Source organism: Capra hircus, chromosome 9 (assembly GCF_001704415.2).
Source record: "Capra hircus breed San Clemente chromosome 9, ASM170441v1, whole genome shotgun sequence".
Taxonomy (NCBI): Eukaryota; Metazoa; Chordata; class Mammalia; order Artiodactyla; family Bovidae; genus Capra; species Capra hircus.
The window spans coordinates 6,015,000-6,087,088 of record NC_030816.1 but is presented as its reverse complement, the minus strand read 5'-3'; the positions used below and the strand labels follow the sequence as shown (position 1 = coordinate 6,087,088).

The 72,089-nt window shown below is 39.7% G+C and overlaps 1 long non-coding RNA gene and 1 other non-coding gene across 2 annotated transcripts; both read right to left on the bottom strand.

Moving 5' to 3' along the window:
* TRNAR-CCU lies at positions 49,154–49,226 on the bottom strand. Its single transcript has one exon. It is a non-coding gene; the product is annotated as a tRNA-Arg (tRNA).
* On the bottom strand, positions 68,574–71,822 carry LOC106502459. The gene is made up of 3 exons (XR_001296045.2): positions 71,686–71,822; positions 71,193–71,306; positions 68,574–68,609 (listed from the first exon to the last, which is right to left on the bottom strand). It is a non-coding gene; the product is annotated as an uncharacterized LOC106502459 (long non-coding RNA).

Genomic DNA, 72,089 nt, shown 5'->3' with positions numbered 1-72,089 from the left:
TAGAGCTAACATTCTTCATCCAGTGACCCTTCAAGTGTCTGAAGACACCTGTTACGTCCCCCTGGAAACACTTGGGTTTCTCAAACTCCTCTATAAAGATAGGAGGAAAGATCTCTTTTTAAGATATAATTGTACTTAAATTAGTCTCATAAATTCACGCTGATTGAGAAATGAGAGCAGAACATTTTTAAAACAATCACATTAGGCCTAACTGAATGAAATGCCTGTCCTATTTTCTCTTTGGACCTTCAGAAACAGGGATTTCACATGATTCAACTGATCCTTTTCCGCAGTCTTTCTCCTTTGTGGAAATTTGATTTAGTGTGTCTTCTGTGAATAAGTATGTTTTCAGGACAAAGGACATATCAGGGTTGCACCAAAGTCTGTCTTCCACATTCATCTATTCATCAAAAACATACTGAACATCTAAACGCTGGGCATTTTGCAAGGTATTAGGGATGCAGTATTGAGAAGGTCATTGTCCTGCTGTTACGGAGCTCAGAGTCTAGTGGGGAAGCTAGCATTATTAGTTTCTTAGTAACACGAATGTGTATTTATAAAAGCCATTACTGAATCCTAACCTTTTCCACCATAAAACGTTCATATAATTACTCTAATGGATTTCATTTTGAGAACAGATTTTAGTCACAAACAAACATACATAAAACTAAGTAAGTTAATTTACTGAATAGCACTTTAAAATATTATTTACCTGGTTGCTGTAGAGTGCCTGTGAAAAATGACTCCTTGGACTTGGAATAAATGTTTAGCTATATTTCCAGGAAACAATTGATCTTGAATAATACTTCTTGTGACTCTTGCACTGATGTCATTTTGGGCTGGCGACTCCAGCCCATTGCACCCAACAACCTGTGGAACTGGAGTGATTTGAAAGCAAAACGGAATTTGGGGAGAATAGAGGATGGGAGGAAGGAAACAGGTGGAACTGACCTGTATGGGTACCTTTATTTTTAGAGCCAAGTCTCCTTTGAATTCCAAAAGAATTGCTTTTTTACCTGTAAAATTTTTAAGGTCTTTTCATAGTAGCATCTAAATCAGGATAAGATAAATTTTTACAGTATTCATTCATTCTTTTTGGTTGAGTTCAGCTTGAATAACTGGTAATGAACAGTGCTCTTAAAAACTGGTTTACTTAACATATACAAAGCCCCCCAAGAACTACATGTAACCAGCAGTTGCTGAGCTGCTGCTGTGTTCTGAGCACTTTGCTAAAGAATTGATAACAACCCAGAAAGAGATGTAATTTGGGGCTTCATTCTTACGAGTCCAGACAGAGCTTTAGCCATATACACTTCTAGGTTTTTTGTTTTCTATCTTTTTTTTTTTACAATGAGTTGAATAATGGTTAATCAAATTGTGTAAAATCTTCAGTTGATCAGTAGCTGTTGAGTGGCTACAGTGTCCCTATGACAGAAAGAAAGAATTGGACACTTGACTGATCTTTTCAGTCATAATGCATTGCTTTGGCCTTTTGCATTCTTAGAGCACCTTCTTGACCTATATTTTATACTGATTCCATTCTGTCTGATACTATAATAGCATAAAAGACTCTAAGGTAAAAAATCAATCATTATATATGTGTGCAGTTCAGTCTAAAAAAGACTCTAGGAGACCAGAGCAGGGAACCATTTTGAGTAGCTGTGGAAGGATTATGGTGTATTATGCACATATGCTCCTGATGTTTGAAGGAGGTCTGAAGGAGTCTTGAGCGTAGCAGGAAAACTTGTCAGATGGGGAGCAACCTTTATAAGGCTGGAGGGAAGTACGTGGAGTCATGTCTGGATTAGGTTCATCTCTAAAACCATGTTTTGGGTACCTGAGGAAAATAGATTCACTGTTTCCTGCTTCTACTTTTTTCTGCAAAATGATAGGTTGGGTTTGATTAATGGCTTTTAAAACCATTTTTCAAAGTAGTGCATGCTAAGTCGCTTCAGTTGTGTCTGACTCTTTGCAACCACATGGACTGTAGCCTGCCAGGCTCCTTTGTTCATGGAATTCTGCAGGCAAGAATGCTGGAGTGGGTTGCCATGCCCTGAACTAGAGGATCTTCCCAACACAGGGGTCAAACCCACATCTCCGATGGATCCTGCATTGCAGGTGGATTCTTTACCACTGAGCCGCCAGGGAGCAAGCAGTAGGATACCGATAATTCTTTGGGGATGTTGGTGAGGGAGGTGGACCCAGCCCTGAGGCCATCACCTCACCTCTTTGGGCAGCTCCTAAGGCTCACTGGGTGAGCTCACGGGACACGATTTGAAGACTGATGAACCAGAGGAATCCTAAAGGCCTGAGTGACAGTTTGACTCCTCCCGGCTATCAGTGTGCACAGATCTGCAGGAAAATGGAAAAATGCCGTGACTGGAGGAGAGGGTTGCTGGTGGGAAACAGAAGTGGAGCTGGGCCTGGCACGCCGTGGGCACTAAGGGAATGACATGCCAGTGTCCGGGGGTACGCACTGTCGTAGGCTGGGAGTGTGCTGTCCACACGGTCAGAGGGGCCTTGAATTGTGGTCACCGGTAGCTTAGCTTTGAAACGTGGAGCCACCCTAGCTTCTTCCGTGGGGTGCTGACAAAATGAACATGGCATGCCGGGAAAAGGAGCCCGGTAATGACCTGGATTCCTCACTTAACTCCTATTTTCCTTTCATTGGAATGTAGTCTGGATATTGCGTACTAGGGAACTATAGTTCGTTTTCTAAGGTAAAATATGGTATTGTAGTTATTCTTAGGAAAGGTGTGGTGTGCTGCAGGTTTTTGTTTTTGTTTTTTAGCGATGAAAGCATGTGAGAGCTGCAACTTATTGTCAAACAATTCAGATACAGAAATACACCTATATCTACATCTGAATTGTTTGAAAATAAGTAGTGTATATAGTATATATATGGGGCTTCCCAGGTGGCACTAGCGGTAAAAAATCTGCCCGCCAATGCAGGAGACCTAAGAAACCATTTCAATCCCTGGGTCAGAAAGATCCCCTGGAGTGGAAAGTGGCAGAGGAGGAGGACAGAGGTGCCCGGAAGGCTGCAGTCCACGAGGCTGTGAAGAGTCAGGCACAACTGAGCACACAGTATACATATGATGTCTGTATTATACATATATTGTTTGTGTACATATAATAATATAATGTATATATAATATATAGGAATATATAATGCATGTATATACAATGTGTATTATATGTATTCACCCATTCCTACACATATATTTATCTACATGGATACTACAAATATGGCAAAATATTAATTGTTGGATCCAGTGGTGGGAATACAGGTGCTCCTTACACTGTAATATAATCATACCTATTAGGACAGTACTTGATCTGTGCCAGTGAAGAATCTGGCCTATGTCTCTAGCTTCTGAGGGATAACCTTTAAACCTTTGGAATTCTGCAGTTGATACTAGTGTCTTTGATATTCAGGGTGAGCCCCTGGGCCACGTGGTTTCAGTCCAATTTGGGGGTGGGGAGAATGGAAACCAAGTTCAACCACAAGGGCAATCAATCATCAAGCATCCCTCTATAATGAAACCCCAGTGAAACCTCTGCACATCAAAGCCCTGGTGAACACTCCAGGCCTGTAATCCTCCCTGTGAATTGTCAAGCAGCAGTAAACACTTCCTGAGGACAATGAAAGCTTTGCCTTTGGAACCGTCCTGGGCTCTTCCCTATGTGGCTCTTCCTTTAGCAGGTTCTAATGTGTATCCTCTATCATAAACCATAACCATGAGTGTAATTGCCTTCAGTGAGCTCTGTGAGTCCTCTCAGGTTTATCCCATTATCAAATCTGGGGGTGGCTTTGAGAACTCCCAAATCTGCAGTGTTCAGAGGTGAGGTTGGGGTCAGAAGTGAGGATTGTCTAGGGGACTGTGTCCTTAGACTTTGCAGTTTAGCTACCTAGGGCTCAGGCCTTCTATGTTATACTTATGTATAACTATTTAATACTCCTAACATGAACATTAATGAGTTGTGATGGGGCTTTCTATTTGCCTGTCTTACAGATTAGAAAAATTTAGAAACAGATAACTCCCTTGCCGAAGGTTATGCAGTGAGTAAATGGTGGAACTAGCATTTAACCCTTGCCAGGCTGCACCAGAGCTTGTACCTCTTGCTAATAAGGAAGCAAGCGCATCTCAGGGAAATAAGTGAATAGAATTCCAGAGTAGGTAGGTCCAGGTTAGATCCTGTCTCCTCCATTCTCTAACTACAGTTCTGTACAATAATAATGGATCTTTAGGATAAAGACCCTAAGGCATAATACAGCAAGCCCTGAAAGATTCAGTGATGTTTAGTACTACACACTTTGTTTGCTAAGGTCATTAAGTGGACTAATTAATTTTGTAAAGAAGTCCAAGAGTTCTAACAGAATGGGCTTTCTCATAAACTTCTCCCTTGTCCAAGTAACGAGACCTCCACATTCTCTAACCATCCCGGTTAACAGGAGGCTTGCTATAAAATGTCAGTGGCATGGAAAAAATGCTTTAAAGAGAGAGCAGTCCCACACCTCTCTCTACTAATTGATAGTTGACAATAATCCAAATCAGAATGGCATGTTCTTCAGAATTCAAAAATAAGGGTGGTAAAAATTTCTATACCCTAAAGAAAGTATATGAGGGAAGAAGATTTAACAAGTGAAGCTGTTCTTCTTTTGCAGGAAAGGTTTAATTATAACAGGCCACAAATGTCACAATTTTGCCAGCGCGTTGGGAATTTTGTAAACCCAACTAGCTGAATGTGCATTAAATTTTAATCAAATCGTCACAAAAGCTTCCAGATAGATGGTACTGTATAGATGCAAGCAAAAAATGTGAATGACCCTCTGCAGTAGTCATGAAGTTGGGCATTTGCTCTTTGAATATGTGCATTGATGCGTGAGCAGCGTCCTGACACAGGTTGCAAGGGTGCTGTTCTTCCCTGGCCACCCCCCAAAAAGCCTGGAGGTAAGCAATTCACTAGTGAGGGAAAAACTCAGCAATGCCAAGAGCGCACTAAAACAAGAGAAATCCAAGAGATTAAATCTCTGCTGCTGCTTTATTCTGCTAACGTGATCCTGATGGCCGAATGATTCTCTAAGAGGTTTTAGTTTGGGCTCTTCCGTGGAATTCCTAAAGTGGCTTATATTTCACCTAAGACAAAACGAAGCAAAAAAAACCCCTGCAACTTCAAACATTGTGGTTTGAGATAATGCTTTGCTCTGATCTCATTTTCCAGTTTCTTTCAATGATTAAAAAAAGTCATTTTCCAGTTTTCTCAATGACTAAAAACTTGGTTTCAAATTATCCATTTTCCAAATTGTAGTCATTTTCCAATTTTTTTCAATGATTAAAAAAAAAAATCGTTCCAAAGTATTACTAGGCACAGTCCTAAAACCTTATGTAGGGGAAAAAAAAAAAAGAAGCAAAAACAAAAAAAAAGAAAAGAAAGAGAGAAAGGAAACACCACCAAAGGAAATAGGAAATGGTATTTACGTTTTTCCTCATCTATTAAATAAGAATAAAAGTGCCGATCTCATAGGGCTGTTATGAGGATTAAATGAATTAATATTTTTAAAAGTGCTTAGAAAAAGTGCTGGTCATGTGGAAAACTATATAACTTCATTTAATAAAAATGTTTAAACACAAGTGAAAGAAGCTCTGCAGGCACCAGTGGACTGAAGTGACCGTCAGAGAAGCTGCCTTTGTTTTCCAGAGAAGTGATTAAGTACCACGAGGCAGAGAGAATTGAGGTGCAGCGGGAGAAATGTGTTTCCAGCAATTCTTAGCTACATGCGTTATTTCTGGGTTTATTTTCATAATATGAGTTTTTGATTCCTACATACTTTGAAGTTTGCCTCAAGGGAGAAAGTTGAATTGAGACTCTTTGTGACCAGAATCTTTTGGCCTGGCAGGTTGGCGCCTTCAACTGTTTCTCATGCCAAGCCTGAGAGATTCTGTTCCCATTCCAAAAGCTGACAGGAGCTTCCTTGCAAATTTTTCTGAAAGAAATGAATGAGACTAAACTCCAACAGATTTCTGCCTTTATGGACCCTTAACTAGCCTAATTAGCTTGGTGAATTAGCAGTGCGAAGGCCAGAATACACAGTGCAGTGGGCCCAGCCCTGGGAGTGGAGACTCAGGACGCTCCCAGATCACGAAGCAGGAACCTTCCCGCAGCTGGCCAGGGATGCTCACAAAAGGCTGCAGTGAAAAGACGGCAGAAAAGCTGCTGCCGTCTTTTGGCTGAGTCCACAGGAATGTGGGTTTTGAACTTTGAGCCACACAAAATTATATTTATACCCAGAAAAGACTTCGTAATGCCAAACCTGGTGAGCGTAAGATATTACATCATTTACACTTTGGGACATAAACAAAGAGAATTTTAAGGTCGTTTTCAGTAGCTATTTTCCATCTCCAAAGAGAAAGGGGGAAGACTGAAAATGGAAAATGGCATTAAACTGTGACAGGAGGCATACAAGTCTAATACAAAAAAGAACCTTCAGGCCTTCAGTTGAATAGTTTTGTTCAACTCTATCAGACCTACCCACTTTGTATAACAAATATTTGTTAACATTCCTTTTACTGTTCTGAGCTAAAATTCACAGACAATATACCATGCTACAGGCATTCAAAAGTTAGCATCATTGGTGGAATTGTAAATTGGTGCAGCCACTATGGAAATAGTAGGGAGGTTCCTCAAGAAATGAAAACTTGAACCACCATCAGTTCAGTTCAGTTCAGTCGCTCAGTCGTGCCCGACTCTGCAACCCCATGAATCGCAGCACGCCAGGCCTCCCTTTCTATCACCATCTCCTGGAGTTCACTCAGACTCGGGTCCATCGAGTTTGTGATGCCATCCAGCCATCTCATCCTCTGTCGTCCCCTTCTCCTCCTGCCCCCAATCCCTCCCAACATCAAAGTATTTTCCAATGAGTCAACTCTTTGCATGAGGTGGCCAAAGTACTGGAGTTTCAGCTTTAGCATCATTCCTTCCAAAGAAATCCCAGGGTTGATCTCCTTCAGAATGGACTGGTTGGATCTTCTTGCAGTCCAAAGGACTCTCAAGAGTCTTCTCCAACACCACAATTCAAAAGCATCCATTCTTCGGCGCTCAGCTTTCTTCACAGTCCAACTCTCATATCCATACATGACCACTGGAAAAACCATAGCCTTGACTAGATGGACCTTAGTCGGCAAAGTAATGTCTCTGCTTTTGAATATACTATCTAGGTTGGTCATAACTTTCCTTCCAAGGAGTAAGCGTCTTTTACTTTCATGGCTGCAGTCACCATCTGCAGTGATTTTGGAGCCCCCAAAAATAAAGTCTGACACTGTTTCCACTGTTTCGCCATCTATTTCCCATGAAGTGATGGGACCGGATGCCATGATCTTCATTTTCTGAATGTTGAGCTTTAAGCCAACTTTTTCACTCTCCTCTTTCACTTTCATTAAGAGGCTTTTTAGTTCCTCTTCACTTTCTGCCATAAGGGTGGTGTCATCTTCATATCTGAGGTGATTGATATTTCTCCCGGCAATCTTGATTCCAGCTTGTGTTTCTTCCAGTCGAGGGTTTCTCATGATGTACTCTGCATATAAGTTAAATAAGCAGGGTGACAATATACAGCCTTGACGCACTCCTTTTCCTGTTTGGAACCAGTCTGTTGTTCCATGTCCAGTTCTAACTGCTGCTTCCTGACCTGCATACAGGTTTCTCAAGAGGCAGGTCAGGTGGTCTGGTATGCCCATCTCTTTCAGAATTCTCCACAGTTTACTGTGATCCACACAGTCAAAGGCTTTGGCATAGTCAATACAGCAGAAATAGATGTTTCCCTGAAACTCTCTTGCTTTTTCCATGATCCAGCAGATGTTGGCAATTTGATCTCTGGTTCCTTTGCCTTTCCTAAAACCAGCTTGAACATTAGGAAGTTGATGGTTCACGTATTGTGGAAGCCTGGCTTAGAGAATTTTGAGCATTACTTTACTAGCATGTGAGATGAGTGCAATTGTGCGGTAGTTTGGGCATTCTTTGGCATTGCCTTTCTTTGGGATTGGAATGAAAACTGACCTTTTCCAGTCCTTTGGCCACTGCTGAGTTTTCCAAATTTGTTGGCATATTGAGTGCAGCACTTTCACAGCATCATCTTTCAGGATTTGAAACAGCTCAACTGGAATTCCATCACCTCCACTAGCTTTGTTTGTAGTAATGCTTTCTAAGGGCCACTTGACTTCACATTCCAGGATGTCTGGCTCTAGATTAGAGATCACACCATCATGATTATCCAGGTTGTGAAGATCTTTTTTATACAGTTCTTCTGTGTATCCTTGCCATCTCTTCTTAATATCTTCTGCTTCTGTTAGGTCCATACCATTACTGTCCTTTATTGAGCCCATCTTTGCATGAAATGTTCCCTTAGTATCTCTAATTTTCTTGAAGAGATCTCTAGTGTTTCCCATTCTGTTGTTTCCCTCTATTTCTTTGCATTGATTGCTGAAGAAGGCTTTCTTATCTCTCCTTGCTATTCTTTGGAACTCTGCATTCAGATGCTTGTATCTTTCCTTTTCTCCTTTCCTTTTCACTTCTCTTCTCTTCACAGCTATTTGTAAGGCCTCCCCGGACAGCCATTTTGCTTTTTTGCATTTCTTTTCCATGGGGATGGTCTTGATCCCTGTCTCCTGTACAGTGTCACGAACCTCATTCCATAGTTCATCAGGCACTCTATCTATCAGATCTAAGCCCTTAAATCTATTTCTCACTTCCACTGTATAATCATAAGGGATTTGATTTAGGTCATACCTGAATGGTCTAGCGGTTTTCCCTGCTTTCTTCAATGTAAGTCTGAATTTGGTAATAAGGAGTTCATGATCTGAGCCACAGGCAGCTCCCGGTCTTGTTTTTGTTGACTGTATAGAGCTTCTCCATCTTTGGCTGCAAAGAATATAATCAATCTGATTTTGGTGTTGACTATCTGGTGATGTCCATGTGTAGAGTCTTCTCTTGTGTTGTTGGAAGAGGGTATTTGCTATGAGCAGTACATTTTCTTGGCAAAACTCTATTAGTCTTTGCCCTGCTTCATTCTGCATTCCAAGGCCAAATTTGCTTGTTACTCCAGGTGTTTCTTGACATCCTACTTTTGCATTCCAGTCCCCTAGAATGAAAAGGACATCTTTTTTAGGTGTTAGTTCTGAAAGGTCTTGTAGGTCTTCATAGAACCGTTCAACTTCAGCTTCTTCAGCATTACTGGTTGGGGCATAGACTTGGATTACTGTGATATTGAATGGTTTGCCTTGGAAACGAACAGAGATCATTCTGTCATTTTTGAGATTGCATCCAAGTACTGCATTTCAGACTCTTTTGCTGACCATGATGGCTACTCCATTTCTTCTGAGGGATTCCTGCCCGCAGTAGTAGAAATAATGGTCATCTGAGTTAAATTCACCCATTCCAGTCCATTTTAGTTCGCTGATTCCTAGAATGTCAACATTCACTCTTGCCATCCCCTGTTTGACCACTTCCAATTTGCCTTGATTCATGGACCTGACATTCCAGGTTCCTATGCAATATTGCTCTTTACCGCATCGGACCTTGCTTCTATCACCAGTCACATCCACAACTGGGTATTGTTTTTGCCTTGGCTCCATCCCTTCATTCTTCCTGGAGTTATTTCTCCACTGACCTCCAGTAGCATATTGGGCACCTAATGACCTGGGGAGTTCCTCTTTCAGTATCCTACCATTTCGCCTTTTCATACTGTTCATGGGGTTCTTAAGGCAAGAATACTGACATGGTTTGCCATTCCCTTCTCCAATGGACCACATTCTGTCAGACCTCTTCACCATGACCCACCCGTCTTGGGTTGCCCCGCGGGCATTGCTTGGTTTCATTGAGTTAGACAAGGCTGTGGTCCTAGTGTGATTAGATTGACTAGTTTTCTGTGAGTATGGTTTCAGTGTGTCTGCCCTCTGATGCCCTCTTGCAACACCTACCATCTTACTTGGGTTTCTCTTACCTTGGGCATGGGGTATCTCTTCACGGCTGCTCCAGCAAAGCACAGCCTCTGCTCCTTACCTTGTGATCCTGCAATTCTACTCTTGAGTATTTATTTGAAGAAAATGAAAACAGTATCTTGAAAAGATATATGTTCATTGCAGCATCATTTACAATAGCTGAGATATGGAAACAACCACTGATGTATGAATGGATAAAGAAGATGAGGCATATTAAAATGGAATACTATTTAGCCATAAAAAAGAATGAAAGCTTGTCATTTGTGGCATGGATAGATTTGGAGGGCATTATGCTAAGTGAAATAAGTCAGACAGAGAAAGACAAATACCACATAATCTCACTTATATATGGAATCTAAAAAACAAGACAAGTAAAAACAAGAAAAACCAAGATCATAGATAGAACAGACTGGGGCTTCCAGGGTAAGGGTGATTTGGGAATAGGTCAAGGGGTCCAAAGGTGCAATCTACCAGCCAGCTATTAAAAGAAAGTAAGTCTTGGAAATATAGAGTACAGCATTTGTGTTGCATATTTGAAAGAGAGTAGATCATTAAAGTCCTCATTACCAGAAAAATGTCTGTGACATTATGGTGGAAGGACACTAACTAGACTTACTGTGGTCATCATATAACATTGGATACAAGCATAGAATCATTATGTTGTGCACCTGAAACTACTATTGTATGTCAATTAGACCTCAGTGTAAAAAAACAAAAAACTTGGTAGACTGCTCTAACTGTAAAATAAAGAAGGATGTAAATCAAAGTCATTTATGATGACCTATGTATTTCAATATGTAAATATTTGGGTGTGACTTCACAAGAAGATATAATAAACTATAGATAGATGCATTAAATAAGGTCATCTCTAAGAAAAGCAAGACATATTCAGTGAGTTATCAGCATATTTCCTTTACACTTGAGACTTTAAAATAGGAGATAAATGTGTTTATTTCTAAGCTTGGAATCACAGCAATGCAACAGCTGCATTGGCATCAGAGATTCAGACGCTACAAATGGCATTGCTCTTGGTGATGTGATTTCCTGAAATGGTGCACAATGCTTGTTAAAGTTTTCAAACTAAGCACAATGGTTGCTGCTGCTGCTGCTGCTGCTGCTGCTGCTGCTGCTGCTGCTAAGTCGCTTCAGTCGTGTCCGACTCTGTGCGACCCCATAGATGGCAGCCCACCAGGCTTCCCCGTCCCTGGGATTCTCCAGGCAAGAACACTGGAGTGGGTTGCCGTTTCCTTCTCCAATGCATGAAAGTAAAAAATGAAAGTGAAGTCGCTTAGTTGTGTCCGACTCTTAGCGACCCCACGGACTGCAGCCCACCAGGCTCCTCCATCCGTGGATTTTCCAGGCAAGAATACTGGAGTGGGGTGCCATTGCCTTCTGCGAGCACAACGGTTAAAACTGTGCAAAATGCAGTCAGAGTACTCAGTGTGTAGATGTCAAAACAGAGTTAGATTCTAGGCTCAGAAACTTATAAACAGGATTTTTTTTTAAATCCTGGACTTTCTATGTGAAAGCCCAGGTGGACACGTGAAATTCATGAGAGATGCAGAAACAATGTGACGTTGTGCAGGACTGTTCACACGTGGCAGAATGTCTGGCATCCCTGGATCCTGCCCAGGAAGTGCCAGTCCTCCTCTGGGGACCACCCTTACTCTCCTCCCCACTCTGGCCATTGTGACAACTAATGATGTCTCCCCACCTTCCGAAGCAGAGTACAGCCCATGGTAAGATGTGCTGCTCTGAAATCCCAGTCACCTCCCCTGTGAAGTCAGGGTGAGAGGTCAGGCCCCAAGGGGTGAGGTCTGTGCTCTTCCTTGGGAGTAGGATGGAATGAGAGGTTTGAGATCACAGGTAAACTTCCTTCTCTATGTTTTTCCCTTGTGACTTAAAAGTTTTAATTTATGGTAGGTCCCCTACGTATGAACGAGTTCCATTCTGAGAGTGCATTCATAAGTCCAATTTGTTTATAAGTCCAACAAAGACAGCCTAGATACCCAACTAACACAATTGGTTGCATAGTGCTGTGCTGTAGTAAGCTTATAATACTTCTCACACAAACAAGACATAAAAAACAAGCACACACAAAAAGAAAACATTTGTAATATTACAGGATAGTAGCACCTTGAACAGAGAAGGCAATGGCACCCCACTCCAGTAGTCTTGCCTGGAAAATCCCATGGACGGAGGAGCCTGGTAGGCTGCAGTCCATGGGGTCGCTGAGAGTTGGACACGACTCAGTGACTTCACTTTCACTTTTCACTTTCATGCATTGGAGAAGGAAATGGCAACCCACTCCAGTGTCCTTGCCTGGAGAATCCCAGGGACGGGGGAGCCTGGTGGGCTGCCGTCTATGGGGTCACACAGAGTTGGACACAACTGAAGCGACTTAGTAGTAGTAGTAGTAGTAGCACCTTGCAAAGTACAGTAGTACAGCACAGCAGCTGGTATCCGGGGCCTGGCATCGTGTGAGCAGGCAAGAAGAGTTATTGACTGGAGAAGAGGAGGCAGGAGATGGGAGAGCTGAAGGCTCAGCATGGGCAAGCTACAGTCTCACTCACACCTGACATTGATAGCACAGGTTCTGGCTCCTTGCTGGATTCAGTTCTATCTACCCTCTTAAAAAAAAAAAAAAAAAAAACTCTCCAGTGATTCTGGGTAGAAGCACATTCACATGTTTGAAAGTTCACAACTTTAAGAATCCTGTGTAGGGGACTTACTGTACATTGTTGTTTTTTAATCAAATGCTTTAAAAGTCAAGAAGTCTAGTCTATTATGTTAAATAATAGATTTTTTATTGATGTATAGTTAATGTACCAGTGTTGCGTTAGTTTCAGGTGCACAGCAAAGGGATTCAGTTATATACACATACATACAGATATTCTGTTTCAGAGGCTTTTCCATTTTCGGTTATTACAAGATATTGAATGCAGTTCCCTGAGCTATGCAGTAGGTCTTCGTGTTGCTCTGTTTCATTTACAACAGTGCATATGTATTAAGTCAAAGTCCTAATTTATCACCCCTCCCACACCCCAGCCCCACCTTCCCCTTCGTTTTCTGTGTCTGTGAGTCTATTTCTGTTTTGAAAATAACTTCGTTTGTATCATTTTTTTTTTAGATTCCACTTAGCAGTGATATCATACATTTGTCTTTCTCTGTCTGAAAAGTCAAGTAGTCTTAACACTTCCCTGCTACACACAACCCCAAGCCCTCTCCCCAAAGACATATATTCTCAGATATTTTCTCTCATATTTGCTTTCGTAATTGTAAATGATGTGCTTTCCTCCCCCTAAAGTGTGATTTTTAAAATCATAGTCATTTTAATTACACACTATAATAATATGTTGTAGGTTATACAAATAATTTGTAATCATAAATATTATCTATTGGCTTTCAAATAGGGAAAATAAACTTTCAGAACATGTGTATAGCAGATATTACACTTAAGCTCTTCTCATATGGTGTTTTAGAATTTACCAGTGAGTTTACACAGACACTGTATCATGTGACCCTTGCAAAAGTTTTGAGAGGGATAGCGTGTCATTCTCATGTAAAAGATAGGCAATGGGAGCACAGATAGGTGACAGCCCCAGACCACACGGTTGTAAAATAGCAAAGACAGGACCAGAGCCCGGGAGGTTTGCTTTCTTAGGCTGTTTTTAATCTTGCTTTGATAGCTGAAGTGTCATGGGACTATTCTGCTTAGATTCCCTTCTAACAAAAACTTCTTTGAGGTCCCCATTCCCATGGCACCTTCTTCCTGAAACCTTTGGTGACCCTCCCCATGCAGGTCTTTTCTCTGAGCTTCAGTGCGTCCATCTTGGCACTCATCACAGTAACTCATTAGGTGTCTTTTTCACACTGCCCTAAGTCTTTTTCACACTCCCTCCTCTTTCTGTCCGCAGACCCCAGCAGGTCATCAGTTGGAAGTTGTGGCATCTCTGTGCTGGGTGTTTGTTGGAAGTTGTGGCATCGTCTGTGCCCAGCTACACTGACCAGGACAGAACACCTTCCCTCCTTCCAAGCCTCCAGCTGGTAAACCTGTGAATGTGTCATATAGTCTCTGAAATGGAGACAGGACCAATGACTTCAGTAGGACAGCTACACAGAGACCAATGTCTTCTCAGATTTGGCTGCTTTGCACTTCAAACTTGCAAGATTATCCAAATCAGACCAAAAGAGACACGCATACAGACAAAACGGATTCACAAAATCATGAAGATCCTGCTAGGGGACTGAAGTTAAGAGGAGGCCAGTAACAGTCTTTTCTTACAAGGACAATGATGGAACGTGAGTTTTGGTGAATGGAAGTGATTTATAAGTAAGGCTAACTGGACAACTTTACTTTAATCGAGGCGGGAAATGGTAACTGTATGAATGGACATTTCTTCTGGAACAATATTGAGTAGTTTTATTTACTTATTATTATTTTATTTTGGCTGCACTGGGTCTTTGTGGTGGCGTGCAGGCTCCCTAGTTGCGGCACGTGGGCTTAGTTGCCCCATGGCATGTGCGATCTGTGTTCCCTGACCAGGGATCAAACCCACGTCCTCTACATGGGAGGACAGATTCTTAACCACTGGACCATCAGGGAAGTCCTCTTTAGTAGTCTTAATAATGGAGAAAATATCATTGGCTTTCTAGATGGTCAAGGAGAAAGAGGGAGAGGAACAATGAAATGATCAGGTTAGCAGCAATATGGTGAGAAAAAGGAGTGGGACTTAGTACTAAATTAGTAATGGACATGGACTTAAAGGGGGTTGATGAAGTTATCAAGTGCTGTTGAGAAATTATGAAGGAAAAGAAAAGAGACAGTTTTGTAGGGGGTGAGTGATTCTTTCATTGCCCAGTTGGGTGAGAAGTAATGTGATTAATACTCGGTATCCACAGGTGCATGGCGTGGTGCATAGTGCATAGTGCATAACTTATACTATGTACATAACATATAACATGTTATACCCATGAAAGACAGCTTACACCATAAATGCCATTGGAAAGTATTTGAATTGCCAGCCTTTCTTTTTCAACCTAAGAAGGGAAACATCCTCATTAACTTTGATAAATAACCACAGTTATAAATAAATAACAGTGAAGGGATAGCCTATTCCTGAAACCAAAGATTAGGCTCTTGATTTTTATCACTTGCCATGCACCAGACACGACTGACTGAGCACGCACGCACATACCCTCTGAAGGCTTGTATGAGCCAAGATCAATACCTCCTACAAGCACCTCCTTCCCATGAAAAGACTAGATTTGATGTATATGATTGGATTAAAAATTGGGGGGAAAGTAAAACTGTCTTTATTCACAAACAACAGGATCCTGTATATAGAAAATCCTAAGGGAAACACACAAACACACACACACAAACTGTTAGAACTAAGGAGAAAAAAATAAACTCAACAAGATCTTAGGATGCAAGATCAATATACAAAAATCAATTGTATCTCTATGTACTAACAATGAACAATCCAATATGTTCGAAAACTGGGTCTTTTGCAATGGTTGCAAAACTTGGTAAACTAACCCCCTAAAAATCATTTTTCACTTAAAATGAATATATTTTATGGTATGTAGATTATTCCTCACTAGTTTTTGTTAAATTGGGAAATGTCAAAATCAATAAAAGTTTTTTTTTTCTTCATAAAAAGAGGATTTACTCATTATCTCTTCCTGATTTCTATGTTGTAGTCTCTTGTGTCAAATATTCTAGCCTTGAGGGGTGGAGCCTGGCCTGGGGTATTTCTTGGTCATACCTGGAGTGGAAGTTGAGGTTTGAAGCATCATAAAACTCAGCACTGACACCAGTGGGCAGGACTTGTTTGTTTAGCAAGGCGCTTATGAGCCTGATCACACACACACACACAAAATCAAGGACAGTTCTGAGGGATTAGGATCAGTATTCCCTGGAGTTGGATTGCACCCTAATGGGACAAGAGGCCCTGGTTGTTTGGAAGGAAATCATATCCTCAACTTCTAAGACACAGTCAGCCATTTGTACCGGAAGAAAAGCTATGACAAACCTAGACAGCATATTAAAAACCAGACACATCACTTTACTGACAAAGGTCTGTATAGCCAAAGCTATGGTTTTTCCAACAGTCATGTACAGATGTGAGAGTTGGACCATAAAGAAGGCTGAGCGCCAGAGAATTGACACTTTCAAATTGTGGTGCTGGGGAAGACTCTTGAGAGTCTCTTGGAGAGCAAGGAGATCAAACTAGTCAGTCCTAAAGGAAATCAACCCTGAATGTTCATCGGAAGGACTGATACTGTAGCTGAAGCTCCAATAATTTGGCCACTTACTGCAAAGAGCCAACTCATTGGAAAAGACCTTGATGCTAGGAAAGATTGAGGGCAGGAAGAGAAGAGGGTGACAGAGGACGAGATGGTTGGATGGCATCACTGACTCAGTGGTCATGAATTTGAGCAAACTTCAGGAGATAGTGAAGGACAGGGAAGCCTGGCATGCTGCATTCCATGGGCTCGCAAAGTCGGACATGACTGAGACTGAACACCAGCAAGGGATCCTGACTTCGACAGTCAAAGTGAATAGAACGCACAACTCTCAACAGTTGACTCTTCGCAACTCCGAACATCTTTGCACACCAAGCTGAAAACACAGTCCTGAGCACCTACAAATGATCCTTGCAGAAAGTGTAAATGGCACCATTCTTACCAATGGCCCTCTGCCTTAGGCTTTTCAAAGCCCTAGACACTTATAATTCAAATCACGTTTGTAAACATAAAACATTCCTAGGAACAACTGTAAGAATATTTAATACTTTCATGAAGAATGTGTAGTTCCTGTTTAGAAATATCATGAAAACCATCAGTGGAGTAAATTTACATTCTGGGCTCAGAGACAAAATTTTTAGATATAATCTCTCATTCTTTGGTGATTAAAAGAAACAGGTGCTCAACAAAAAAATTCTTTTTTTCTTTTAATGCAACAATGCAATTCATGAACTGATTCTATGGCATTAGGCCTATAAGCTTGGTTTTGTTCTAATTTTTTTGTACTTGAGAACTATTGAGAGACTTATGAAAAATACAGTAATTCTTTGTTATCAGTCATATTTTAGGAGTATTATGTTAGCCAAATACTCTGGCTCAAAGAGAGTTGACTATTTGCAAAGAATAATAATTATTATTATATATATAATAATGTATATGTATATATATGTATGTACTAGGCCTTGACAAACTTGTCCTAATATTGTGGAAATGTTGCAGGAAGGGGGACCCCTTCCAGGGCCCGAAACTGGGCTCTTATCTAACACTCGGAAATGAATTGTCCAAGGAGACACACGTGCTGACAAAGCAAGAGATTTTATTGGGAAAGGGCACCCGGGTGGAGAGCAGTAGGGTAAGGGAACCCAGGAGAACTGTTCCGCCATGTGGCTCACAATCTCAGGTTTTATGGTGATGGGATTAGTTTCTGGGTTGTCCTTAGCCAATCATTCTGACTCAGAGCCCTTCCTGGTGGTGCACACCTTGTTCAGCCAAGATGGATGCCAGCGAGAAGGATTCTGGGAAGTGGTCGGACATGTGGTGTCTCCTTTTGACCTTTCCTGAACTCTTCCTGTTGGTGGTGGCTTCTTAATTCCATGTTCCTTACCAGGACCTCCTGGTCATAAAACAACTCATTCAAATGGTGACTATGGTGCCTGGCCAGGGTGGGCAGTTTCAGTGTGTGCCTCCCTGACAAAAAGATATTTTACTGAGGAAACTAACATCTTGTCTGTGGTCACAAGGAGCAGCTCATAGATTTGCTGTGCCAGGTACTTTGCTGAGCATTGTGTTGACATTATGAACTTTAATCTTCATAAAAAATCTAAGCAAGAACTTACTCCTATTTTACAAATAAAGAAACATGAATTTAGGAATAGTTCTTATCCAAAGCTGTTAATAAAAGTTGCAGAAAGAATCTCACCAGAGTCTACCTGGTTCTAAAGTGTATCCTTTTTCTCTTTTATGTGACATCTTGCAATTCTTCTTTTTTGAGAAAGGATGTAAGATTGTCAACATGTCAAGTTCAGCAAAGTTGTCAATGTGAAAATGAATGGTTATACAATGTCCAAGTAAAGCTAATTGACTATACTCTCTTTTATCAAAAAAGTATCATCATCATTATTATCATTGATAACAAACATTTGCTATTACCCACAAAAGTCACACAACTGCTTTTAATAATATTGAACTATGAAAAGTCCTCAAACATGGCAAGTCAGTAGCCATTTTGGATTTAAAAAATGAGCTCAATAAGAAGAGCAGCAAAAGGAAACAATTCTGAAAGCTTTAATGCAAAGCATTCATTAAAAATGTAATTTATGAAAAAGGCTACTGAATGAACTTCAGGGTGAAGTAATGAATGTTAAATTAGGCTTTTTAAATCTCAAAGGAAATTGCAGAGTAACCACACACCATACTGTTATAGTTCAAATTTTCCTCTCTTATGTAGCATTTGTTTTAAGAATAGTCCATTATTCATCTTTAATGGGCATCCAAAATTAAACAAATGGATTTTAAAAGAGGATTTTAATAAAATACATCCGTTCCTGATACATTTCTGTCTCTAACAGTGTCCTTACAGAGTCCAAAAGCTTAAGAGTAATTTGGGATTGTTTGCAATCATCTATGTGATGGGGTCAGCACAGGGCCAAATAGCTTTTCCTGAATTCGAGTGTAAAAGGCAAATTTACAGTGTGTTCTAAACTCCACTTTATTTACTGCTAGATGACACACAGCTAGAGCAGGCAGAGAGTCTTTTTCCAAGGCAGATCTTTTTCCAAGGAAGCCACACAGATGGCCAACCTGCACATGAAAAGATGCTCAATGTCGTTAATCATCTGGGGAATGCAAATCAAAAACCACAGTGAGATATGACCTCACACTTGTCAGAATGGCTATTATTAAAAAGACTAGAATAACAAGTGTTGGTGAGGCTGCAAAGGAAAAGCTCTTTCAGTTCAGTTCAGTTCAGTCGCTCAGTCGTGTCCAACTCTTTACGACCCCATGAATCGCAGCACACCAGGCCTCCCTGTCCATCACCAAATCCCGGAGTTCACTCAGACTCACGTCCATCGAGTCAGTGATGCCATCCAGCCGTCCCATCCTCTGTTGTCCCCTTCTCCTCCTGCCTCCAATCCCTCCCAGCATCAGAGTCTTTTCCAATGAGTCAACTCTTTGCATGAGGTGGCCAAAGCACTGAAGTTTCAGCTTTAGCATCAGTCCTTCCAAAGAAATCCCAGGGTTGATCTCCTTCAGAATGGACTGGTTGGATCTCCTTGCAGTCCAAGGGACTCTCAAGAGTCTTCTCCAACACCACAGTTCAAAAGCATCCATTCTTTGGCGTTCAGCCTTCTTCACAGTCCAACTCTCACATCCATACATGACCACTGGAAAAACCATAGCCTTGACTAGACGGACCTTAGTTGGCAAAGTAATGTCTCTGCTTTTGAATATACTATCTAGGTTGCTCATAACTTTTCTTCCAAGGGGTAAGCGTCTTTTAATTTCATGGCTGCAGTCACCATCTGCAGTGATTTTGGAGCCCCCAAAAATAAAGTCTGACACTGTTTCCCCATCTATTTTCCATGAAGCGATGGGACCGGATGCCATGATCTTCGTTTTCTGAATGTTGAGCTTTAAGCCAACTTTTTCACTCTCATCTTTCATTTTCATCAAGAGGCTTTTTAGTTCCTCTTCACGTTCTGCCATAAGGGTGGTGTCATCTGCATGTCTGAGGTTATTGATATTTCTCCCGGCAATCTTGATTCCAGCTTGTGTTTCTTCCAGTCCGGCATTTCTCATGATGTACTCTGCATAGAAGTTAAATAAGCAGGGTGACAATATACAGCCTTGATGCACTCCTTTTCCTATTTGGAACCAGTCTGTTGTTCCATGTCCAGTTCTAACTGTTGCTTCCTGACCTGCATACAGATTTCTCAAGAAGCAGGTCAGGTATTCCCATCTCTTAAAGAATTCTCCACAGTTTATTGTGATCCACACAGTCAAAGGCTTTGGCATAGTCAATAAAGCAGAAAGAGATGTTTTTCTGGAACTCTCTTGCTTTTTCCATGATCCAGCAGATGTTGGCAATTTGATCTCTGGTTTCTCTGCCTTTCCTAAAACCAGCTTGAACATCAGGAAGTTGACGGTTCACATATTGTTGAAGCCTGGCTTGGAGAATTTTGAGCATTACTTTACTAGCGTGTGAGATGAGTGCAATTGTGCGGTAGGTTGAGCATTCTTTGGCATTGCCTTTCTTTGGGATTGGAATGAAAACTGACCTTTTCCAGTCCTTTGGCCACTGCTGAGTTTTCCAAATTTGTTGGCATATTGAGTGCAGCACTTTCACAGCATCATCTTTCAGGATTTGAAACAGCTCAACTGGAATTCCATCACTAGCTTTGTTCGTGTGATGCTTTCTAAGGCCCACTTGACTTCACATCCAGGATGTCTGGCTCTAGATTAGTGATCACACCATCGTGATTATCCGGCTCATGAAGATATTTTTTGTACAGTTCTTCTGTGTATCCTTGCCATCTCTTCTTAGTATCATCTGCTTCTGTTAGGCCCATACCATTTCTGTCCTTTATCGAGCCCATCTTTGCATGAAATGTTCCCTTGGTATCTCTAACTTTTGTGAAGAGATCTCTAGTCTTTCCCATTCTGTTGTTTCCCTCTATTTCTTTGCATTGATTGCTGAAGAAGGCTTTCTTATCTCTTCTTGCTATTCTCTGGAACTCTGCATTCAGATGCTTGTATCTTTCCTTTTCTCCTTTCCTTTTTGCTTCTCTTCTCTTCACAGCTATTTGTAAGGCCTCCCCAGACAGCCATTTTGCTTTTTTGCATTTCTTTTCCATGGGGATGGTCTTGATCCCTGTCTCCTGTACAGTGTCACGAACCTCATTCCATAGTTCATCAGGCACTCTATCTATCAGATCTAGGCCCTTAAATCTATTTTCACTTCCACTGTATAATCATAAGGGATTTGATTTAGGTCATACCTGAATGGTCTAGCGGTTTTCCCTGCTTTCTTCAATTTCAGTATGAATTTGGTAATAAGGAGTTCATGATCTGAGCCACAGTCAGCTCCCAGTCTTGTTTTTGCTGACTGTATAGAGCTTCTCCATCTTTGGCTGCAAAGAATATAATCAATCTGATTTTGGTGTTGACCATCTGGTGATGTCCATGTGTAGAGTCTTCTCTTGTGTTGTTGGAAGAGGGTGTTTGCTATGACCAGTGTGTTCTCTTGGCAAAATTCTATTAGCCTTAGCCCTGCTTCATTCCGCATTCCAAGGCCAAATTTGCCTGTTACTCCAGGTGTTTCTTGACGTCCTACTTTTGCATTCCAGTCCCCTAGAATGAAAAGGACATCTTTTTTAGGTGTTAGTTCTGAAAGGTCTTGTAGGTCTTCATAGAACCGTTCAACTTCAGCTTCTTCAGCATTACTGGTTGGGGCATAGACTTGGATTACTGTGATATTGAATGGTTTGCCTTGGAAAACAGAGATCATTCTGTCATTTTTGAGATTGCATCCAAGTACTGCATTTCAGACTCTTTTGTTGACCATGATGGCTACGCCATTTCTTCTGAGGGATTCCTGCTCACAGTAGTAGATATAATGGTCATCTGAGTTAAATTCATCCATTCCAGTCCATTTTAGTTCTCTGATTCCTAGAATGTTGACGTTCACCCTTGCCATCTCTTGTTTGACCACTTCCAATTTGCCTTGATTCATGGACCTGACATTCCAGGTTCCTATGCAATATTGCTCTTTACAGCATCGGACTTTGTTTCTATCACCAGTCACATCCACAGCTGGGTATTGTTTTTGCTTTGGCTCCATCCCTTCATTCTTTCTGGAGTTATTTCTCCACTGATCTCCAGTAGCATATTGGGCACCTACTGACCTGGGGAGTTCCTCATTCAGTTATCTATTATTTTGCCTTTTCGTACTGTTCATGAGTTCTCAAGGCAAGAATACTGAAGTGGTTTGCCATTGGTATGACCACTGCAGAAACAGTATAGAGGTGCCTCAGAAAATAAAAGTAGAATCACTGTATTAATACAATCCAGCAATTTCACTTCTTAGTATTTACTTGAAGAAAACAAAACCACTAACTTAAGAAGATTCATGCACCCCTATGTTCATTGCAGTATTATTTACGATAATCCAGATATGAAAGCAACCTAAGTGTCTATCAATAGAAGAATGGATAAAGATGTGACACACACACACAATGGAATATTAGCCATAAAAAGAATGAAAGCTTTCCATTTGAGACAACTGGATCGATCTACATGGTATTATGCTAAGAGAAATAAGTCAGACAGAGAAAGACAAACACCATATGATCTGACTTACATGTTGAATCTAAAAAATAATATAAACAAAAGAAAATGAAAACAAACTTAAAGATATAGAGAACAAACCGATGGTTGCCAGGGGTTGTGGGACTGGGTGAAATATGTGAAGTAAATTAAGAGGTACAAACTTCCAATCAGAAAATGTATGTTATGAGATATTATAAATCATAAGAAACAGCATCAATGATATTGTAATAAACTTGTGTGGGAACAGATGGTTATTAGATTTATCATGGTGATCATTTTGTAATATATTTAAATATTGAATCACTATATATTGTATACCTGAAGCTAACATAATGTTGTAGGTCAACTATATTTCAATTTTTAAATAAATGGTTTAAAAATTCCAACAAGGTAAATCAGAGAAGAGTGAGTCTTCTAGTAAAGGTCCTTTTTCCCTTTATAATATGAAATAAAATCCACTTAAACAGGTATTTCTAGAAAAGCTCTTGGATTTTACTTATTCATAATTGATTTGCGTAGTAGTAAATGTTATTGAGATGATGTTTCAGCCTGTAGAACAAGGAATATATAGGGATCCAACCTCAGATGAGTCTCCATTAATTACTAAATTCAAACCCAAATCTCAGAATTTATTACTGAAGTGTGACAGGGAACCTCTCTGAGAGACAATGAAATCAGACCTCCAGAGAGCAATAGAAAATAGCTTTCATCCACTTAGCCAAGAGAGACATTATCAAGTCTTTACCAAACCCATTTTACTTTCTTTCCTCTTGGGCCCCTTAGCAGTTAGGCTGGGGCCATGTGAGTTCTGGCCAATGGAAATGAAGAGGCAGTAATGGCTAACCTAAACTCTCTGCTACAGATCCCCTTAACAAAGGCAAAGCTCAGTCAAGGAGATCTAACCTCTGGACAGAGGCAGACCAAGTTGGATTTGTAGGAGAGTATGGAAAAGGCCATTAGTCTTCAGATAGCTAAGTTTCATGACATTTTACCTTCCTTCTTCCCATCAACATTGGACTCTTCTCAAAAATTCATTTAAGAGTTGCCATTCCCAGACTTCCCTGGTGGTCCAGTGGTTAAGAATGTGCTTGCCAATGCAGGGGACATGGGTTCCCCTGGTCCCATGGCTTCCCCATCCCTGGTCCGGGAAGATCCCATGTGGTGCAGAGCAATTAAGCCCGCTAACCACAACTATTAAGCCTGCGTGCTCTAGAACCCATGCTCTGCAACAAAAGAAGCCACCACAGTGAGAAGCCCAAGCGCTGTAACTAGAGAGTGGCTCCCACTCAATGTGACTAAAGAAAGCCCGCTCACAGCAAGGAAGACCCAGCACAGCCAAAAATAAACAAGTAAATAAGAAGAGGCGCCAGTTTTCTTTGCTTTGCTTCTGCTTCTCTGGTGAGGGCAGCAAAGCTGAATTCAGTGTTGGTGAAGGGAAAAAAAGGACTAAAATAGAATCAGAGAAAATGGACCCTACTTGAAACTGCTGGACTGCTTTGATAGTTCCACCCCTGGGAAAGTAGACCCTTCCACATGCTGAAGTCAGATCGCTGGGATCGGCCACCTTGGGTGGAAGAAAGCTGTGTAGAAGGGCAGCAGAGAAGAAAACTCATGCTCGCTGTTCTGGGGACCACCTGGCCATCACTGGGACACTCGCTGGTGACAATCGCCTTCTGCGCACCAACAAATATGAATAGGCTGAACCAGATTTCATCTCCCAAAGAAGAAAACTCTAAAGCCCTTTAAAAGCACCATTTATATACAATTGCAAATATGTTTATTGTGGATCACTTTTAGCTGTTCATTAAACCAAATCCCCTGGGGCCATTTTATGCCTAGGCTTTGGAAATTAGTCCTTGTTACTTTATGTAATTGAAAACAATAACGCTAAGTGCCTGTTATACTCTTCTGTAATTTGAAACAGGGATGCCCAACCTCCTATCTCCAGGCCCCTTGATGGCCTCAAAGGTAATGAGGGGAATCTGTGCATTATTTTCATGATAGCAGAAAACCTTTCAGAAATGGGAAATTTAACTTAAAGCTGTATGAGCTATCTGTTTTGTCAAGTTTCTTTTGACTCAGATTAGATCAGCCTAGGACAGTAATTTATTGTGTCAGAGAATAATTGATTGATAATTGATTATCTCAGGCTATTTGGAAACCCTGAAGTACAGCCATTTAATGTTTTTGATTAAAATAAATGGGTTAATCACCAATAAAGCTTTCATAGAGAACAAATTTTAAGAAATAAGCTCTATGTAGAAAAAATTATCAGTTTAAGCATCTATCCACCAAATGGAAATATTATAATAATCCAAATATCCATGAATAAATTAAATATGGTATAGCTCTACAATGGAATACTATTCAGCCATAAAAAGAATGAAATACTGATATGAACATGAAATGATACAACATACTGATATGATACAACATGCTGCTAAGTCACTTCAGTCATGTCCGACTCTGTGTGACCCCATAGACGGCAGCCCACCAGGCTCCCCTGTCCCTGGGATTCTCCAGGCAAGAACACTGGAGTGGGTTGCCATTTCCTTCTCCAATGCATGAGAGTGAAAAGTGAAAGTTAAGTCGCTCAGTCATGTCCGACTCTTAGCGACCCCACGGACTACAGCCCACCAGGCTCCTCTGTCCATGGGGTTTTCCAGGCAAGAGTACTGGAGTGGGGTGCCATTGCCTTCTCCGGAGTGGGGTGCCATTGCCTTCTCCAGTTGATACAACATGAACGAACCTCAAAGAACCATTATGTTTAGTGAAAGAAGCTGCTCACAAAAGACCATATACTGTATGATTCCAATTATCTTGAAATGTGCATTAGAAGCAAATCTTTCAAGACAGAAAGTAGATTCATGGTTACCTGGGCTGGGATGGAGGAGAATGAGAAGTGTCTGCTAGTAGATATGAGATTTCTTTTTGAAGTGAAGAAAGATTTTGCTGATGGTTGCACAGCTTTGTATAGGATATATTAAATCACTTAATAATACACTTAAATGGGTGAATTTTATGGTGTATAAATTGTATCTCACAAAAGCTATTAACATTTGTCAGAATCATAAATTAAACTCCATAACTTTCCATTTGACTTTACACCAAATTTGTCTGAATTAATGGAATCTCACAGCCTGAGTGTAAAGCTGGGTTCTTGAGAGAGAATGACAAAAGCAAACAATAACTGTATGTCTTGCCTTGAGGAAAAAAGTGCTGGAACCTCAGCCCTGTCTCCCCACACTCGCAGAACCTCTCCTGCACCCTCTTTCTTACTCTTGGCAAGAGGCTGTGAGACGAGCCTGTGGTTCAGGAACTGCTTGTCCTCACCCAAACAGCGCTCCACCCCCATAAAGGACCCAGGGCTTCGTAAATCTCTTCGACGCAGAGAACAAGGCCCAGGGCCCTTCGACCACACTGAGACCAATCCTCCTCCTTGAAAATTTCTGGTTTTCTCCCTGAAGCCAGTTTTATCTGGCACTAGATTTGCACCTGTGAAACCTCTTCATTTTCACCCTTTGAGACATTTAACAAATTTCTACCAACGTCATCAAGATACACGACAGCACTCTCCTAATGATGTCATTAGTCAATTGTGAAAATTTCAAAAAATATATGAAACTATAAAGAAATAAAAAAATACAGCCATTACCTAATAATAACCTTTAAAAAAAACATTTTAGCATGTTTCTCTCTAAAATTATATATATCATTTTCTTTACCTAGTGGAGAGCACACTGTAAATTCATTTTTGTGGATTATAGGAATCATATAACTAGTCACCTTGTAGGCAGTAACTGCTGAAAAGCCTGGCATCAAAAGTACAAAGCCTTACAACATTCGCGCTGTGGACGAAACTCACTCCCAGCTTAATTTTATGCTTTTCTATTCAGATTTCTTCTGCCCTACTTTCTGTCTTCTCTTATTTCTATATTTAATCTCATTTTATTATATGTATTTTTATAAAACATTCTAAAGGCTTTCCAAAATAAATAGTTTTTCCATCATAACTATTTCAAGTGTCCTTTTTCAGTAGTGTTAAATATATTCACATTGTAATCTTGCAAAACTGAAACTCTAGACCCATTGAATAACTCCCATTCCCTGCTCTCTCTGTCCTCTGGTGATCACCATCCTACTTTCTGTGTCTATGAATTTGATTACCCTAGATACCTCATACACTTCCCCGATGGGTCAGCAGTTAAAAATCTGCCTGCAACACAGGAGACCAGGGTTTGATCCCTCAGTCGGGAAGATTCCCTGGAAGAGGGTGTGGCAACCCACTCCAGTATTCTTGGCTGGGAAATCCCATGGACAGAAGAGCCTGGAAGGCTACAGTCCATAGGATCACAAAGAGCTGGACACAACTTAGCATGCACGCATGCAGATATCTCTTATAAATGGAATGATACTGTATTTGTCTTTTTTGTGACTGATGCTATTGTAAATAGAATTGCTTTCTTAATTCCTTTTCAGATTGTTCATTGTTCATGTATAGAAATGCAACTGATTTTTGTGTTGATTTTTATATCCAAAAACTTTGCTGAATTTGTTCATCGGTCCTAACTTGTTTTGTGTCTGGACTCTTTAGGTTTTTCTACACAAAAGAGCATGTCATTTGCAAACAGAAATAATTTTTATTTCTTCTTTTCTGATTTAGATGCAATAAACATCTTTTAAAATAAGTTGTTTTCCTGTTTGAGATATAGTTGATCTATCATATTGTATTTGTTTTAGATGTACAATGTAATGATTTGAAACATGTATATACTGTGAAATAATTGCCGCAACACAAATTTGATTAACATCCATCACCTCTCATAGGTACAGTTTTTCTTGTAATGAGAACTTTTAAGATCAACTGTCTTAACAGTTTTCAAGAATACAATACAGTATTGTTAACTATAGTCACCATGCTATAGATTACATCCCTAGAACTTATTTATATAACTAACAGATTATACCTTGTAACCACCTTCACCCATCTTCCCAACTCCCACCTCATGCTTCTGGCAGTCACCTATTCTCTGTGCCTATTCAGTTCAGTTCAGTTCAGTCGCTCAGTCGTGTCCGACTCTGCGATCCCATGAATCGCAGCACGCCAGGCCTCCCTGTCCATCACCATCTCCCGGAGTTCACTCAGACTCAACGACCATCGAGTCAGTGATGCCATCCAGCCGTCTCATCCTCTGTCGTCCCCTTCTCCTCCTGCCCGCAATCTCTCCCAGCATCAGGGTCTTTTCCAATGAGTCAACTCTTCACATGAGGTGGCCAAAGTACTGGAGTTTCAGCTTTAGCATCAGTCCTTCCAAAGAAATCCCAGGGCTGATCTCCTTCAGAATGGACTGGTTGGATCTCCTTGCAGTCCAAGGGACTCTCAAGAGTCTTCTCCAATACCACAGTTCAAAAGCATCAATTCTTCAGTGCTCAGCCTTCTTCACAGTCCAACTCTCACATCCATACATGACCACAGGAAAAACCATAGCCTTGACTAGACGGACTGTAGTCAGCAAAGTAATGTCTCTGCTTTTGAATATACTATCTAGGTTGCTCATAACCTTTCTTCCAAGGAGTAAGCTTAATTTCATGGCTGCAATCACCATCTGCAGTGATTTTGGAGCCCCCAAAAATAAAGTCTGACACTGTTTCCACTGTTTCGCCATCTATTTCCCATGAAGTGATAGGACCAGATGCCATGATCCTCGTTTTCTGAATGTTGAGCTTTAAGCCAACTTTTTCACTCTCCTCTTTCACTTTCATCCAGAGGCTTTTTAGTTCCTCTTCACTTTCTGCCATAAGGGTGGTGTCATCTGCATATCTGAGGTGATTGATATTTCTCCCGGCAATCTTGATTCCAGCTTGTGTTTCTTCCAGTCCAGCATTTCTCATGATGTACTCTGCATAGAAGTTAAATAAGCAGGGTGACAATATACAGCCTTGATGCACTCCTTTTCCTATTTGGAACCAGTCTGTTGTTCCATGTCCAGTTCTAACTGTTGCTTCCTGGCCTGCATACAGATTTCTCAAGAGGCAGGTCAGGTGGTCTGATATTCCCATCTCTTAAAGAATTTTCCACAGTTTCTTGTGATCCACACAGTCAAAGGCTTTGGCATAGTCAATAAAGCAGAAAGAGATGTTTTTCTGGAACTCCTTGCTTTTTCCATGATCCAGCGGATGTTGGCAATTTGATCTCTGGTTCCTCTGCCTTTTCTAAAACCAGCTTGAACATCAGGAAGTTCACGGTTCACGTGTTCCTGAAGCCTGGCTTGAAGAATTTTGAGCATTACTTTACTAGCATGTGAGATGAGTGCAATCGTGCAGTAGTTTGAGCATTCTTTGGCATTGCCTTTCTTTGGAATTGGAATGAAAACTGACCTTTTCCAGTCTTTTGGCCACTGCTGAGTTTTCCAAATTTGTGGCATATTAAGTTGATACAAAAGTAATTGCGGTTTTATATCATGAATTTTAAATCATTATATCTAAGCTCAAACATATCTTTATTAATCAAAATAGGAACCATTACAACCAACACAGTTTTGCCAACAAGAAATAAAATTGCTTATTCCTGTAGCATAAAAATCCATTTTTTTGGAATCAGTGAAATCTTGGAAAGCATTTTCTGCCTCCTGCTTGGTGTGGAAGTGTTTTCCCTGCAAAAAGTTGTTGAAATGCTTGAAGAAGTGGTAACTGGTTGGCAAGAGGTCAGGTGAATATGGTGGATGAGGCAAAACTTTGTAGTCTAATTCATTCAACTTAAAAAAAAAAAGTATATTTATTTTTAATTGATTGATGATTGCTTTACAGTATTGGCTTTATTTCTGCCATATATCAACACGAATAGCCATGTGTGTGTTACTCGCTCAGTCGTGTCCCACTCTTTGTGACCCTGTGGACTGTAGCCGGCCAGGCTCCTCTGTCCGAGGAACTCTCCAGGCAAGAACACTGGGGTAGGCTGCCATTCCCTTCTGCAGAGGATCTTCCCGGCCCCGGGACTGAACCCAGTCTTCCGCATTGCAGGCGCATTTTCACCATCTGAGCCACCAGGCAAGTGACATAGGTGTGCATGTGTCCCCACTCCCTTGGGCCTCCCTCCCACCTCCCACCCCTCTAGGTTGGTACAGAGCCCCAGTGTCAGTTCCCTGAGTCATACAACACATGTCCACTGGCTATCTATTTTACATACGGTAGTGTATATGCTTCCATGCTACTGTCTTTGTTCAACTTTTGAAGAGTTGGTTGTGTGACATGCGGTAGGACATGGTCATGGAGAATTGGGCCCTTTCTGTTGACCATAGCCAGCTGTACGTGGTGCAGTTTTCAGTGCATCACATTGATTTGTTGAGCATACTTTTCAGAGGTAATGGCTTCACCAGGATTCAGAAAGCAGTTGTGGATCAGATGGGCAGCAGACCACCAAACAGTGACCGTAACCATTTTGGGGAGCAAGTTTGGCTTTGGGAAGTGCTTTGGAGCTTCTTCTTGGTCCAACCACTGAGCTGGTTGTCATCGGTTATCATATGAAATCCACTTTTCGTTGCTTGTCACAGTCCAATCAAGAAATTGTTCGTTGTTGTTGCTAGAATAAAAGAAGATGACACTTCAAAACTGTGATTTTTTTTTTTTTTTTTTTTTTTGCAGTTGCTCAGGGGGCACCCACTTACCAAGCTTTTTTACCTTTCCAATATGGTTCAAATGCTGAGTGACCATAGAATGGTCAATGTTGAGTTCCTCAGCAACTTCCCACATAGTTGTAAGAAGATCAGCTTTGAAGATTGCTCTTAATTTGCCGCTGTCAACTTCCGATGGCAGGTCACTAACACTCCTCATCTTCAAGGCTCTCCTCTCCTTTGCAAAACCTCTTGAACCACCACTGCACAGTGCATTCACTAGCAGTTCCTGGGCCACATGCATTGTCAATGTTGCTTGTTGTCTCTGCTGCTTTATGACCCATTTTGAGCTCAAGTAAAAAAATCACTCAAATTTGCTTTTTGTCTGCCATCATTTTCATAGTCTTAAAATAAATATTAATGTAAAATAAGAAGCAAGTAATAAGTCATTAGCAAAAAACATGAAGTGATAAATGTGCATTAAAATGATGTATAACATAACATTTATTGAGAACATATTCCAATATCAAATGACAAATTTCAACAACGCAAAAACCACAATTACATTTGCACTAACATAATATGAGTTTTTTTTAGATTCCACATTTAAGTGAGATCATACAATATTCATCTTTGTCTATCTAACTTATTTCTCTTAGCGTAATACTGTCTAGATCCATCAATGTTGTTGAAAATTACACAATTTCCCTCTTTTATGACTGTATAATGTTCCATTATTTATATATATCACATTTTATTTATCCATTTATCCATAGATGAACACTTATTTTGTTTCTATATCTTGGCTATTGTAAATAATACTGCAATGAACTTGCAAATGCAGGTATTTTTTCAAGATAGTGACTTCTTTTCCTTCAGATGTATAGCTAGAAATGGAATTGCTGATCACGTGGTGGTTCTGTTTTTAAGTTGAGGGGAAAAATTCATGCTGTTTTCCACAGTTGCTATACCAATTTGCCTTTTCACCAACAGTGCCCAATGTTACCTTTCCTCCACACCCTCACCAGATAAAGGTCTTTATCTTTTTGATAAAGCCTTTCTAACAGGTGTGAGATGCTGTCTCATTGTGGTTTTGATTTGCATTTCCCCAAAGATTATTGCTTTCCCCTTTTCACATCCCTATAGGTCATTTTGTATGTCTTCTTTGGGAAAATGTCTATTCAGTTCTTCTGCCCAGCAAATATTAAAAATATTTTGTAACCATTTGTAATTACCACATATGAGTCTATCATCCGGAACTGCCATAATTGACATGGACATTTCTCATTCTTCTATTGTTGGATATTTAGATTGTTTTGAATTTGTATTATAAATAACAATATTCCAATGCATATTTTTATGTATAATTCTTTGGCCATATTTAATATTATTTCCTGTGAAAGAATTTAGACATGGCACCACTGAGTTAAAGATTCTGAATATCAAGACTTTTGACACATCTTTTCTCATTTCTAAAAAATTATAACTTAAAAAATATTTTTTCTCTTCTATAATTTCATCATTTTTATTGAAGTATAGTTGATTTACAATGTTGTGTTGTAAATTAAAAAATAATCAACTAATATTTGAGATACATTATATCTATTTTCTGAAAATTTACATTACATATCATGTTTTAAAATGGTATGAAATATATCATGTATATGACTTAAAATATACTACTAAATGAATTACATTTTTTATAATGTTGAGGTCTTTTTAAGCTTATTTTTAATTGGAGAATAATTGCTTTACAATATTGTGTTAGTTTCTACCATACACCAACATGAATCAGCCATAGGTATACATGCATCCCCTCTCTCTTGAACCTGCTCCCCACCTCCCTCCACATCCCACCCCTTTAGGTTCTCACAGAGCACTGAATTTGAGCTCATTTCATCTGATGATGGACAGCTAGGGTACTTCCATGCCCTAACTATTATAAATAGTGTTATAATGAACATAGGGATTCATGTGTCTTTTTCAGTTTTGGTTTCCTCAGGGTATATGCCTGGTAATGGGATTGTTGGAACATATAGTAGTTTTATTCCTAGTTTTTCAAGGAATCTCCACACTGTTCCATAGTGACTATATCAACTTATACTCCCACCAACTGTGCAAGAGTGTTCCCTTTTCTCCACACCCTCTCCAGCAGTTATTGTTTGTAGAACATTTGATGATATCCACTCTGAACAATTTGAGATGATATTTCATTGTATATTAAATTTATATTTCTCTAAGAATGGGCAATGTTGAGCATCTTTTCATGTGTTTATTAGCCATTCATATGTCTTCTTTGGAGAAATGTCTGTTTAGGTCTTCTGCCTACTTTTTGGTTGGGTTGTTTGTTTTTCTGATATTGAGCTACATGAGCTGCTTGTATATTTTGGAGATTCTTTTGTCAGTTGTTTTATTTGCTATTATTTTCTCCTACTTTGAGGGCTGTCTTTTTACCTTATTTATAGTTTTGTTTTCTGTGCAGAAGCTTTTAAGTTTATTTAGGTCTCATTAGCTTAGTTTTGTTTTTATTTCCGTTATTCTAGGAGGTGGGTCCAAGAGGATCTTGCTGTGATTTAAGGAGTGTGCTGCCTATGTTTTCCTCTAGGAGCTTTATAGTTTCCTGCATTGCATTTAAGTCTTTAATCCATTTTGAGTTTATTTTTGTGCATGGTGTTAGAAGGTGTTCCAATTTCATTCCTTCACATGTAGTTGTCTGGTTTTCCCAGGACCACTTATTGAAGAGGCAGTCCTTTCTCCACTGTAAATTCTTCCCTCCTTTGTCAAAGATAAGGTGCCCATAAGTGCATGGGTTTCTCTCTGGGCTTTATATTTTGTTCTGTTGCTCTATATTTCTGTTTTTGTGCCACTACCATACTGTCTTGATGACTTGTAGCTTTGTAGTACAGTCTGAAGTCAGGTTAATTCCTCCAGCTCCATTTTTCTTTCTCAAGATTTCTTTGGCTGTTCAGGGTCTTTTGAATTTCTATGCAAATTGTGAAATGTTTTGCTCTAGTGCTGTGAAAAATACCATTGGTAGCTTGATAGGGATTGCATTGAATCTGTAGATTGCTTTTGGTAGTATAGTCATTTTCACAATATTGATTCTTCCCATCCAAGAACATGGTATATCTCTCCATCCGTTTGTGTGGCCTTTGACTTCTTTTATCAATGTCTTATAGTTTTCTGCATACAGGTCTTTTGCCTCTTTAAGAAGGTTTATATCTAGGTATTTTATTCTTTTTGTTGCAATGGTGAATGAGACTTAATTTTTAATCACCTTAATTTTTATTTCTGATTTTTCATTGTTACGTATAGGAATACAAGTAATTTCTGCATATTATTTTTATATCTTATGACTTTACTATATTCATTGATTCAGTTCAGTTCAGTCACTCACTGTGCGTAATATCATGTCATCTGCAAACAATGAGAGTTTTACTTCTTTTCCAATCTGGATTCCCTTTATTTCTTTTTCTTCTCTGATTGTTGTGACTAGGACTTCCAAAACTACGTTGAATAGTAGTGCTGAGAGTGGGCACTCTTGTCTTATTCCTGATCTTAGATGAAATGCTTTCAGTTTTCTATCACTGAGAATGTTTGCTATGGGTTTGTCATATAAGTCCTTTATTATGTTGAGGTATGATCCTTCCTCAGGATTGATTGAGATTATCATATGGTTTTTATCTTTCAGTTTGTTAGTATGGTGTATCACATTGATTGATTTATGTATATTGAAGAATCCTTGTATCCCTGAGATAAAGCTCACTTGATCACAATGTATGATGTTTTTAATGTGTTGTTGGATTCTGTTTTCTAGAATTTTGTTGAGTATTTTTGCATCTATGTTCATCAGTGATGTTGGTCTATAATTTTCTTTCTTTTTTTTTTTTCGTGTGGCATCTTTGTCTGGTTTTGGTATCACAGTGATAGTGTCCTCATATAATGTGTTCATAAGTCTTCCTTCCTCTGCAATTTTATGAAAGAGTTTGAGCAGTTAGCTCATCTCTAAACTTTTGGTAAAGTTCACCAGTGGAGTCATCTAGCCCTGGGCTTTTGTTTGTTTAATGTTAAGCTCTTTTGTTGACTTTTACATTTATTTCCAAATCCAGCCCCTCCTTGTTGAGGTACCAGACAGCCACTACTGCAGGTTGGGTTCCAAGGGGTCAGGTTGGGGTGGAGTAGCTTCCTCTACTTGTACCAGGTAGGCAGCAACCATGGAGTTGGTTTTAAACAAAGGTCTAGGGGGCAAAGGGCAAGGCAGAGAGTGATTTTTCTGAGGAAATGTAGAACTAGCCTGAACGGCCTGAGGTAGTTTGGATTTAAAATGCATAGCTGTGGCTTCAATAAGGCTGGTATAGCAGCTGGGGGGCAATTGGAGAGATGGGATATTTGGGGTTGTCACAATGATTCGGAGCATAGTGCTGGCATTTAGCGGGTAAGGGCAAGAACAACTAGAGGTGTCACATGGCTTGAGACTACTCTCTCAAAGTAATTTTTCAGACCCTGATGTCAGTAACTCTCCCAGTGACACACACTGGGCTAGTTTTGTGTTGATGTATCTAAACTCCAAGGGCCACTCTATATTCTGTTCCTTTTGCCATTAAGGACCATAAAATCATAAAGTAGCTCTTTACTGTACAGTGGAAATGAACACATTGTAAATCAACCATATTCCAATAGATTTTTTTAAAATGTACATTTCAATGATGATGGGTTGAGAATAAAAGGAGAAAATTTATATTTATTAAAAACCTATTATGTACTGAATAATTTTATTAGTTTCCTATGGTTGCTGTGACAGATTACCCTAAACTAGGTGGCTTAGAATAACAGACCTCTCTCACAGTTATAGAGGCCTGACCTCTGAAATCAGGGTGCCAGCTTTTGGAGGAGCTGTATTCCTGCCACAGGCTCTAGGGAAGAATGCAGCCCCTGATCCTCCAGCGTCTGGTAGCTGCCAGCTTCCCTTGACTTGGGCTCCTTTCCTCCAGTCTCTGACCCCAGTGGCTTCCTCCTCTCCTTTATCTCACTCTTTCATAAGGACACTCGTCATTGGAGTTTGGACCCACCTGTCCAAGCCAGAATGACCTTCTAATCTCAAAGTCCTTAGCTAGATGTCAAAGACCCTTTTCTCAAACATTTATGGACTTTGAGGACTAGAACGGGGCTATCTTTGGGGCTTCCCTGGTGGCTCAGTGGTTAAGAATCCACCTGTTAGTGCAGGAGACACAGGAGCCATGGGTTCAGTCCCTGGGTCAGAAAGATCCCCTGGAGGAAGAAATGGCCACCCACTCCAGTATTCTTGCCTGGAAAATTCTATGGGCAGAAGAGCCTGGCAGGCTGCAGGTCAAGGAGTTGCAAAGAGTCAGACATGACTGAGCAACTGGGCATGTGTGCATGCACACACACGTGGATATCTTTGCAGAGTGGTGAGCCATCTTTCAGCCCACTACGCTTTATTCCAGAATTGCGTTAAATTTTCCAGCAATCTTGTGATGGGGGGGCATCATTAGCTCTTGTTGATAAATGAAGAAGATGAAATTTAGAAAGAATAAATACTTGGCCTAGGTGTCCTGGTGTCTTCCAGAGCTGAGATTCACCCCAAAGCTCCTGCCATCTGGATGCACTGTTGGTAGGCTCCGCTGGTACCTGGTCAGTTACAGGGTGCTGTCCTTCCTAATGCAAAAGTAACAGCAGTGTCCACAGGTGACCTTGTACACTCCACTGATCTTGGCCTAAAAGAAGTAAAAGTTCTCTACTAAAAGAGCATTCCACTTAATATAAGAATAAAATACAGTCGAGCAATTAACTGTATTCTATAACAATTCCAAATAGGTATCCAACTAACCTAAATTTAGACATTCATGCGATGTTCCAAAAGTGCCTTTTTCCATTTTCTTATCCCCTGAAAAGAAAAAGACACATTTCTTCAGCCCAGTTTAATTTATTCTTTCAACATTTGTTGAGTACCTCTTATAATTTATGGTCTAACCTCTCATGAAATCCTTCTTCCCCTATTATGGATATTTTAATTTTAGTGTAAGAATACATTTGAACTCACACAAAAAAAGGTATAAAGATATTCTGGCAGTTTCTACATCCTGAATTATTTTTTAATCTACTTTATGGAGTATTAACTTTTTGTTTTACTCTTTTCCTTTGCTTAAATTTAGGATGTTTTAAATAGCGTTAAGACTTTACATAACTGCAACTGGTTAGTTCTAAAAATTGTTTTTCTTTAAATAAAGCTTGTTTTTACAATTTAGATTTAGGAAAGGTTTGTAACAGGTTCAGGGTTCACATTCAAATCAGGTCCATCAAAGCAATTATAAAATAAAGAGAATATCATGATGTTTTCAAAGATAGCTTTTCCTTCTATCAGGGATGAGTTTTTCAACAGATATACATCCCAATGCCTCAGGATTGAAACATCTTACATATTCAAAAAATTGGTAATTTAGAACCATAGCACCTTTTAGGGAAGAGATAGATTTCTTGAAAAGCTTGTGTGTTTAAGGAAATAACATATTTAATGAACTCATACACACAAATAACATCTGTTATCACTGATTAGGGAAATTTAGTGGAACTGCAAAAATTGAAATGACATTAATTTGTCCACACTGGAGAGGATCTGCAGAAGAGACCCGTGTTTAGATGCTTTAAAATGTAAATAGTGCCCATCAGGGAGCATAGCCTCACTTCACATAATGGGTTTTCAGATAAACAAGTAGGGGGAGTTTGCACTAATTCTATAGGGGCATAATTAAAAATAATTAGAAAACAAACCCTACATATTTTATAAAATGACTTCAAGAAAACAGATTTTGCATTTTCAGAGGGTGGTAAGCACGTAGCACAGGCTTGGGGTCTGAGGTCCCCAGTGACACAAGCTTCCTTCCTTGTGCAAACCTGCCAATACACTTTTCAAAAAAGAAAAGAAGAAAACATTTACAAAGGATAGTCTCCAGGGGCAAGAAGGTATGCCTTTAATGATTCAGACCTTGGCAACCATCAATAAGTATGCTAGTGAAAGGCAACAAAGAGTATAATATACATATTGCAAATCCAGGAATATACTACTGTAGATAGATAGATGGATGGACAGATAGATAAATCGTGGTGAAATGAAAAAGTAGGCAGTGACCATTGCTATAGGTTTTGCTATAATGACAAATAATAGCCAAATCTCAGTGCAGCTGCAAATATTTATCTCTTGTTCACCTTACATGAGGGCTGTAGGTCCACTGGACTTGTGCTGAATTTGGCTGCACCCTATGTGTCTTTCTCTGGGACCCAAGTAGAAAGAGCAGCTGCTATCTGGGGCTTGCAATACTCATAGTGGAGGGCAGAAGTTGAGAGGTAGAGCCAGCCACCCTAGAGCGTCATAATTTTCTGCTAAAACATAGTGCGTTTCTCCTTTGCTCACCTTCTGTTGGCCAAAGCAAGTCCAAAGTCAGCAGGACTTTGCAAACTTTGAGAAAGTTTGTTGCATTACAAGGAAGTGTGGCTAAAGTGGAGAGGAATGAAAAGTTGTGAACAAATAAATATTTATCACACCTAACATGTAGAAAACAGCACAATAATATGACCAGTACATTTATGTTAAAGAAAACATTATGATTATTAAACACTTAGGGAATTCCAACAGAAAACTCCAGTCAGTGGTGGACTCAAGTTTTATGGGGCTTAAATACATGCAATTTTTGTGATCCTCTTTAGAAAATGTGATCAAATACTCCTATTTCAAAACTAGAGACCCTGAAGTTTAATTATCTTCATGATAAATTCAATTTTGCCTTCAGAGTATATGTTGGAAAAACTCTGATTCTATTCATCAGTAAAATTGTAGCAAAATATATATTGCTGTTGTTCAATTGCTCAGTTATGTCCGACATTTTGTGACCCCATGGGCTGCAGCCCCACAGGCTTCTCTGTCCTTCACTGTCTCCTGGGGTTTGCTAAAACTTGCATCATCCACTTTAAAACTTTTACTGGCACAAATTCTTTAAAAATAAAATACTCTAGTTTTTAATAGGCAAATGGTCATTTATTAATTTGGATTTAATATAATAAAATAATCAGTCTTCCCGAGGCCATAGAGGTCACAGACTTAAAGGAAGGTAAGAATTCCCTAGAGGTCTGCATCTGAAGAAAACGATTTTTGTTCATTCAAGGAATCCAACTGGTTGTCATTGTTAAATATATTATGACCCATGATGACCCCGGAAGATAGCTACTGTGAAGACCCAAGATTTTTGCTAAAATAAACTGATGTCTTTTTTCAGCCTATACAAAAAGTAATTTATTTCTTATAAATTTTCTGCACTCCCCAATATTGTTGAGAATAATGAAGGAATGGTATGATTTTCAAGCCAGGTAAGTTAAAACTAAACAATAAGAAGAGAATAAGGCCGACATATGTTGAAGTGTATGGTGTTAATCCCAGATCCATCAGTAGGTTAAGACCTAAGGATAATGTGAAAGATGGAGGTTAGAAAGAACACCTCCCAAGTCTTCATCACTCTACTCTTCACTGGGGGTGGTAGGCAATGTCCCCCCATCAGTGTCCAAATCTTCAGAACCTGTGAATATGTTAGGGACCTTGCAAATATGGTTCCAATTACAGACCTGAAATAGAGGAAATTATCCTGGAATATCCAGATGGTTGGATGGCATCATCAACTCGATGGACATGAGTCTGAGTAAGCTCTGGGAGTTGGTAATGGACAGGGAAGCCTGGCGCGCTGCAGCCCATGAGGTTGCAAAGAGTAAGACACGACTGAGCGACTGAACCGAACTGATTGAGATGACATGCTTAGTCGCTCAGTTGTATCTGACTCTGTGATTCCATGGACTATAGTGTCTGCCAGGGTCCTCTGTCCATGAAATTCTTCAGGCAAGAATACTGGAGTGGGTAGCCATTCCCTTCTCCAGGGGATCTTCCTGACCCAGGGATCAAAATCAGGTCTCCTGCATTGCAGGTGTATTCTTTACCCACTAAGCCACCAGGGAAGCCCAGAGAATATCCAGATGGGCCTCATCTAATGACAGAACTCTTTCAAAGCAGAAACCCTTTTCCAGCTGTGCTAGGATAAAGAGACGTGATGACCATAGGGTCAGTGCGACTTGGGAAAGAGACTCAACCTGCAGTGCTGACCTCTAAAAGCAAACACAGCCTTGCTGACACGTTGATTTTAGTCCAGTGAGGTTCTTACCAGACTTTTGACCTACAGAAGGTCAAAAGTCTCATAAGTGTCCAGTAAGTGTGTTTCTTTAAGCCACAAATTTTGTTGCAATTTGTTACTGTAGCCGTAAAAAGCGAACACACTTGGTGAAGCAGGGAAGTGACACATTCAGATGGTGCCTTCCATTTCCTGGTGTGAACGCTCCAGGGAGCTCAAATCCCCAAATCTCAGCTCCCAAGTTTCTAGGTTCTCCCAGGTACATACGCCACCACCCTGCTACGGACTACCACTCAGGCGTGTTTTCCAACCCAGAAATCTCTTCTAGTTATCTCCTCCAGTTTCCCCAGTTTGTGTTTGTGAAGTGACATTTCAGATCCTCTTAGTCTGATTATTCTGTGTGAGATAAAGTGGGAAAACACACTTTGGCAGCCCCGTGGGTCACATTCTTCAGTGTGATCAAGCTGTTTGTAGTGGATCAGGGCAATGTTTGGGAAGTACATTCATTTTCCACTGGTACAGTGTTTGACAATTTGGATTGTTCATGCTGCTGAAACAGAGAGCAGAGAACGTTAAGTGCTTCTGTGGTCCAGGAAATATTTGAACTGTTTGACGGCATTCTGATTAAATTCACTGAAACCTTGTGGCAACACATGTCTGTATTTTGTTTTGTTTGTTTTCTGCTGGACATACTTCTGTGCAAATCAAGTTATCTGTCTCACTCCAAAGGGGATACACAGGAAGAAACCTTAGAGGAAACTTTAATTAAAAACAAAGGCAAGAGTGAGTCATTTGGAAGAATTAGGGAAAAATATAGAATAGATGCAAAGGTAAAGAATGGGCTGATTCTGAAGCATTGTTTAAAATAGTTTGAATGAAAATGGTCATTGACTGGAGGTAAAAAAACAGTCACACATAAGCTATAACGAATGGTTTACTTTGCACACAAAATAGGCTGAAAAAAGGGTTCAAGCAGCAGTGAAGGTGTGTTAAATAAATGGGCTAACTCTACTGAGAAACAACTGAAATCCTCCTGGAGAAAGAAATAATAAAGCCATTTGCCAAATAATGAACCAGAATGATGAGCTTTGTAGTCACTGGCGTTATACAGTTGCTATATAATATTTTAATATACCTTAATACATATTCGTTTTCAACATCAAAGGATTTAATAATGCTGAAAGGAGTGTTTAGCATCCTCACAGAGCTTAATTTCTGGATTTCAGCTGTGCATCACTGAACAAACAGAATGTAATATTAATGGAGCTCTGCTTTGCCCAGAATATTGACTATTTATAATATTACAGTCATTAAAAAGAAGCAGCAGTTTACTGATACAATTTAAATACTAGTGGTTGGAAAAAGAGAAGGTTATTTGTGTTCCTAAATTAGAGACATTTATTCATGCCAACTTTCTTTCCACTATAATGGAAGTGGAAGCGACAAGAATATATTGTGTATTTCCCCTGGAGAAACAGCTAACTGTAGCACAGAGCTCTGGACTTGGTGCCAGGACACCTGGGTTTCCGTCCCTGTTCCTCTGGTTCTGGCACTGACAACACTTGGATGCCTCCTAGAGCAGGTTCTGTACCTGAAAAACAGAGATAATGTTACCTGTTTTTGTCTGATTCACAAAATGAGGTAACGTGATATACTGCAAGGTAAAAGTGCTTTGCAAATTTTAAAGGGTCCTATCCATTAGGGTCCTTACATTAGGCTTAAAATATATATATAAAACAGTACTTAAATCATTGAAATACCAATTCAGCATAAATGTAAATTGTTATAACACTTGGTCGAGTTTTTTAAATATTTAATTTTATGATAGTTTCATGATCCTGGCCTTACCATCAACTTAGGCTGTGTTCATTCATAGTGATGTTAACTATACAAGAATATTTGGAAAATAAATATTGTCTTCTCCATAGTTTGGCCTAGAGTTAGGCTTTTCCTTTTGTTTTGAGTTCTCTTATATTGGTTGTTGACAGTCAAATCGTATATCCATAAAGGTGTAAGAATAAATGCTAAATTCATTGATTTACTGACCAGGAAATATTAATCACATATATTATGTGCCTAGCACTATACAAAGTACTATTCAGTAAACTCACAAAATGAGCAGTTTTATTTTTTTCCTCTTCTAAATGGACTCACTCTTTGTCTGAATTAATCAAATCAACCAGTAGGTTTTGGGTTTCCTGTAGACACAGCTTAAATGTCACTTTCTATCTTCAAACTGCTATTTTGAGAACTGGTGATGTGTAGGTGGAAAACACTTTACTATTTAGAAATAGAGTACTATACAGTAAGTCTTATTAGACAGTTGTTCTCACTTTGTAGGTTTCATTTAACTTTTTATTACAGAAAATTTTAAATGTGCATAAGCATGTGACGTAAGAAGCCCTCATACACCTAACCAAGGCTCAACAATTAATGATTCACTGTTAATCTTACTTCACCTCTACCCTCAACACTTCCCTACCCCATATCATTCTGGATCAAGCATCAGGGATCATGTAATTTAATGCTTATATTTTTCAGCGTATATTTCTAAAAGATAAGGATTCACGCCCCTCCCCCCAATAACCACTATAGCATTAGTACTAGTATTATTTGCTCACTCGTGTCTGACTCTTTGCGACCCCACAGATTGTACCTCACCAGGCTCCTCTGTCCATGGGATTCTCCAGGCAAGAATGCTGGAGTAGGTTGCCATTCTCTTCTCCAGAGGATCTTCCCAACCCAGGAATCAAATCTGGGTCTCCTGTATTGCAAGCAGACTTTTTTACCGTACTAGCTACAGGGAAGTCCCTACTAGTGCATTATAACACCCAAAATAAAATTAACAAAACTCCTTAATAGTATCAAACATTCAGTGTGTATTCCAATTTCCAACTATTTTTTACTATTATGATTTTTGCAGTTTGTTTCATTTAGTATTCAAATAAGGGCCACACATTGCAATTTGTCGAAATGCCTCTTAATTCTATTTTAATCTTCAACTCTCTCTTTTTCCACCCCCTTGCAAATTATTTGTTGAAGAAACTGGGTCATTTGTCCCGTGGTCTTTTCTACAGCCTAGATATTACTGAGTGCAACCTGTTGTATAGTTTAATTTGTTTTTCAGTCTTATGTGTTTCCTGAGTATTAGTAGTTAAAAATATATCTGCATGTAACATCTTTTTTTATAATAAACTTTTTATTTTAGAATAGTTTGCTATACAGAAAAATGTGAAGACAGTACCAAAAGTTCACACCCAGTTTCCCCTATGGTCAACACCTGAAATTAGCATGATACATTTGTTATAATTAATAAACAAATATTGATACATTATGATTATCTAAAATCCATGCTTTATTCAGATGCTGTTAGTGCTCACCTAACGTCCTTTCTCTGTTCCAGGACCCATTTAGGAAAGTGTGTTGTGCTGAGCTGTCATATCTCCTTGGCCTCCTCTTGACTATGACAGTTTATCAGACCTTTCTTATTTTTGATGACCTTAACAGTGTTGAGGGGTACCAGGGAGGCATTCTGTAAAATGTCCCCTAACTGGGATGTCTCATTAAACTGGGATTTAAGAGCTTTGGGGAGGAAGAGTACAGAAGTAAAGTGCCATTTTCATCAAAGGTACATCCTATACACATGTTTTATCACTGTTGATAATAACCGTGGTCATCTGGCTGAGGTTGTGTTTTTCAGGCTTCTCCATTATAAACCTACTCTTTTTATCCCCTCTTTCCCTATAGTACCCTTTCGAAGGAACGCTCTTTCTGAAGCCCCTATTCAGAGTGGAGATTTACTCGGCATCTTCTTTAGGTGGAGTAACTACATATATTATTTAAAATCCTTCTTAATTTTTCTATTTATTGAATATATATTTAATCATTTAATCATGTGTTTATATCAGTATGGACTCAGGGTTATTTATTTTATACTTTCGGTTATAATCCAAAACTATGTTAATTATTTTGTTGCTCAAAATATTCCAGCTTTGGTCTTTGGGAGCTCTTTACAGGTGGTTCATTTGTCAGACCCCCGCCATTGTGTGTGAGGGGGAGGAGGCAAGGTGTATGTTTTAAATACCTCCTTACTTTCTGGCAGACAAGATACCCCAAGCTCATTAGGAATATTCCCTGCCTCCATCCTAGAATCAGTCATTTCTCCAAGGAGACCTGGTTTCTTCTATTGGAGAATTAAAGATCTGGGCACCAAATTTAATAAAATATTTTAAAACCATTCTTTTGCTTCCATTAAGTTGGTTTTGAAAACTTTGGATTATTTTTGTTACAGTTTTATTGTAAGTTTTTGATAACTTTATAGTTCCAATTTGCAAAAGTCATTTTTAGTAAAAAATTTCTGCCTATATTGAATATGGAGCCTTTTATTTTAAGCAAGTAATTTGCACGGTTTTGTTTCTATGTATGTCTTTATTAAACTCAGAGTCTGAAAACATGAATTTTTCTACATTGTGCCCATTCAATCAGCTTGAGTGGCTATTTGGTTAAGTGATGCTGAGTGTATGGGACCTTTGACTGTTTTCTAAAAAACTTTTAGTGAATCAACTAAATATTTTGACATCTTATAATTACAAAATATCTAAAGAAAGTAGATAAATAAGCAAATATCATAAGGAGTGATTATGTTTAGCTCTGTGAAAATCATCCAGTTAAAATTTCATGAATGTTTAACTTCTATGGTAGACTTTTCTGCATAACTAGGTAAATCAGTAGCAAAAAATTTCACTGTAAAATTTATGAAGTGTTTCTTAAGAAAATAAACAGTGGAAATTTTTGTACCTTATACCAGAAGAATAAAAGAAAATATTGTCAAGGAGTGTCATTTCTATATAGAATATACTAGCTACATTTTTTCAGTTATTGGTTAGAGGTCTCTTTATATAATATATTTTTTAAAGCTAGGCTTATAAAAGTGATCAGGATTCCAAAGGCAGGCTACCCTAGCAAAAAACTTATCAACCATCTACAGGGGGCAAGTCTCCTCTGTAAAATGAGTTGTAGAGATAAACTGGTTCATATGGATAAAGTGAAAGTGTTAGTAATTCAGTCATGTCCAGCTCTTTGCAATCCCATGGACTATAGCCTGCCAGGCCCCAGAATTCTCCAGGCAAGAATACCAGAGTGGGTAGCCATTCCCTTCTCTAGAGGATCTTCCCAACCCAGGGACTGAACCCACCGTCTCCTGCATTGCAGGCAGATTCTTCACTGTCTGGGCCACCAGAGAAGCCTCGTACATGGAAAGTACTTAACATATACATCTACAAGTATGTGTGATATATGGTATATCTACACATATAGGCATATGTGTGTTTTAAATATTTACATATGTGTGCTGTGCATGCTAAGTGCTTCAGTCATGTTCAACTCTCTGTGAAACTATGGACTGTAACCCACCGGGCTCCTCTGTCCATGGGGTTTTCTGGAGTGAATTGAATACTGGAGTGAAAAGAATACTGGAGTGGGTTGTACGCCCTCCTCCAGGGGATCTTCCCAACCCAGGTATCCAACCTGCACATCTTCTGTCTCCTGCATTGGCAGGCGGGTTCTTTACCACTAGCTCCACCCAGGAAGCCCCATACATATATGTGTGTGTGTATATATATATGTATACACACACATATATATATATATATATACATGTATATATATACACACACACAGTATGTAAATCCTAGCCCTGGTGGCTCAGACAGCAAAGAATCCTCCTGTAATGCGGGAGACCTGGGTTCGATCCCTGGTTTGGGAAGTTCCCCTGGAGGAGGGCATGGCAACCCACTGCAGTATTCTTGCCTGGAGAATCCATGGAGAGAGGAGCATGTCGGGCTACAGTCCATGGGGTCACAAAGAGTTAGACATGACTGAGCAACAAAGAATAGCACAGCACAGCCCAGCCCATCCAAATGTTCAATAACAGTAATCCTGCCATAGTTAATATGCTTTCTCCAAATCAATATTGCAAGGGTATTGTTGAGTTTTTCTCTTTCGCATTTCTTAGTATGTGACCTTTGCTCATTCTGCCCAAGGCATTAGGGTTATGTTATATCTGGAATGCAAAAATAGAGGCTTTCAATTTACAGCTTTTCATATCCAAAGCAGGAATGCAAAGCAGGGGTTTTGAATCTGCAGGAAGAAAATAATCCTAAAATCCAGGTTTTGTCAAAAGACTCTGCAAGTTTCCAAACTGTTTTAGCTCCATGTTGACTTTGTCCACAGCAGTTATCAAATGCCTGGGGGGATTCAGGACAAGACTTAAGGGAAGACCTCATAGTTTGCCAAGGCCACAGAGAATTCAGACTATCTCTTTTGTCCTGGGGAAGATTTGCAGCAAGAGGAGAGAGACAGAGATGACAAGAAAGACCCACTCCCAACCATCGCTTTGCAGGCAGAAGCTGCTCCAGAAGGGAAGGTGCTTTAAAGATGCTAAACACCCTTAGAAGCAGAAGGCCTTTGCTTTGCTCCTTCTGCGGGACTCTGGGAGGAGACATGGGATGACAGTGGCACCCACAACAGCGTCTGGTGTAAAGAAGTTATCTAGACCTTTAGGGTCTGGACTCACGGCTCCCCTGGCCTGTGTGTGCCCTGGGCTGTGTGTGGCGAGCAAGGGATCCAGAAGTGAATGTGTGTCCTGGTGGGGAAAACAGAAATCCAGAAAGGCCCAGTGGACCAATACGATTCATGGTGAGGCATAGAGGCAAATGGTCCACTGGTGTGTGTCTACGTGGTGACTCACAGGGCAAATGTGACCATCAGCAACCCACTGTCATGCGTCCAGGGACCAGACCAGGCATTCGGCTGAAGAGAGCGGGAGAGTCCATGGAGGCCACCATCTGAATCCTCACCGCTGCTCCCCTCACCTCCACCCTCCTCCCGTGGTATCAGGACTGTGTCTTGGAGCTAAGGAAGTGGAAGAGAAAACTCTTAAATAATTAGCATTTTCCCCAAAGAGACTGAGCAAACTACCCAAATTCAGTTACAGTGAATCTGTAAATATAAAACCCACTCACTATCAGAGCTAGACAAGCAGTGGGCACAGCACAGCCCTGGGCCAGGAAGCCAGGACACAGACAAGAGGCCAAGTTCAGGCCAATTACAAGCCTCCAAGTAGAAGAAACCAGGAGATGAGACCAGCGGATTCAGCTCAGAAGTTGTGAAAGGGAAGCCAAGTGGTGGCAGAGGACCGGGTCTGAGCACGACCTCCCCTCTTAGGGAACAGGGACTACAGTCTCCAGGAGTGACAACAGCCCAGGACTGCCTGACGTTTTCCTTAATTGGGTGTATGACACAAAAGGTTGTATATCTAAAAGCAGTTTCACCTGGAAGTATGCATTGAGTAAGACTATTAGTAGCTTGGAGAGAGAGCCTTGAATTAAAATTAAGAAGCATACGTCAGAGTTGAGAAATACAGAAAGGATAAATCATAAAGCTAAGTGAGATCAGGATCATTCATTCATGAGAAAACTTTTCTCAAAATTTCAAATTGAGGAAAGAGAGCCTTTGCAAGAATCTGGGGGAAAAAATTGCTTCAGGAATTCTAAAAGGCCAGGTCACCATAAATATAAAGGGGCTCATATTTATGGTACGTAGGAGATGCCATGTTTTTTATCAGGTAATAAAGGAGCCCTTGTTAACCATCCATAGGAATGCAGACACATAGATGGACCTTTAAAACGAGCACACAACTGATAAACCTATTTGCAGGGCAGCAAATGGAGGGGCAGATGTAGAGAACAGACTTACAGATATAGGTAGGCGGAAGGAAGGAAAGAGAGAGAGAGGAAAGACATGGAAGCATATACGCTACTATATGTAAAACAGATAACCAAGGGAAATTTGTTATATAACTCAGGCAACTCAAACCTGGCTCTGTAGTGATCTAGGTGGGTATGAAGGGGTGGGAGGTGGGAGGGAGGTATGAGATGGAGGGCCATACATACACCTATGACTGACTCATGTTGATGTATGGCAGAAACAAACACAATATTGTAAAGCAATCGTCCTTCAATTAAAAATAAGTAAATTTATTAGAAAACACACAATAATGGGGTGGTATGGGAGCATAGAGAAAGGACACGGTGGGGTGCATTTTTTACCCTGACCCTGCCAGCATGTGTCTTGCTGATCAAACATTTCCTTAATACGTATTCATGGAGGACCTGCAAAGTGGGAGGTTGTCCTGGAGAACATAGAAATGAATGGAGGGGGGGATGTTGCCAGGTGGGCTTCCTGGTAAGCGCAATATCTAAATTGAGACCATCACTTCATGGCGAATAGATGGGGAGACAATAGAAAGTGACAGATATTTTTTTGGGTTCCAAAATCACTGCAGATGGTGACTGCAGCCAAAAAATTAATAGATGCTTATTCCTTGGAAGAAAAGTTATGACCAACCTAGACAGCATATTAAAAAGCAGAGACATTACTTGGCCAACAAAGGTCCGTCTAGTAAAGGCTATGGTTTTTCCAGTAGTCATTCTGAATGTGAGAGTTGGACTATAAAGAAAGCTGAGTGCCGAAGAATTGATGCTTTTGAACTGTGGTGTTGGAGAAGACTTTTGAAAGTCCCTTGGACTGCAAGGAGATCCAACCAGTCCATCCTAAAGGACATCAGTCCTGAGTGTTCATTGGAAGGACTGATGTTGAAGCTGAAACTCCAATAGTTTGGCCACCTGATGCAAAGAACTGACTCATTGGAAAAGACCCAGATGTTGGGAAAGATTGAAGGCAGGAGGAGAAGGGGATGACAGAGGATGAGATAGTTGGATGGCATCACTGACTCAATGGACATAACTGTGAGTAAACTCTGGGAGTTGGTGATGGACAGGGAGGCCTGGCGTGCTGTGGTCCATGGGGTCACAAAGAGCTGGACACGACTGAGCAACTGAACTGAACTGAAATTGAGACCTGAAGGAATACACAGGTGAATCAGAGGGTGAAGGTGATCCAAGTCGAGGAAACAGCATGGCCAAAGACCTGGACGGGAAGAGGGCTGCTCGCTGGGGAATCTGCACGTGTCTGAGTCACCCTGAGGATGCACAGAAAGGAGGTGGGGATGTGGCAGAGTGAGCAGAGATCCCCCGGTGACAGGGGACTCAGACCGAGGGAGCCGGGGAAGAGGATCGGTACAAGAGCTCTTCAGCAAGTGCAAGCGACAGGGCTTGGGACTGAGTGGGCCTCGGGGCAGATGAAGAGGCGCTCAGAACAAGTCCAGCTTTCTGTTTTGAGCAACTGGTGGTGCGGTTTACCCGGAGAAGCAACCCCAGAGACAGAGCAAGCAGGTGAGCAAGGCAAGGGCACACTGAGTTCAGCTGGGACTGGCTGAGCTTGAGATTCCTGGGAGAGATCCAAATGGAGCCCTGCGGAAACAGTTGGCTCTTTGGATCTGGGCTGGAGATGCAAACTTGACAGTGGTCAGTCTGATTTAAGATGCCCGACTATTAAAAAACAGTGACCGTGTCCTGTTCGTTGCCTCAATAGAGCTGTGGAAAATGGTCTTTATTTTTCAAATTGCATACCGTAAAAACAAAGTTTCAAAGTATAGTGTGAACTAGGAATATCATTCTTAATATTAAATAGGTACTTAGTAATTAAAAAAGAAATCAGCTTACTGATTTCAAATGTTAGGTGCTTTTTGATATTATGTATTTTCCAACAAAATCATTAAATGCATGCTTGCTTTAAATATATATTGTTCTTTGTAATCTTACAATTAAAATGCTTTAATATCTCTAATTTCTTATTAATGTTCATGGAATTGAGATATAGATATTTTTCAAGCCACAAATCAAGTTTGAATCATTTCTTACAGAATTCAGTTCATTTGTGAGGTCATTTCATTTATTAACATTTCTTATGTTTTATTGGGATATAATTGGCATATAACATTGTGCAATTTTAACGTGTATGTGAGTTTATTTCTTTTTAAGCAAATTTTAGTTTTTTATTAATTTGGCTGCACTGTATCTTAGTTGCTGCATATGGGATCTAGTTCCCTGACCAGGGATCGAACCTGGGCCCCCTGCATTAGGAGCTCAGAGTCTTAACCACTGAACCACCAAGGAAGTCCCGAGGTTATTTCTTTACAGAGTAGCTTCATCCAGGCATACGTGAGTACCAAAATTTTGTCTTTCATTGTCAATAAATTGGGAAAATACTAGCATGGAACAACCTTGATTGGTATGATTGGGGCCTTATTTATAGCTGTACAGTAAACTTGCCACAAACCCAGTAAGTTGCAGTACACTGGAAATGTCTTTGATTTAAAAATCCTGATCATTGTTCCCTTCTCCATAGAACCAGGTGGGCTGAAGATCAGACTGGGAGCCTTGAGCCTTGCCTGACCATGAGGCACTGCATGGACAATCATGGGCTTTGCCCAAGGCTGACATTGCTTGACTGTGAGCCCAGTGTCTACAAGGTCAAGCCCTTACTAAAACCCTGGACAACATGCCCTGTGTTCACTGTGGGTTTTTTATTTTATGCAAATGGAATAGTTGGGCTAGACAGAGAGCCAACTTATGTAAATGTCTTAAGAAGACAATTGTCTTCCCATGTATGAGTTTTTGTTTTATCGTACTGTTACAAAACTTCCAAGGGAATTGTGACATAAGCTAAGCACTTGAAATCTGTTTACCAATCTAATGCATCCAGAATTCCTGTCTGCCATACATATTCATAGCTTGGCAAAGTCCCAGAGGGTGAGAATTCTATATCAAAGCTGGTGTGTTTGTCACTTGTGAAAGGTGAGTTTGGGCAACTATTGTATGGAAATGGCATGAAAATACTATTTGGAGTTTCAACTTTAAGTCCAAATATCAGAAACTTTAAAATTGTTAAACTTTGTACAGTAGGCAAAATTGACCTTTCTAGATCTACCAGCTGTATTCACTGCTGTTGTTGTTCAGCCGCTCAGTCGTGTCCGACTCTTTGTGACCCCATGGACTGTAGCAGGCTTCCCTGTCCTTCATCTCCCAGAGCTTGCTCAAACTCAAGATCATTGAGTCAGGGATGCCATTCAAGCATCTCGCCCTCTGCCGTCCCTTTCTCCACCTGCCTTCAATCTCTCCAACATCAGGGTCTTTTCCAATGAGTCAGCTCTTCTCATCAAGTGACCAAAGTATTTAAAAACCAGGAGAAAGTCTCAAAAGAAAGAAAGGGGTGGGGTTTAGTGACATCTAGAAAATGTGACTCACTCACCAGAAAAGAGATATTTTATTTTCACTTTCTTATGTTAGCGGGGGACGATTGTTTGCTTGTTTTTTAGTTTATTTATTAAAAATAGAGTATGAAAAAGATGTAGAAATCTATCAGCTTACATTTTTGGAATAATGATAAAACAGAACCTTTGCAAAGCTGTAAGTAGATATACATTTAAAAATCACACAGCATTCATTGGGCTTTTCCTAGGAGTAGACTGACTACTGAAAAAAAAAATCTATGAAGGAAACAGAAGGCAAGGCTTATGTGGTCAACATTTTTTACAGCTAAAACAATTGTTTGATTTAAATCTGACTTTCCTGATGCATTTATTCAGATATGGGTATAGATGGTTAATGTGAAATGTAACTTTGAAGTCACCTATAAGAACGTAGACTGCCAGACAGTTTAAATAGTGTTCTTGAATGAATTTTTTAGCTTGAAATATCCATGTGGCTAAATATCCAAGGGCTTCCCTTGTAGCTCAATCAGTAAAGAATCTGCCTGCAGTGCAGAAGACCCGGGTTCGATCCCTGAGTTGGGAAGATCCCCTGGAGAAGGAAATGGCAACCCACTCCAGTATCTTTGCTTGGAAAATCTCATGGACAGAGGATCCTGGTCGGCTGCAGTCCATGGGGTCGCAAAGAGTCGGGCATGACTGAGTGACTAACACTTACTTACTTATCCATGTGGTAGCTAGTTGATCAAATATCTTATTAATACATATTTACTAAAGGCCTACTATGTGCTCAATTGTTCTAGAGGATACAGAGAAATCCTCTAGAACATTGTCCCTATCTAGGGAGCCTTTGTATTCCAGCAAGATAATATCAGGGCTTCCCTGGTGGCTCAGTGGTAAAGAATCCTCCTGCCAATGCAGGAAACCCAGGTTCAATCCCTAGTTTGGGAAGATCCCCTGGAGTAGTAATTGGCGGCCCATTCCAGTATTCTTGCCTGGAAAATCCCATGGACCTAGGAGCATGGCAGGCTACAGTACATAGGGCTGCAAAAAGAGTCAGGCATGACTTAGTTACTAAACAACAAAAACAAGAACAAGATAACAACAATGTTACATGAACAACAGTCATTTACCATTCAGGCAAGGTGTGATGAAGGTCAAATAGACTGAAAAGAGTGAATATCTTGAAAGTTCAAGGGAAGAAAAGGCATCTACAGGTTGTGAGGATCTAGAAAGAATTCTGAAAGAAGTTCAGGCTTTATAGTGAAGATTTGCATTATTTAGAGGAACATAATTATACAAAGACCAAAGAGTTACTTATCTCTTACCTGAGCTGTATGACTCTGTTGGGCTATTGCGTATGCCATGCTGTTTAAATTTTGATGATTTTAGTTTCTAAATTCTTGCAGCTACCAATGAAAACCCAACAAAACAATATTTGTCACATGACTATATATCTCCAGATAATGAATCTATATAAACTCATAGTTATGAAAACAAGTGGTACTAACAAAAGACTCTATAATGAACAAGAAGTTATATAACTTAATATATAGAACTTAATGATAATGTTATAGCTTAAATCTGAGTGGGAAAAGGTGACCAGTTTTTCTACAATTGTACGTTGATGTATTTACCTAAGATTTTCTTCACATTCACAAGATTTTGCTTCTTACTTAGAAATTAGTATGACCCAGAGTCACTGCTTTTCATTCAAAATAACCACACTTTTCAATTTTCAGAAGAAGTTTCCTTTTTCTAACCCCAAAAGATCCAGATAGATCAGATTTTTCCCAATGTTTTCCTAGCCAAGTGTTAATTTCTGGCCAAAGATTCTGTCATAAAGGCTAACTTTGGGGAGATTTAGCCTTAGGGTTAAAAAGAAACAATATAAAGAATATAATAGTGTAATTTAAAGAATATTATAGCTATGGGGACTAATTTATTCTTTTAAACTGCCTTAGAATTAAGAATTGGTCTAAAGCAGACAAACCCAACTAAGTTTGTATTGGATGGTTGTTCAGCTGTCATGTATGTGCAGAGAGGTGCAATACCATAGGGGTTAAATGCCCAGACCCCAGACCCTAGAGTTCAACTTGCCTGGCCTCAAATCCCAAACTCACTGAACTTTTAGAACATTACCCTGGGAAGATTGCTTCGACTCTATCAGTTTCTCAACTGTAAAACAGGAATAATAACAGTACCTGTCTCAAAAATAAACTGGTACATGAACTTAAAATTATCCCTAACAAAGAACAATCACTAAGTGTCAATTGTTTATATCCTTCAGTTTTCATGGAGTGATAACTGTAGGTATACTGTTTTGTTTCTATTTTTACTGTCTGTCTAAAGCCTCTTTTCTTTCCTCTCCTCTGTCATCCTCACTCCCATCTTCTAGATCATTTGTCTTTCATTTGCATCGCCTGACTTGGCACGGTGTCTTCACAAAGGTGCTCAGTAAAGGTTGGATGAATGAATGAACGACCCAGATTTCTAGCTCTCATCTCAGTCTCCTCAGCACCATCCCCAGGCCCTGATGCTCTCCTGTATTGGAAGGGGAGCCCTTCTTCTTACCCTCATAAGCCCCATGGTGTTCATAAAACACCCAGTAACTACAGTGAACACGGCAGTCTTGGTTGATCTGTATGGCACTCTTTTCGCTTTACATTTCTTCAAATTCGCAAGTTCTTGTTTCTTACTTAGGAGTTATTTGAGCCAGAATCTGTGGGCTTCTTGAGCGTAGTAGCTCTCATCTGCATCACCTGATGCTTGGCAAATGATTGATTGAATGAGTGGATGTATGAATGACTGGACTCGTTCCAACTCCTCAGCAGAGCCCTCATAGTCTCTGACCACCTGTCAACCTCCAGGAATTGTAAGCACAGGCCCCTGGCCCCTCTGAAGAATGGCCTGACCCTGGAAAAGGCTGGTAGGAACCAATAGCAGAGAACTCTGCCTGCTACCATCTGACTACTGAATGAATGCAGTCGCTGGAACTTCCTATACCCTAATACCTTCGTTTTACAGATGAAGAAGCAAAACCCTCAAAAAGGTTCAACCCCCAACAAGGACCTACTGTGTAGCACATGAAACTCCGCTCAATGTTATGTGGCAGCCTCCATAGGAGGGGAGTTTGGGGGAGAATGGAGACATATATATGTGTGGCTGAGTCCCTTTGCTGTTCATCTGAAACTATCATAACATTGTTAATCGGATATACCCCAGTACAAAATCAAAAGTTTAATAGGTAAAAAATTAAAATTTTAAAAAGTTCTAGCTTCAAGATCTCCTAGCGTATTAGAGAAGCAACCGGAAATACAGTTTAGGTCTCCTGGCGTGTACTCTATACATATTCAAGTGCAAAGAGATTTTGCATATGAGATTTGCATGCTCCGTGGAAAGCTTAGGAGGAAGGAGTGAACGGAAAAGAGAAATTGGATAAACAGGAAATATTCTTGTTTATCTTATTTGTTATTCTTAACAAAAGTCATTGCTAGTTACAATATCCTCCCATATGAATGTTTTAACTATTAATGATCAAAGCCATATATAGAAGAATTATAAATAAATGTCTTGGTATCTTATATTTTAGAATCTGAAAACATGTACTGCTTTTGCCTACCTAGAATCTTCTCTCCTTTTTTGGTGACCACACCTAGGTGTCTGTTTTGGGGGGTCTGTGTCTTCCTAGCTGCTAGATGGTCATTTCAGGGAAGATGTCCAGATTGCCCCAGTCAAGCTGTGGCCTTGTGAACTTCACTAAGCAGATCAGACTCTCTCCCAGGAATGTAGATCCTGAGCTGAAAGACACTCAGACAGAAAAGGGCAAGCACAGATTCATTCCAATAAGCTTTCTATGGACAGTTTTGGATTCCTCCAAAGCTGTGGATTCTATGGATAATCTATGGATTCCTCCTACCTGGATCCTTGGAACTGTTCTAGGGTCTGTCCTCACCAGGGTGGCTTATGAGCTTTATCTTTGATTCTGTGAGCTGACCCATATCCTTCCAACAAATTTCTTTACTGTTGAAGTGGTAGAGTTTGTTTGCAACTAAACTCTACTGGAGGTTGGACTGCAAGTTGGTTTGTCTACAAAGCAAGCTAGCAGAAAAAGAAAGAAACGTGGAAAAGGTATGCGTGTGTGTGTGTGTGTACTACTAAGTATATAACTGTACAAGAGAAAACAGACTTTGTGCTACTATATATACAAAGTGGAGACAGGCCAACTAAGATTTTACCATGGAAATGTGTCTGAAGATGGCCTTGAATTTTAATTACTCAACTTTCCTTGCATGTTTAAAGTTGTCATACTCTTTTACAAAAACATATTATGCAGTATTACAGGTTTCTTTCTATAGCATACATTTTAAATCTAGGTTCTTTGTTAACTGACATATATTTCCCTTACAATTTAATATTTTAAAGAAATCACCTTATTTATATCATAATAGCAAAACAGTAAAACATATCAAATTCATAAATTAGAGAAAATAATATGTGCTGCTGCTGCTGCTAAGTCGCTTCAGTCGTGTCTGACTCTGTGCGACCCCATAAACGGCAGCCCACCAGGCTCCCCTGTCCCTGGGATTCTCCAGGCAAGAACACTGGAGTGGGTTGCCATTTCCTTCTCCAATGCATTAAAGAGAAAAGTGAAAGTGAAGTCACTCAGTTGTGTCTGACTCTTAGCAACCCCATGGACTGCATGCAGCCTACCAGGCTCCTCTGTCCACGGGATTTTCCAAGCAAGAGTACTGGAGCGGGGTGCCATTGCCGTCTCTGAAATAATATGTAATTGTAGCTTAATTTATTCATGTTTATTACATTAAGCTACAAATCCATTGTACTTTATGAATACATAGATATATGCAAAATTCTGTGTAAATCTTGTGTTAATTATTTCACCATGAACTGTAGCTGTTCTTTAATTTTTAATTCCACTTAATAAGCTAGAAAGTTCACTAAAGGTGTTCATGTAAAAAAACATTTTATGAAAAGTCTCTAAAATTAACCTACAAGAATAATCGTCTATGCTCCCTATGATTTTTTTTTGAGAAGTGTGACACAGAGGTCTTCAATAAATAACACTGTGGAATTTTTACCATCTCTCCTTTTGGTTGTGAAACTTTAATTAACTCTTTCTAGGGTGACTATATTTTGCAAGCAGAATGTTATATCAAGCACTGGAAATAATTCTGAAGCAGTATTTATAATGGTAGGAAAAAATTACTTACAAATTCACCAAGAAGTATTTATAATGCTTATAATACACATTTGTATAATATATATACATACATTCTAAAATTTTTCTAATGGTTAAAATGTCAGTCTCTCTTGGCATACTCTGGAGTTTTAAAAAATGTATACAAGTCAATACTAGCTTGTATTCCTTCCTCAATACAGGAGCTTCATACATAATATTTACCACTCAGCAGAAAGATTAAAGAGACATGAGGCTGATATTAATATCATCTCCCTCTCCTTATTTAAGGTTAGTTTCCATTGCCTTTCACACCCTGACCTGTAGAACAAGCTGAAATAACAGTTGTCAGCAAGGGTTTACTTTGAGGTTGTACGTGCAGTATTGCTTAGCAAACATTCTCTGATAGCACTTAGTAAAATGGTTTGGTGAGTTGGCTGAATCTTTAAGAAGTCAGTCCGGGTTTCCTTGAAATCTGTGCTTAGTAATTTTGTGAAAACTACTAGAAATGTGTGTGTGTATGTTCCATTTAGTTACCTGCTTGGTGTTGCTCTTTTCTGCCAGTTTTCAACTGAGAGTGGACCTTAAAAAACTACTTTCTTATTGTTTGTGAGATAGAAATCCTTACTTTTAAACATAAAACATACTTTAAGATTTTGAAAAAATATACAACAACAAACTATGAATTTATGGCTACATTGGTGGAAAGATGTTTAAGGGAAAGAAGGAGCAATGGTCAGGAAGGGGAGGAAAGGAAAGATTTTTACTTTTAACTCAGGATTTTTTTGTTTGTTTGTTTGTTTTTCAGTAATTTCTTTTTTTTTTTCATTTCTTGTTTTAAACCGAAGTATAGATGATATACAATGTTATATTCGTTTCAGGTGTAGAACAGTGATTTGGCATTTATATACATTATGAACAGATCACAATAGTCTAGTAACCATCTGTTACCATACAAATGACAATATTATTGACTTTTTTTGTCTATGCTGTACATTTGGAGAAGGAAACGGCAACCCACTCCAGTACTCTTGCCTGGAGAATCCCCCAGACAGAGGAGCCTGGTAGGCTACAGTCCATGGGGTCGCAAAGAGTCGGATTACATACTTATTTATTTGATAATTGGAAGTTTGTGCACCTTAATCCCCTTCACCCTTTTCACCCTTTTGCCCCTTTATTCTGGCAATAAGCTGTTTGTTCTTTATATGGGTGTGTTTCTGTTTTGTTTCGTTTGTTTATTGGTTTTTTTAGATTCCACATATAAGTGAGAATATACAGTATTTGTCTTTGTGTAACTTATTTCACGTAGCTTAATACCATCTAGACCCACATTGTCACAACTGACAGTGTTTTGTTCTTTCTATGGCTGAGTAATATTCCCTTCTATATGTATCTCACATCTTCTTCATCCATTCAGCTATTAATAGACACTTAGGTTGCTGTTGCAGTAAGCATAGGAGGCTGGAGAAGGAAATGGCAACCCACTCTAGCATTCTTGCCTGGGAGAATCCCATGGACGGAGGAGCCTGGCAGGCTACAGTCCATGGGGTCACAAGAGTCAGACTTGACTTAGCCACTAAACCATCACCATCAAACATAGGAAGCATATGTGGTTTTGAATTGGTGTTTTTGTTTTCTTTGGATAAATACTCAAAAGAGGAATTGCTGGATTATGTGGTAGTTCTATTTTTAATCTTTTGAGGAACCTACGTACTGTTTTCCACAGTGGTTACACCAGTTTATATCCCCACCAATAGTGTTCAAGAGTTTCCTCTTCTCCACTTTCTTGCCTGTCTTTGCTATTTCTTATGTCTGATAATAGCCATTCTAACAGGTGTGAGGTGATATCATACTGTTGCTTCAGTTTGCATTTCCTAAATGATTAATGATGTTGGAACATATTTTCATGTATCTATTGCTGACCTGTAAGTCTTCCTTAGAAAAATATCTATCAGATCTTCTGCCCATTTTTAAACTGATTTGTTGATTTTATTTTTTAATGCTGAGATGTGTGAGTTCTTTATATATTTTGGATATCAACACTTTATTGAACGTACCATCATTTGCAAATATTTTTCCCACAAGACTGTTGTCTTCTCATTTTGTTGATGATTTCCTTTCATGCGCAAAAGCTTTTTAGTCTAATGTAGCCCCATTTATTGTATTTTTGCTTTTGTTGCCCTTATCTGAGCAGACATATTCCCCCCAAATATGGCTAAGATCAATGTCAAAGTTTTTTCCCTATTTTCTTCTAGAAGTTTTATGATTTCAAGGTCTTACATTTAAGTCTTTAATCTATGAGTTTATTTTAATCTATGAGTCTTTAGTCTTTAATCTATGAGTATATGGTGTAAGAAAACTGGCCTGGGAGCCTGGTGTGGGGCTCAGACCCTGCCCTCCTTGGGGAGAACCTCTGTGGCTGGGATAGCCTACCTGCTTATGGGTTATCACACCAGGAGGGGAGATCCTGACTCAATCTCATCTCCACCCCTCCTACTTATTCCATTGTGGTTCTTTCTTTATATCTTTTGTTGTGGGACAGCAAAACACAGGATCTTCACTGCAGAGTGTGGGATATTTATTTGTGGCATGCAAACTCTTAGTTGTGGCATGTGGGATCTAGTTCCCTGACCAGGGATTGAACCCGGGCCCCCTGCATTGACAATGTGCCATCTCAGCCAATGGACCTCCAGGGAAGTCCCTCAAGATACACTCAATGTTAATTTACATGGGTAGGACAGAATTGGAGGTGGTCATGTTAGCTATTGAATAATAGCATTATAATACTAGCTCAGGGATGGAAAAGAAGTGAAAGAGAGCTGCTCTAAGAAAGTGTCATGTAGGGGCTTTGAGTAGAATGTTGAAATGACTAATTGCGCTTGGAAGAGATCAGGAAATCTCCTGAAAGATATAAGTGAAAGAAAAGTATATTGGACAGGTTTCAATCTAAATTGAAGAGCTGCATATTTTCAATCCTACAGTGCTGATAAATGAAATTAGGTTTAGGGGTGATCCTTTAGGGCTAGTGATTTGGAGGCAGCTTTGAAAGAGCTGCAATGGCAGAAGGCAATGGTAACCCACTCCAGTACTCTTGCCTGGAAAATCCCATGAGCTGAGGAACCTGGTAGGCTGCAGTCCCTGGGGTCGCTAAGAGTCGGACATGACTGAGCAACTTCACTTTCACTTTGAAAGAGCTGCCAGGGTACTCAGTCATCTTTAATTGCTATTCATCCTTAGGTCTTTAGGTCTAAAGATCCCAGCAATTTCCTAGGTGGAAATAGGATGGTGAAGGAAAGGAAAAGTTTTGAGTCTCGTGGAAGTTTACTTTCCTGGCAGCCCAAAAGTTATACTCTTTGGTGAGCTCTGCTTATTGATTCATTTATCCAGACTTTTTCACTGAAGACTTATTTTTGTGAATAGGTGAGAACTAAGGATGTGGAATCTAGTTCTTTAGACATATGGGATCCAGTTCCCTGACCAAATCAAACTGAGGCCCCTTGCAGTGGGAGCATGCAGACTTAGCCAATGGACCACCAGGGAAGTCCCTCTCTTCCATTCTCGATTACAGTACTGATTCTGTAACAGGAGACTCAAGTTCCATCCCTGGGTCAGGAAGATCCCCTGGAGTAGGAAATAGAAACCCACTCCAGTATTCTTGCCTGGAGAATTCCATGCACAGAGGCACGTGGTGGGCTATAATAGTTCATAGGGTCGCAAAGAGTTGGCCTCTACTGAGTGACTGAGTGTGCGCATTGCCTATCTTTTCTGCTATTCTTTTTCTGTATTCCAGTTATTATATTGGTCTTCTCTTCACTTTCAAAACAGGCTACAGTCATCATCTTTTCCCTGAGATGATTTTTTTCTCTCTACTCTCCATTTAGACAATATCTACATATGCTTTAGGTTTCAAATTAAATATCTCTTTTTAAATGAGTTGTCCCCAGATTCATAAGCCAGATGAGACCTCCTTCTTATATGTTCTATCATAATAATTTAATTCATTTTATTGCATTTATTTGTTGAATGTATCTTCTCTGTACGTTCTGTGAGGGCAGGGACAGGGGTCTTCGCTTCTTCGCTCCTGTCCTCTCAGCTCCCTAAGCTGTACCACAGGAATCTACAGGCTTCTAAGTCTCTTCACATTCCCTACCAAAGCCAAGGGATTCTCTGCCTAGTCTGGAAGGAGCTGAGAAAACTTCTCTTCTGACACTTTCTATCTTCTTCCAAATATTTTGTCTTTGCCAAGGCCAATGTTTGAAACTCAAAAGCAAAGAGTTGATCCATTTGTTCTCTGCATTCTGCTGTTTCAACCTTCTGCAGAGACAATGGCAGAGAAGTATGGAGTATAGGAACGTGTATGAGGAGAAGTGAAAGTGAAGTCGCTCAGTCGTGTCCGACTCTTTTGGACCCTGTGGACTGTAGCCTACCAGGCTCCTCCATCCATGGGATTTTCCAGGCAAGAATACTGGAGTGGATTGCCATTTCCTTCTCCAGGGGATCTTCCTGACCCAGGGATCGAACCCAGGTCCCCCGCATTGGAGGGAGACGCTTTAACCTCTGAGCCACCAGGGAAGCCCTTGAGGAGAAGGGGACCACTCAAATATTATCTCCACCTCATATCCGTAGCCAACACCTGCCCCAGAGATGACACGTGTTCCCCATGACTTCTGGATCCTACACTGCACTGCCTAGAGTCCCCTTCCATGACTAAAGGTCTTATTCTCTGGGGAGCCTAGGAATTTTTGCCTGCTGACAGCTATTAGCTTGGAGCTTTCTTTGGGAATTGCCCTCAGCTATAGAGAGTCTCCTAGCCTAGGTTCAAACCTCTTTCCTTTGATATCTCATATCAAGTATAAAGGGTGGCTCAATCTCCTAACCTAATCTCATCAGTTGGCTGAAGTCTTGTGATTACAGCCCACCTTTTTAGTCCCATCCAGCCTCCTTCCCTTTCCCCATTGGTGTCAATCCCAAGACTCATTCCCAATAAATTTTCTGCACACAAATCTCTATCTCAGAATCTACTTCCTGGAGGTCTTATCCTGCAACAGTTATATCTGCGATTATATGTGTTTTTCATCCATCTACCTCTCAATTCCAAACACCTAAAAGTGGGGAGGGGGAGGATTTTAGATTGCTTGGAATCTTGCTTCAAACAAGTCATGCAGGGAAAGAATTATAGCTTATTTCTGTTGATTTTAGATTTGGGATACTATTGCAAGGAATGGAAAAGAAGAGGGAGAAAAAATTTTTCATATTTACTCTTCCTAGATTGCATTGAGGAGGATTTTATGTAGATATGTTGGGAGAACTTGTAGAATTAAAAATAAGAAAGGAGTATAAGAGAAAGTTGCTAAAAAAAAAAAAAAGAGAGAGAAAGTTGCTGACGATTTTTAAAGTACAAATTATAAAATCCTATAAAATTCTCGAAAAACCAAAATGACATGCGTCATCTTGAAGAGCAGAGTTGATGTATATATGCAGATTGGGAAATCTCATATACCAAGACATTTAGTATTAACTGCTTTTCCCTAGAAAACGGAAGAAAACAAGTTGAAGAAAAGGTAAGACTAAAAGAGACAACATTTGTCGTGTTTTTTAGTGGAAAGGAATAATAATAATTTTATTTTTCCCGGAGAGTTGGAAGGATCTTAAAAGTCATAAAGTCCTGGGCAGTGCAGGAATATCTTCTGGGAGTTATTGTACTTTTGCTCAGAACACACAAATATAATGTTAATTTTGTATTTTATTATTTTGAAGTTTAATAATCTTTGCTAAATATTAACTTGAGGCGATATGCGCTACACTGCTTTTTCTTATTCCTCAACTGTGTTAATAGTGATGCTTTTACCATCTTCTGTTTAATCTTGTCCTTGGGATCTATTACACTTAGTTAGCACAGAGTGTCTAAAGGAGACATATTGATTTGCTTTGGTTTGTCCTCAAATTCATACTACACTTAACCCATCCATGTTCGTGATTGTTCAGGTTTTCCCTCGTTGCTGAAAAACTACAAGACAGAGGTGGACAGTGTTCAAGAAATGTAGTAAAACAACTGTCTTAAGCATTGCCTCATCCTGGATGGATTATGCTACCAGAATGCATCTCAATTTGTTTCCCTGTGTGTAAGTACATGTGTACGAGGAACAGGGGAATGTTGTCTCCTTTGCCACATGGGTTTTTTTTTTTTTTTTTTTGTGGCCTCTTGATGAACATAGAGCAATTTTATTCAGAACATGGAAATTAAAGCAAAGTAATAATCATCATCACCTTTTTAAGTGGTTCCTATGCTGAGTGTTTTACATACATTTGACTCACTTAAGGCTCACAACCCTCTGAGATAGGAGGCTAATACCCATATTTTACAAATTAAAAAACCCTGAGTCCTCAGAGAGGTTTAAGTAATTTGCCTACATTCGCATGGCTACAAAGTTATCATAAGTCATAGCTGATTTTTTTTAGCCACCCTTTTCAAAACTTTTTTGAAAAGAAAATTCAAAGATTTTCACTTCAGGTCTTGACTGACTGCTCGCAAAACAACTTCTGTGCCCTTAACTTTCCCTCTGTGTTTAACTAACTCAATTGCACAGCTTTACTTTCTTTCCACATAAAAATGCCCCACACTCCTTCCCTCAGCGAACTGTCTTCCCTTCCCCCAGCCATCTCGCTACTCAGCACTTTAGCTCTTTGTTATCTCCTAGACCTCGCTAACTGGATAACTAGCTGCCAAATAAAATCACAGGAGGAAAAGATAAAGCATCTCATCTTTCTCTCTTAAGCCTTTGCTCTCTTTTACTTCCTTGTCAGTGAGTGTTCGAGTTCTCCAGTTTCCCCAGGCAGGCCCAGTGCTAAAAATAGCCCACCCTGCCTGATGGCGCTGGTGGCATTTCCTGGGGTAGAAGAGACCGAGTAAAAACAACTGGTGAGACGAGATGATCAGACTGAAGCAGTCAGGGGACACCCCACCCGCACCCACTGCTGAAATCCTGAGACTTGGGCAGGAATTGGTTTATCGTCACTCTTGGAAGGATCAGATCAAAAGGAATTAGCGTGTTTCCTCTTCTCAGATGAGAGGGGCATAACTTTTCATTGTTTCAAGGGCATAAAACAAGTGTAATCATAGAAATATAATTCAAGCCTGTCTGTCTACCCTACTGTTGTTTCAACTAAGTAGAGAAGTTTGATGAGAAGTAAATGTTAATTGAACTGTTAACGTTTAACAAACATAATTAAACTCATTGCTGACTTTTTCTCATATATACATAATGTTTTTGGGGCCATCCTCAGTGGCTCAGTGGTTAAGACTCTTCGCTTCCACTGTAGAGGGTGCAAGTTAAATCCCTGGCCAGGGAACTAAGATTCCACATGCCGAGAGATGTGGCCAAACTAAGATTAAAAAATAATAATGCTATATATATTTAGGGCCTTCCCTGGTAATTCAAAGGGTTAAGAATCTGCCTGCAATGCAGGAGACTCTGGTTCGATCCCTGGGTTGGGAAGATCCCCTGGAGAGAGGAATGGCAATCCACTCCAGTGTTTTTGCCTGGAGAATCCCATGGATAGAGGAGCCTGAGCAGCTTTCACTTTCACTTTAAAGGAAGATTCCATTTTAAACAAAGACTTCCTGCCAGGACAAAGATGGAAATGAAATGATTTTTAAAAAAAATCTGTGTAAATCCATACTCTCTCCAGCTGTTATTATGAGATATATTTTTTCCACAAAAAAAAATAGCTTTATCATTTTTTTCTGACTGAAGTAATAATATATGTTTACTTCTAAAATTCAATCTGATATTAAACAAGAAAGTAAAAATTACACAAAATCCTCCACACTGAGAAAACCAAACTTGGTGACAATCCTTTTATGCATACACACCTAGGCCTAAGCCTGTGAATTCATTTCCCTCCCCAGAGGGACTCAGAAAGGTGGCCAGCTGGGTCCAATGAGGTGTGAGAAGAAACTTGCTGTGGCTCTTTTCCTTACTGTAAGAATGGACAATAGGGAAAAATAGACACTTTTTCTCCCGGCCATTGTCAAGTGTAGATGCCACTTTTAAAAAACTGCTGTAGCCACCTCAATACCAGCCTCTCGAAAGCCAATGGAAAAAAGAAGGCAAGGATAGGAGAATCACAGAAAATGATTCTGATGAAGACACTGAGTTGAGGCAATGTACCTCTGGACTCCCCAGCACATGAGCCTATAAATTCCCTTATTGATTGTATGACTTGAATTTTTCGAAACTTGAAGCTGAACGCATCCCAACTAACAAAGATATAATATGCCCTAAGAAAAAGTTTAATATTTATGTAAGGTCAATCCTATATTTTCTTAATAATTTCTGGCTTACTAATTAGCTTTTAAAAGTGTCTTCAATATGCAGTTATATACATATATATGACTGAGCAAGCGAGCTAAGCTGCTTCAGTCGTGTCCGATTCTTGGCAACCCCATGGACTATAAAGCCCACCAGGCTCCTCTGTCCATCGGATTTTCCAGGCAAGAACACGAGTGGGTTGCCATACTCTCCTGAGGGGATTTTGCCAACCCAAGGACTGAACCCATGTCTCTCATGTCTCCTGTGTTAGCAGGTAGGTTCTTTACCACTAGTGCCACCTGGGAAGCCCTTATGTATAAAGCCCTTATGTATAAAAAACATCTGCTTCATTGACTATGCTAAAGCCTTTGACTGTGTGGATCACAACAAACTGTGGGAAATTCTTAAAGAGACAGGAATCCTAGACCACCTTACCTGCCTCCTGAAAAATCTGTATGCTGGTCAAGAAACAACAGTTAGAACCGGACATGGAACAACAGACTGGTTCCAAATTGGGGAAGGAGTATGTCAAGGCTGTACATTGTCACATTGCTTATTTAACTTCTATGCAGAGTACATCACATAAAATGCTGGAATGGATGAAGCACAAGCTGGAATCAAGATTGCAGGGGGAAATATCAGTAACCTCATATGCAGATGACACCACCCCTATGGCAGAAAGCAAAGAGGAACTAAAGAGCCTCTTGATAAAAGTGAAAGAGGAGAGTGAAAAAGCTGGTTTTAAACTCAACATTCAAAAAACTAAGATCATGGCATCTGACTCATCACTTCATGGCAAATAGATGGGGAAACAATGGAAACAGTGACAGACTTTATTTTCTTGGGCTCCAAAATCACTGCAGATGGTGACTACAGCCATGAAGTTAAAAGATGCTTGCTCCTTGGAAGGAAAACTATGACAAATATAGACAGCATATTAAAAAAGCAGCAACATTACTTTGCCAACAAAGGTCCATCTAGTCAAAGCTATGGTTTTTCCAGCAGTCATGTATGGATGTAAGAACTGAACCATAAAGAAAGCTGAGCACTGAAGAATTGATACTTTTGAACTGTGGCGTTGGAAAAGACTCTTGAGTCCCTTGGGCAGCAAGGAGATCAAACTGGTCAGTACTAAAGGAAATCAGTCCTGAATATTCACTGGAAAGACTGATGCTAAAGCTGAAGCTCCAGTACTTTGGCCACTTGATGTGAACTGACTCATTGGAAAAGACCTTCATGCTGAGAAAAACTGAAGGCAGGAGGAGAAGGGGATGGCAGAGGATGAGATGGTGGGATGGCATCACCAACTCAATGGATGTGAGTTGGAGCAAGCTCCTGGAGTTGGTGATGGACAAAGAAGCCTGATGTGCTTCAGTCCATGGCATCGCAAAGAGTCAGGACTGAGCAACTGAACTGAGCTCATATACAAATATCTATGGACATACATATATATACCGTCTATATCTTAATCTTTTTAAACCTTTGTTTATTAAAAAATTTTAAAAACTTTTATGACCAATGCAATGTCTTTACATGTTCTATCACAGCGGTCCCCAACCTTTTTGGCACCAGGGACCAGTTTCATGGAAGAGTTTTCCACAGACTTGTATGTGGGGGGTGGTTTCAGGATGATTCAAGGACAGTACTTTTATTGTGTATTTTATTTCTATTATTATTACATCAGCCCCACCTCAGATCATCAGGCATTAGATCCCAGAGATTGGGGAGCCCTGTTCTGTCACATCAACCCTGCCAAAGATGGCTTGATCTCAGACTTCTAGCCTCCAGACTGAGAAAATAATTTCTTCTGTTTAAACCTCCCGGTCTGTGGTACTTCATTATGGCAACCCTGGCAAACTAATATATCCACTCTCACCCTCAAGCTCAAGCAATCAAAGATCTATATAGTATCATTATAACTTTGACCTTTCTTGAACTTTATAAAAATATTGATAGAAGCACACAGTATGTAACATTTAGCATTTGACTCTTCTCGCTTATAATGTTTCTGAGATTCATCCATGTTGTTGCTGTATTCATGTTTCATTCTTTTTAATGATGAAGAGTTTTCCATAGTATGAATAAATCACAGTGTCTGTATTCATCTTTCAGTGGATGTGGCTATTATAAAATAATGCTCCTGTGAACACTGATGTATGTTCATGTGTGGACATATTTCACTGAGAAAAATACACAGAAGTGGGATTGCTAGATTCTATGATAAATATACTATTAATCTTATGAAATACTGCGAATCCGCTTTCAGAAGTTGGTATCTGTGTCATTTTGGATTCCCATAGGAAGACATAAGAATTACTGTTGTTTCTCATTCTTGTAAACACTACATGTTTATCAGATATTTTATCTTTATTCTAGTGGGTATATTTTGTGACGTGTGATTGTGATTTTGATTTTAATCTTTCTGATGAATTGTAATATCAACCATCTTTCATGTGCTTATTTGCTAGCCTTATATCTTTTATTGTGTTCAGATTGTGTGCCCTTTTTAGATTAGGTTGTTCATTTCCCTATTGATTAGTTTTGAAATTTCTTTATATATTCCATATATAGTTTCTTTTAGAAGGATGGCATTTTTCTTTTCTTTCTTTCTTTTTTTTTCACAAATGAGTTGGAGAGTACACAGCTGGAAATAGAAATACTACTTACGAGGTAAATGCAGTGATCAAATTAAAATATCTTCTATCTAAGAAAATGGTTAGGGAGATCAAAAGACATGAATTGGTTTGAGGGATCTTATTAACAAGAGGCAAAATCAAAAGGATTTAGTGATTGGAAATGTGGTCAAGTGGGAGAAATAATTGTTGAGGATACTTTTTTAAAAATATTCATTTATTTTTATTTTCGGCTGTGCTGGGTCTTCATTGCTGCACAGGCTTTCCTCTGTTTGCAGAGAACAGGGGCTCCTCTCCAGTTACAGTGCCGGGCTTCTCACTGCGGTGTCTTCTCTTGTTCTGGAGCAGAGGCTTCAGTAGTTTGGGGACATGGCTTAGCTGTTCCGTGGCTTGTGGGATCTTCCGGAACCAGGGATTGACCCGTGGTGGATATTATACCCGCCCACTGAGGAATCTAATGTAAACATTTGGATGGTAGCACCCAAGCACTAAACATGAGCATGCCTGTTTGGGGAGTGGTTGATGGATAGCATATGTTTTTGGACATATGGACTTGGCATGTTAGTGAAAATGTGAAATGGGCACTTGAATAGGTATGCCTGAAGCTCAGGTAAGAAGTGGGTATAACATTCTGAGAACTATTGACATATAAGAGTAAATAAAGCTTTGATGGGAAGAAAAAAAAAACTAATGCAGTGTTCTTATGTATCATGTGAGGTAGTGGTCCAACTGTAATTTTTTTCAAATGAATATCTAATTATTCTGCTTACTAACATAAAATGCGCTCATTTGCTAAACCATTCTCTCCCCATTGAAGTGAAATACCACCCTTTTCCTATGTGGTGCTCCTATATATTCTGCAATTTTTGTTTTGTTCTGCTAATCAATTAGTCTGTCCCTATGCTAATAACCAACACTTTTGATTATGCTGACTTTATAACATTTTTATATCCAGCAAGGAATCTCATTATCATTTTTCATGTTTGTACATTTCTTAGCTTCTCATGGACATTTATTCTTCCATATAAAATGTAAGATAATTCAATTTTCTAAGACCATAGAGATTTTAATTGAAAATTCATTAAATATGTCACAATATGGGCAGAATTGACATATTTGTGAAATTAAATCTTCCCTTGCAAGAACCAGGTATGTTTTTCCATTTGTTCAGCCTTGATGTAGCCCTTTAATAAAATTCTATGGTTCTTTTTAATAGGCTTTGTAGCTTTCTTATTAAATTTATTTCAAAATATTTAAAAAATTTTGTATTATTGTATGTGGCTTCTTTTTCCATTTCTAGTTCTATCTGATTATTTCTAGTAAAGAACCACTATTGCTTTTGAAACATTGTGTCTGCAGGTTTGTTACTAAATTCCCTTATAATAGTTTTAAAATAGATAGAAATTGGTTTTATATAAGTAGCATTATCATATTTAGGTGATTTTCTTTTATTTCTATTTTGATTGGAGTTTTAGTAGAAATGGCTACTGAATTTAACCTAATGCCTTTTCAGCATCTATTTGAATCATTTTAATCCATTAATATATTGGTGTAATGGGCTTCCTTGATGTCTCAGATGGAAGTTATGTTATTTTAAGAACTCTCTTATTGAAAGAGTTCCTGACAGGAAACCATCTTTTCATCTTGGCAGTACTAGTTCATCACTGACACACTACTGGACTTTATTTGTTAGTTTTTTATTAATAATTTTGCATCTGTATTCTTAAGTGAAATTGGACTATTATTTTTATTATTATTATTTACCTTTACTGTTAACATTATGCCAGGTTCATAAAATATATTAACAAGCTTAGTATAATTTTCTATGATTTGGAATGGTTTAAACAACACTGAAATTACTAATTCTTCAATAATTTTAAATGTGATAAATGTACTTATGTTTAACTTACATAATAAAAGAGCACCACGGTCAGCTCTAGGTTACACCTGAGAATACATACACTCTAATGACAGTACAGATGGTTGACGCAGAAAGAAAATGGATGTGTTAAGTTATATGAAAACCCAAAGCAACTTAACCCCCCATCTCTTAGCCCATGATAATGGCTCAGGGTGTGCATTCTTCCATTTCTCTCCAGAAAACTTCTTACCTTTTCTTTCTCCGAAGTCTGCACTCACTGATTCTGCTGAGAAAAAAAAATTAAAAATCTTTTCCCATATGACTTTGGAACTCTTTATTCATGAATATCCACAGATTTTGCTTCATTTCCCCTTATTTTCTTTTCCTCCTCACTGCATTGACTAAAACATGGATTTTTCTTTCTCTTTTTTTTTTCCCTTGTTTTGCCTGAGCTGTGTAGCAGGTGGGACCTAAGTTCCCTGACCAGGGATGGAACCTGTACCCTCTGCAGTGGAAGTGTAGAGTCCAGGGAAGTCCAAAACTTGACTTTTACTTGATAAAAGCTCCTGAAAACTTTTTTCTTCATATTCATATATACGCATATTCTTTTTCAGATCCTTTTCTAATACAGGTTATTACAAGATATTGAATATAGTTTCCTGTGCTATACAGTAGGTCCTTATTGGTTACCTATTTTATACACAGTAATATATATTTTTTAATTCCAGACTCCTAATTTATCCCTTCCCCCACCTTCCTCTTTGGTAACCATAAATTTCTTTTCTATGTCTGTGAATCTATTTCTATTTTGTAAATAAGTTCATTTATATCATCTTCTTAGATTACACATATAAGCAATATCATATGGTGCTTGTGTCTACAAGACTTGATTCATATGATGATTTCTAGTTCCATCCATGTTGCTGCAATGGCATTATTTCATTCCTTTTTATGGGTGAATTTGGGGTCCCAAAGAGTTGGACACAACTTGGCGACCAAACAACAACAACAAATATTTCACTGTGTATGTGTACATCTTCCTCTGTCAGTGGACATTTAGGTCATTTCCATGACTATTGTACATAGTGCTGCAATGATCACTGGGGTGCATATATCTTTTTGAATTAGAGTTTTCTCTAAATAGATGCCCAGGAGTGGAATTTCTGGATCATACGGTAACTCTATTTTTAGTTTTTTAAGGAACCTCTGTCCTATTCCCCAAGGTGGCTGCACCAATTTATATTCCCATCAACAGTGTAGGAGTGTTGCCTTTTCTCCACACCCTCTGCAGCAAAGGTTCTGAAAACTCCTGAAAGGAGAGGTTGTCATTTTCTTGTGCTCTCTGTCTCAGCAACAAGTTGTAGGGGTGGACAGTATTCCTAGACTACTAAGTTAAAAATCTTGAAGGTCATGCCACAGTTTTGCCATTCTCCTCCCCTCATTGGTCATTATCTTATGATGTCACGGCATCAACCGAGGATGGACGTCACACTAGCTCACAATTTTCTTTGTGTCTCCTCAGCATCTTGAGAACACACGGTGTTCACATTCACCAAGTCTCTCATTCTTCAATTTCTTAACCCCATTTCCATCCACACTGCTCATCTCCTTACACCTCAATACCCATTTCCATGGCTGCATAATTTCCGTGTGTGTTAGTCGCTCAGTTGTGTCCAACTCTTTGCGACCCCATGGACTGCAGCCCTCCAGGCTCCTCTGTCCATGGGATTTTCCAGGCAAGAGTACTGGAGTGGGCTGCCATTTCCTTCTCCAGCATAATTTCTACTACTATATTAATAACAACTCACACCTATAGAGTACTTTATGCCAAGCACTACTCTAAGAGCTTTAGGTATATTGACTCATTCAGTTATCACAAAAATCTTTCAGTGGAGCTTAAAATGTGCTATGAGGAGACTGAGGGACAGGAAAAAAACGTGGCTAACTTGGTTAATATCATATATCCCTAGTAAAGGACAGAGCAGCTATTGAGTCCCAAACAACTTTCTCTTAGCCATTATATTACACTACCGTCTCTATAATAACCTCATGTCTTTTACCCAGTTCTACACCAATAGTCCAGATTAACTTCCCTTTAACCCACTAAAATGTCCAGTGTTTTTTTTTTAAGGATCCTTTGCTCTATCAGCCTCCTTCTGGCTTCCCTTTCTTCCTGTTTGTGTCCAGTGCTGTTGTCATTCACTTCAGCTTTACTTTCTCAAGCCTCCCTAGTGTTTTAAGAATCTCCTCTTCATGCCATAACTTTTCCCCTAAGCCCTCATATAAGCTTAATTGCTTGTTTTCACTCTCAAGTTGGCAATCATTGCTGTATGAAATGACAAACTCATGTTGGCTGACTCCCCACTGTAAATGCAAAAGCCACTGACCCAGTTGAGCACTTCCTCTGCTCTGCAATCCTTTCCCTTCTATCTGCCTGATGCTCTTTCCTTTCCGCAGAGTCACTGCCCCCTCAGCAACTGCTCAATCATTTTCTTTCCCTCGGTCTTGCCACTCACCTCCTCAGCAGAAGACTTAATCTCAGATATCACAGGAATGTAGCAGGCATCATGAATAAACTGGTTTAACTTCTTTGCGACCTCAAAATTTGGTGCCCCCCCCACTCAACTTCCCTACATGTTTCAGAGGAAGAAGTGGCTCCATTTCTCTCCGTTTCTCTTAACTTATAGCCTTGAATCCATTCTCTGACTGCTCTGAATTATATGCTCGTTAAACACTAACTTTTCAGTCTGTGTTTTGGTCAGGATCAACTGTACTGTGCTGCAGTGACAAAACCCCTAAACTCAACGACTTGATGAAAACATTTTTTAAATGTATTCTGTCCACCAAACCTGCTGTGGGTCTGGGTTACCTTTAGGGCAATGGTCGATGATATGGTAACTCTTGAATCCAGGCAGCCATAGTCTTGTGGTTCCTCATGTCAACAGAAGGCCCCGTTGGTTTCCATGACAGGGGAAGAGAGATACTGGAAAAATAACACAGGGGTTTTTCACTGCCTCAGCCCAGAAGTAACACATTAAACTTTTGCTTACAATGTATTGGCCTGACAATTCGTCTGAGCTTGCCTAAAAGCAAAGGAACTGGAAAGGTAGCCTTCCTTGTGCACAGAAAGGAAAAATCTGAAGTTAATATGAGAACCATGTAGAACTGTTTCTTTCATCGTCTGTGTTTATCCGTCTGTCTCATTTTGCTGACTCTTTTGTCCCTATCACAAGGAGTGCCAAGTCTAAACCATCTTGAAAAGTGCCTGCCCACCATTTTCCCTGCATGCCTTCTCTGTATTCCCAGCATTTCAGCCACGCCGCACTGCCTGATATCACCCATATGCCCCTACATTCACAGACCTCCTTGTCTCTCCTGTGTATTCCACCTTCCACGTATACAGATGCTTCTTCCTGGAACGTGCTTTCTACATCTCTTGCCTCCAGAGCAGCCCTGATCATTCTTCAGAACCAGTTCAAATCTTCTTTTCATAGGTCTCCCTAAGTCCTGTAAACAGAAAGAAGGCTCTCATCTCTGCAATTTATGAATAACTCTATTTCAATCTGTATCACTGTGTATTATAATCAGTTGCATGATTTCTTGACCTTCCATCTAAACTATGAATAATCATATTTTATTTACCCCATACTCAGAAACTTGCATGGGCTTCCCTGGTAGCTCAGCTGGTAAGGAATCTGCCTTCAATGTAGGAGATCCTGGCTCGATTCCTGGATCAGGAAGATCCCAGGAGAAGGTATAGGCTACC